Here is a 72,089-nt window from a genome sequence, read left to right on the forward strand (position 1 = left end):
TCATTATTACTCTTCGTAAATTTTACAATAGCACAAGTACTAAAATAAACATTTCAACTTTTATATTGTAACAACTGCAAAACATTCAATTCCACAATTCATATTAATTTTAAATTCCATCAACTCCCCTATTTATTTATAAACAAGGATCTGAATGACTCATACATATAAATATAAATTAGAACAGTACTATTATGTGTAACATACTAATTCTATGTCTTTTGTTACGTGTAAATATTAAAGTTGTAAATAATATAATATGCATAATGTTCTCAAATTTGTTCACAACTAACCATGTAGATTTTATAGGGTGAGACATATCAGTTGTAATGTTCCTTAGATAATAAGTAACATGTTAAATGGTATGGAGAGCTTTGTGTTTGTGTAAGCTGCAATGGCAGGTTTTATTGTATACAATACTCGTTGTTCTGTATTAGACTGAAAATCAGAATGTAAAAATTCAGTGCCTTGCATGATGAGCATGCATGTAGCAAAATATACCTTTGGAAATCGTAGTAAGCAGTGTAGGGAAATGTAATTTAGAACTGTAGCAAGTATAGCTATGCTGAGAAGTAATAGTCAAAATGTAATTGCTGTATCTGCTTATTGTTTTAGGAACTTTTGCATTTGACTAAGGGATATTTGTAATTAGGTTTGTGGTTTTGTCTACTGCGGGAAAGGTACTTATGTAAGTGCAAATTTAGAAGGATCTCTGTCTGGATTTTGTACATTCTTGGTGACACCGGTTCTTCCCTCGGCTTATATTCGGCTATCATCGTTTTTTTTCTTTTCGCTCCTTCAAATTTTGGGGTGCAGCCGCAGTTTATATTCGGGCCAATACAGTATATGTATCTTCTATTTTTGTGTGTGTTTGTTTCTGAGAATACATTCCTATAAATGTAGCATTTAAGGCAGCAAATGTCTACCAACATTATTGACTTCTTCATGACCTTTCTTTCTTTTTTCTTAACATTTATTTAATCGTCACCTACTTAGTTACAGTTGTAAATTAAGAAAATAGATATTTTTGTTCAATGAAAAACCCCTACCACAAGGCCAGTTAAGGTGAAAACTGAAGCTGTACTTTTAAGAAGAAATTTAGATTTGCTATAATTAGTAATGCATGTAAAAATTAATGCTTGAGACTTCATCCTGGATGGGGAATAGCCACATTATTTTATTTAATATTATTACAAAACTTCACGAATACAAGAATGTAATTCTTAAGTTCTACTCAGATTCTCTTGCATATATGCAACAACAAACATGAGGACGGTGACACGCAGCTTAAAACAACAGTGGAGACACTGACAAAACCTTCTTCAAAGGTCTATAGTCGTCATGTGGATGAAAACTTGCCCCTTGCAACACCCCAAGGTCATATTTTCAAAGCGTGCTTTGACAGGGAAACTATGAACATGTGCATTTTATGACCTTGTTTTCCTCTAAGAGCGACCCTAGCTTTTGTCTGAAGCTTCCAAGAAACTGTGTGGGATAGACTGGAAGGCGTCTTTTGGCCCGAAGAGACCAAACTAAAATGCAAGTGGTCGGTCACATGTGATGCCACAAAGCAGGAAAAGGGAAGTTGAAGCCCACACCCCGTCTTTCTCACTTGGGCATTCTGAATTGTACGTGGGTTGCATGCCCTGTTGTTTTAGCTTCCAAACAAAAGTTGCCCGAAGTAGATAGATTGAATAGTCTAGGAGTTGTGAGAAGAAAAAAAGTCACTGGGAAATGCCTCGGCCAAACAGGGGTTACTTTCTGAAAACCTGCCCAGCAGTTTAAAGGTTAAGGAACAAAGTGAACAAATCTTAACCACAACTCAATACAATTTTAGATTTCCAAATATTCAACTCTATCAAATCCCTGTTCAGGTATATAACAATGTAATTTCATTATACTGCAAAAAAATAGCAAAAAATCTTGACCACAAACATAACTTCTTGACTTTATTTTCTTAACCTACCTGTCGATTTCTTGACGTCCTTGACTGGTAGATGCCCTGTCATATGTTGCCAGTTTTATATATTTCAGGAAATGAAAATGCAGAAAAGTGTGTACTTTCCAGCGGATTCCAACATCATAGCATGTAGTTTCATCCAAGAATAAAATATTTGCAAAACATGTGTGAATTAAACAAAGTTGATGGGTTTGTCATGGGGTTGTACAAGAACCAGAGATTGCTTCCAAACGAAATGAGTGGAGTGCTTAATAACAGTAGTACACATTATATTAATTATAGCCATTAATAGATGTTAACTCATTGTTGTATGTTTTCTAATTTTGTATGTTCCCTAGGCAAATTGTTGTGGGCTGTTTCACAAATGATTTCTAGTGGCAGCGTTAAGTGGTAGTGTACAAAGTAAAATAAAACAGTTATGTTCAAAATGTGCCATGAAATGAGTTTGTTTTTCATTATATTATGTGCATGCAAGATTCTTGACAACTATACAGGGTGTATCGAAATTTCTATGACAAAAGTTTGTTTTATATTATGTAATTATGTTATGTGCATGCAAGATCCTTGATAATCATTCAGGGTGTATCGAAATTTCTATTACAAACTCCTGAAGCTTGTAGACGGGATTGAGTAGATGAGGTTTTGAATAGGAACCCATGTCCAAAATTGTGCTGTGTAGGAAAAAGAGCAATTTCTACATATGCTGGGTGAAAGTGTGATGTCATCTCTGTACAAACAGATGTTTCAAGGCTGCCTGCATGTAGACAACCCATTTTGATGAGGAGCAGGGTCCTTACATCGTTACACCTGGTGTCACTATCTTCTTCCTTGCCTACCAACGACATGCCAAGTTGAACTTTAATTCACTTGCCATTGAATCTCTGATGGGCATGGTTGAATATGCATTTTCTGAATATGTCTATGTTAATTTATAGCAAAGTGCAATGTCTGTTGATATCACATACCATATTTGCCACAGTTGTTCTACAGCTGTGGGTAACAGGTACCAAGACAGTCAGCAAGGCCTTGCTGACTGTGGTGCTCCCAAGAGACACTACACTCCCAGCTTTGAAAAAGCTCTACTTGAGCAGGTTGAAGAGATCCCACCAATAAGTACCTGAACCATAGCACGTGCCATGGGTGTAGGTAACAGCATCAACTGGCATGTTCTGCATGAGCAGCAACTACAGCCATACCACCTTCAAAAGGTACATGCAACGGATCCAGCTAAGTTTACATCACGTGTCTACTTTTGTATATGAAGGGCCAGGGGGAAAAACGATGAATGTTCATTCGAGAAAATTTGCCAGGAAATGAAAAACAAAGTATTTCTTTCCATAAGAACGTTAATATATGCCAAAATAATAATGCGTTTTTCAGGCACTTCTCATCGTTTCCCAACCAAGGCCGTTCTCATTCTTATAGTACAGCTTCTGAACTATCAGATGGCGTTGCGATCTCAAAATGGGCGAAAAATCGACATTCATCGTTTTTCCCCCTGGCCCTTCATATGGTTCCTACACCATTGTGGATGAGTGGGAGTTTTCACAGCAAATGCTCTTCACCGATGAAGCTAAATTCACCAGAAAAGGTACTCTCAACTACGAACAACTTTGAGCCATGAATTTAAGGGAGATTTCCAGCTGTTGGCATTGAATTCAAGCGAGATTTAGTTGCTACAAATTGTGTACATTTTTAATAGTGTGATGTCACTCTGGCATTCGTTCAAGGATTGGATTATATTGAACAAAATAATTAATTTACACTTTATATAATATACAGGTCACAATACAGAATAATTTTCAAATTTACATCTCTTAGTCTTTGTATGTACGAATAATAGAACATTTTCTCTTATGTAAATTGAAAAAAAAAATACCATTATACTCATAATTAATTGCTACAATTAGTTCTGACTTAATTACTTCTAAGCTGTTTTGATTTCTCTGATCAGTTTATTTATTGCTCATCGGTGAAAAAATTCTTTCTGCATGGGCATTGGAGCCTGGGATGCTTAAAACAAAGCCTAAGGTCGTATTAAGGTTTGACACATTAATTTTTGTTTCTTAAATCACTGAAAATATTGAGCAAGCTTCGTTCTACACTTCCTGTTTTTACCACATTCAAAATTGCAACTGCCGAATGCTATATGTGCAAGATCTTGCAGTCGACTTGAAATTTTTTTATCATTCGCCAAACTCGTATTATATCTGAGTGAATTAAAATGTCATGATCTTCATGAAATACACAGTGCGACAATTTGAAATCGGGATGATTTTTTTCTTGGTAGGTGGTGCCAGTGTACAAGCATTCTGTGGTGTGAACAAGTGAAGGGTATCTTACGAACAATCGATGCAGAGCTTGTTGACCTTGAGCGACATTGCTGCATGTGGCATTGTTGAGTATAGGCACATGTTGTGAAAGTGCGTCGTGATTTCAACGTGGAACAATAGCAAACATCAAGTGCATGCATGCGAGAGCAGCAATGACAGTGAGAACACCGGAATTGGTTGAGAAAGTGAGGACAATCATTACTGAACATCAAAATTACAGACACACTGTTACTAATGCATTTTATATTGAGGCACTGAAATGTGTGATGCAAAGAATAACATGTGTGAGGCTTGAGTCTGGATGGTGGCAGCTGGCGTCTGCTTCATGACAATTCCAAGTCACAAGGCTGTGATTGTGAAAGACTTTTTGACCCGAAAGGGAATCTGTGTTTTGTCACACCTGGCCTATTCACCGGATTTGGCTCTGTGTGGTTATTTTTTATTTCCCAAACTGAAAGTTGCACTGAAAGGTTCCTACTTTGATGATGTACCAACAATCAAGAAGGCTACAACAAGGATTTTAAACAGCATTACACAAAACAAATTCCAGCAATCCTTCTATGCGCTGGTAGGCAGGGTGCAACGATGTGTGGATGCAGGAGGATCCTACTTTGAATGATTCCAGGTAACAGGCCCGTAGCCAGGGGGGCTTGGCATTAGGTAAAACTATTTTGTATAATTGTTTGCAGTGAAGGGTGAAAATGTAGACAGCTCACAACTTTTAAGGATAAATCCACAGAACATGAAGAGCAGCTATTACTATTACATTCATTCATCTTGTTTATGAGCTGAAGTCTAAGTAGCTGCAAGTATTTAGAATATTATCTAGACTTTGTAAGTTCTTTCATAGGGGAGCTTCTTTATCTGTACCTTCAGTGTCCCTGTTGCGACCTCCCGTTTAGACAGAAATCTGTGACTTTGATGTCATCATGCAAGTTCCCTCTGCATCTGCATCAAAGGCCAAGGGAACGAAGGGCAGTTTCATTGATTCAGCCGGGGATCGAATTTACTGTACGCACTGTGATTGAATGTTGTACATTTTTTTGTGTGATATAAGTATCTGTATCATCTAGAGCAGTATGGAGTGTGTAAGGGATGATTTTCAGTAATAGTCAATTAACACTTCAAGAGATATTTTAAAAGGTGTAGAAAAATGTAGTATTTGTGTTATATTTACAAATTTTATGTAACATAATGACCCCTTCCCCCCATACACACATAATTTACCTTCATTTAATACTTAAATTTTTGAAAAATGGAATTTGTTTACAAAGGCCCCCCCCCCCCCCCGCTGATAACATGTGAGCCCCCCTGGAGATCAATTCTAGTTACAGGCCTGCCAGGTAAGTAACTTTTTATGAACACTTGTTAATTTTTTACAGCACCAGTCCCAATTTCAAATTGCCGCACTGTGTATATGGGAGAAATACAATGTTAATATGGGAGTTGGGAGGATCAAAAAAAAAAAAAAAAAAAATGGCTCTAATACAGGAGAGTTTGTCACCCTACTCTCGACTGTCAAAACTGGATGATTATGAATCTAATGACATGGATTCCAGGAAAGGTCCAGCATCGTGTTGTCAGGTACCGTTGGCTATTGCTAGAGTTCTTGGTAGGTGTGCCACTGAATACTCAGAAAGAAATGTGGTTTCAACATGATGATGCACAACCACACTTTGCATGTACCGTCAGAGATTATCTTGACCAAACATTCATGGAACGATGGATAGGCTGACGTGACCAATTCATTTAGCCTACACATTTTCCAAAGTTTTCGTGTAGGGTCCACATGAAGGGTCTTATTTGCAAGGCCCCGGTGGAGTGAGATGAAGACATGCTTGCATGAATTATAGCTACAGCACAAGAAATTCAACACATACCAGGAATTGTTGAGCGGGTGTACCAGAACATGTTTTGCAGGTACAATGTTTGCATAAAGCAGCTTGTGTGTTGAACAGTGTGTTGTGATGCAGTACCGAAAAATTAAATGAAAATGCAAAACATGCTGCCTATTTCATGAACTAAGGTGACATGGCATTGGATACAACATCCTTTCATACAGGAAAACTACAAACATTTGTTTATTAGGATTGGACGTAAGAATTATCAGGCCACAGCGAAAGCGAACACATAGGTGGCCTCGAAAGTGCGAAGTCAGTCTCTCTCTCACCCAGCAGAAGCAGGAGATTTGATTTGGTTGTTTTTTTCGCTTTGTGTTTCAAAATGTAGGCCCACTCTAGAAGCCTCAGGAGTTTGTAGTAGGAATTTCGAAACACACCATAGAGATTGGGGCAATTCCTTGTTTTTTTTCTGATGAAACAATAGAAGGAAAATTTATTCATGAATCTTAAGAAGGAAATCTATGTCCAAGTTTAGGACTAATGCAAATAGAAAAAAATATCAGACAACAATTGAAAGGACACAGATGTACATTTCCTGATGTCAGATGCTTCCTTTTTCGTTAGTAATAAATTGGTCATTCCATGTCAAATCAGATGACCCTCATAGTCACAGATTTTGAGGGTTTTTTTCAGCTTTGCTACAAAATGAGCACGCACGAATAGATTTTGCCGACACATGATTATTCCATTTTACGAGTGTGTTCTTCAAAAACTAAGAAAAAGAAAAGGAACACCTTTAAAAAAACAGTGTAAAAAAATATGAACAAAAGTGGCATATGCAGAAGATGTACTTCATAGAATGACAAGTTAATGCATATACAGCTCCATGCTGGGAGATTCTAGGCTGATAACATCATCGGTGTTTCAAAGAAGACAACAGATTCTGTTGAAGTACCATGATATCAATGGCATGGTATACCAGAGACCACAGGTTCAACACCCGGTTTAGGTTAGTTTTCATTTTACTTCCAGTATCTAATAACATGGACAAACTAAAGTTTTGCAGTACAAAATATTAAAGTGCACCATAAAGAAATGACTCGAGATAAGATTAAAATTCTCTTTATTTCTAATACTCTATTACAACTCTGCAAAAAACGTCAAATATACAAATCAAAATGGAATGTCATGGATTTGAACATGTCTAGTTGCAAATCTTTTTTCACAATTGGAGTTTCTGCTGATTCTCTTTGGCTACAGGCTAATTTGAGAAGACTAGAACATGAAGGAATATAAAAGGTATCACATATGCCATAAGGCAATCGCAACTTTCACAGAAGCATTCCGCACCAAGCAGCTTTGTTTACAATAAAGGCTATCAATTTTCTTATCTCAAAATGTACCAAATATTACTTCCATGGTAGCAAAAAAAAATGTCATGGTCCCTCACAGCTTGCATGTTAACATGAATTTCTATGGAATAACAATAAATATGGTAACATCTATGTAGTAAACATATATCTCTTTATAAAAAATAAACTGCACAAGCATCCACATAAAACAAAATAAAAACAGGTACACCATACACATACATACACCAATAACACTACAGCTCTAGTAAAAATTTTAATACTGTTCTGTAATTCATAACTGTGTATTATTATTGAATATCATTTTCTCCAGACAAAACTGGAATTCCGTTCTCATTTTCCAATGCTTTGGAAATGTAATTGGATACCCATCCACTTAGTAACATATGTAGCAGGAAAAAATGGATGCTACATCTATTTTTTCCAAGATGAAATTTAATGAATGCACTTTTTTGGTAAAGCCAACAGTTCTTTTACGAAAAATAAGTACAAGAATGTAAGCATGCATAAATTGTTCACTAATTCAAAACTTGGACACATGACTTTCTTGAGTGTTAGTTCACTGTTAAGATTATTCGTAAAAAACAAAATTAAAAATTGTGATTTATTCACATCTTCCTTGGTAGAGTTGTATCAAAATTACTTATCATCAATTTAGTCTGTAAGAAAATGTCCATGTGGAAATTGCGTCAAACATGCTCTCCTCTTGCATTTTGGTTCAAATCTCAATAAAATTGAATTCTTTATATTCATAGTTCAAGCGTTATTCTCATATTGAACAATCTTGAATGTTTGTGTTTCAGTATTGGAATTTCATGTCGCAACAGAATTTGAGAATTTTTATTGGTATTAAAGTTGGGCATTCTCAATTGTAACATATGAGCATCAATTACAAAAATTAGGAACTGGTACTTTGATCTTTACTTCTGGATTTCTAAATTTTATTCTTGTCTGACTGACTGACTTGAGGAAAAAATCATGGAACAGCAGATAAAAATATTTTCAAGGTTTGAAAAACTAGCTTGAATTCTTACAAAATGTTATCATATTTAAATCTGCTGTTGTTATATTCAGATCAAAAAAATGTATCTTCTGTTGTTGCTTCATTGTCCTCAACTTAAATTTGCAGTGAAGGCAAATTCGTATTCGAGACAATATTTAAGTAAAGTAAAATTAACAACTTGAATAAAAGAAATATTGGCCAAAAACCACACCCTATTGAGCATTTTGTCCAGAAGACCTTCTACTGGAATGAAAACCTCAATATTTAAAAAAATCTGCACACTACTAGATAATTAAATTCCTTACACTTAACCACAAATCCATCTAAATCTAATTACATAAAATTTTTCACAAAGTTACGACAATATGAGCTGTTTATAATTGTGTTGGCAGCTGAATTGTAGGATTTAGTTGAGTCTCTTGACAAATGGTCAAAACTGCATGCACCACATAAAAATACAACATTTTAACACAATTAAATGCAATGCTAATACTGTCTGATGTTTTGAGTAATAAATTTCAGATGGCTTACGTAACTGGCAATTAAAATTCCATTTGAGAAAACAAAATGGTGGTATCATAAAGAGCCAATGTAAAAGCCTACCACAGAAGAAATATACAGTGGAAATCACTATGTACAGAGGAACCCCAATTTTATGTTCCCGGATTTTCCCACAATATGCATTCAATCTTCATGATCTTTATAAAGCAACATAACTAACTGTCTATTACAGCCCGAACGGATTTCTTCAAATTTACAGGAGAAACTACTTACTGAAATCACTTTCTGTATCATTGTCGAGGTTCTTCGAGGTATTTTCTTTCGCGTAAACTAAAAACTTCACCATAGAATGATGCAGAACAATAAATAATCAGTTGTTACGTAAGGAACTTGCATCTTCTGTATTAGACCGTTGTTTCCATTATGTACGTGCCATAGAAAGTCATGCGGTCTCGGCAGTGTTTCCAAACGTGCCTTTTTTTTTTACGAGAATTTTTTTATTTTTTTTAACTATGCTTACCTAACCTAACCTTGCCTAAAATGGTCCGTGGGGCTATCGTGAATGGTTTTTGGGGTTATCCATCAATGGTTTGTGGGGCTATCGTGAATGGTTTTTGGGGCTATTGTGAATGGTTTATGATGACATAATAAACACGAAAGTAGGTATTTTTCGGTTAAGAAGGTTGAAACACTGTATACCCACTCCAAATCGACAAAACACAAGCACGACTGCATGCCATATTGTCTGTTACCCAAGCATAACAAGGAAGACAAATAATGACTTGTAATATGAAAAGTTGACACTATTTTATGGAAAAAGGCATAACTTCACCTTAAAGAATCTTCCGCACTGCAGAATATGTAAGTATCAATGCTAAAAGTAAGGAAATAAACGAGTGACAGATGTTCGGGCCTTATTGAACAAGTACCGCAACATATTGTAAACAATTCCTGGGTTTGACATTTTCTTACATTAAAAGTTTTTTTTTTTTTAATATTATTTTTGTCCCCTGAAAATAATAAAATCGAGGTTCCACTGCATTCATCTGTTGCAATTTTGAAGTCAACTTATATCTGCAAATAATTTCTTCAGGGTAAAAGCACATATGATGGAGAACATGATTCACTTCGGACAACATGGAAAATGCAACAGTGCCCAAAACAACCGGTTCTTAGCACTTTAACTGGAAAGAGGTTATTTTACATTTTCTTACATTTAAGGTTGTTGGTCACAATACAATTAAATGTTAAAATTATTTCTTCAATTTTGCATTTTCCCATATTTAAAGTTATTTAGTAATACGGATGCATAATCAAGTTGTCACCATGAATATGTGTGTACATACACAACATATGAAAGCCACTCTATATTTTGCCACAGGCAGTAATTACATAGTTGAGCAACATTTAAAATTTGAGCACATCAGAAAAATACTTAATTGCAAAATATGGTTTCATTCAGTTACGTAAACCATCAGAAATAATATAAAGATACTGCAATGGACAATAAAATACAGAAGACAAAAAGCATGAGAAAATTACCGTAACTTCATCAGCACAATTATTCATACTTAAAGAGATAGATAACATAATCACAATTTGACAATCAGATTGTTTCATAGTAATACTGAAATCACTGCATGTGGGAAAGAAGGTTTCATATATTCTACATACAACTTAAGATTATACCCTATGGTAGTTTTTCTATTACTTTACTGTAACAACTTAAGTAAAATATGAAAAAAGAACAATACAAAAAAAAAGATGAGAGAGGCGGTTGATAATTTTGTAGCAGTGATACAAACATATGTAACATGCTCTAAGTAAAACTGCTGAGAATGATTTTTTTCTCAGGATATCGACAGGCGAGTTCTAGAAGTATTTCTACAGCATGTGGACACAACCCAATTATGAAAAAAATCTAATTTATCATGGGTGATCTCTTCAATATATATATGGAACATGTATTCTTACACAAGATTTATGGCAGTTTGTGCTTCGATTTTGTTTCTTTTGTACTCACGCAGAAACAATTAGTAAATTTCGTATCAAGCAACAATCATAATGTGCTTCTGGCCTAAAGAACAAAAAAAACAAAAACATTAGAAAGCCTATTAGTGAGAGATGTACTGATGTGAAATATAAGATTGAATGAGAACAGTATTAGAGAAAAACAGTACAAAGGAAATTAGAAATGAAGTACACAAAAAGTAATGAAAATTGTAGAAAAGAATGGACCACAGGTATCTTATCTCTATCTATGCCTTATAGCCTAAAATTTCACAATTTCTTCCAACAATAATTTTTTTATTGTATTGCTCTCTGACATGTTTCCCCAATTTTTGCAGCAATACAGTAATTTTCTTATCTGTTTCACACTAACCAGTGTGAAAATGTGTTTCATCAGCAAATTTCAAAAATGCTGAAACCAACATATGCATAAATATTATCATATTTACTAGAATTTGGACAACATGATTTGGCTTCATGGACACAAACTTCATAAAGCACGGTATTATTACGTGTTTGTAAGAGAGACAACAAACTACTTTGTTTTTGAGATCAAGGTGAATACTGAACATTGCATAGAAGTGTTCGTAATTGGAATCAGATTTTTCTCCTGTATAAATGCATTTGGTGTTATCATCAAATCTTTTGGCAGTTTACGATACAAGTTTCATGCTTTAATGCAGAGAGAAGTTGAGATGAGACACACCTTTATCTTAATTGTACATTTGAGAAATTTGTGTAAATAGTACTTTTACTACAAAAATATCAACTTACAAGCAGTAACTCTGAACTGGCTACACATTCAATTACCTGATAGAAAGTTTATTAATGAAGCATGCACTTACTTATTATTTTTCTGTTTTCCCTCAAAATATTTTTGAATAGATCTAGCAAGTTGGCAAATATTGACTCATCACTATTTACTTAAGGTACAATAGTGACTGCATTGCTATTAAACAAAACTTACGAGATGGTATTTTGACAGGAAACTCAGCCTGCCCTTTTTCTATTTCAACAATATTATTTCTTAAAATGTTAACAATGCGATAAGTTAAAAAAAGATTTTGTATTGGTCTAATCCCCTACCCACATTCATAAAGCTACTCTAAGTCTGGAGAAACAGTTTTCTATTCATAACTTCAAGCTCATGCTAGCACCACATTTTAGCCTACCTACAAGCTTCATCGTATAAAATACACCATGGCATAAAATATTTGGCATCATAATACTTTTCAATGTTACATCATTGGTAATAATTATATGAACACAAGAGGTCCTATTGGTTCCATGACCTGGATGGAGTAAATTCACTTGGATGGAATTTGGTTTCCCGTTTTCAACACTTCCACACGCAAATAGCCATGTTGCCTCCAAAGAACATGTACAACAGATTTTTGCACTCGTAAGTTATCTCAAACCCATAACCCTCACCTACAACTGCATGCCACGCTGGCCCAAATTTCTTGTCCATTGTTTCTTTTATCATTTTGGCAGCATTCTGTGGAAGGAACAGGCAGATTATTTCATGCATACATACAAGGAACAACAACAAAAATTGCTGTGTTTATCACAAAAGGTAGTATTCTTAGGAACTGGTATAGATAAGATTAACAAGCCTTCTCCTCTGATGTATTAATTATTATTGCCTGGAACAGGAAGAATGTCATCCAGTGCACTGAAAATAATACAGTGCATTACTAATTGATCTATGAAATTGTAAACGATCGTTGGGGGTAAACTAGAAAACTTAGTTTGGTGAAAGCAGTGCTGAACAAGCAAAGCGTTCAAAACAGTTTTTTCTCATTCAATTCAATTAATTTTGCTTTATTGAAGGCCAAGGTTCATTTTGCGGCTGTTCTGCCACCTAACCCCAATGGATACATATACATACGCTACATACTAACTACAAATAACAAAAATAAATAAAAGAACAAAAGTGAGAACAAAGGCTTGCTTACGCACACATTTTTTTTAATTACATAAAGGATACATAAATTAATAAACACAATTGTGCTTGTTGTCATATAGTTAAGACTAATACAAATTAAGATTATATAAAAATATTCTTAATACACAAGAAAGAACAAAATATAGTCAAAGGTTGGCAACATGTAAGGGGAAAGTAAAGAAGCAAAATGAGGAAAGTTAGTTCAGAAATGAGAGCTACTATTCACGAGTGCTGGAATGCATATATTGTTAATTTGAGGGACGGTATGGAAGGAGGAAGTTCATCTGTTTTGGAAGCTCAAGTCTTGATTCTTCCCTTGTTTTATAATCGTGTATTTCCCTTCTGAATTTTAAATTCTGGAATAGGTGTTGTTTTTTTTAAAAAATAAAGCAACACAGATGTAATTTTCGGCATATTTTCTTATATGGTACACAAAATGGAAATGTGAATTTTGGACTTTGAGAATTTTGATTGTGTTTCGTATGGATAGATTTGGTCTGTAAATTACGTCACAGTAGTCTAGTATAGGAAAGATAAGTGATTGTATTAGTCGCATTTTAATCTCTGTTTTTGGGCATTCTTTGAAACTGTACGAGGTGCAAGTTCTAAGGTCTCCTATTTTGTCTTTCATAAACAACTTACACAACAGAGATGAAACTTCATTCACTTCTCAACATAGTCTCCCTCTAGACGAACACACTTTTCGCAATGACGACGCTTCTTTAGAGGTCTGCTTGCCCCACTGGAAAATTGCCGATGCAATAGCAGCACGAGAGGAAAATGTGCAGCCCCGGAGAAAGTCCTTCAGCGTTGGGAAAAGCCAAAAATCACCAGGTGCAAGGTCAGGGGAGTATTGACGGAGCATGTGATTCACTTCCAATTTGTTTTCCATGAAGAGCGGCTGAACAATGGCTGCCCAATGAGGAGGTGCGTTGTCCTGATGAAAGAACACAGCTTCAGCCATTTCCTTCGCAATGCTGGAAACAGCTTTGTCCTCAAATCAGTTCCACAGCTTGTACCCATCATTGTGGTACCCTTAGGATAGCAATGCGTGAGTATAACACATTCGCTGTCCCAAAACACCCGTTTTCTCAGCAATGGAGTAACTGGCGTCTGGTTCGTGGGCGAGGCTCCTTTGGTTTGTTTTCATACGACGTTCGACATTCCTCGAACTATCGGACCCGCAAATGCACATTGCTCACGTCCATGACATCACCACAGCATGTCTCGGTCAATTTAAGATGAATACCGATGGGTGTTACTCCACCCAGGTGAAGAAAATGGATAATAACATGCTGTTCTTTTGATTTAAGTGATGTCATTTAGAGTATCAAAAACATGTCCGTCGTTAGATAGCGCCACTAGCTTCCTATGGACCGTTTCGTGCTGTCAACTGGCCTCATCAACCTTCAAGAATGGATGCTTCTTCCCAAAAAACTCTCACGTCTACAACTGCTTCTAGTAATGAAGGAAGAAATAGGAGACTTTAGAACTTGAATGCACCTCATATAGCGATCTTAGCACAGTGTAAGCTTTTTTAGTTTGTTTTTGGACATAAATGTCCCAGTTAAGGTGTTCATACAAAATGACGCCTGTTGAATAAGCGATTATCGATGTGTTTCGTTTGATGCATATCTCATTAGGATTTATCAGAGAGAGACTATTTTGGGAACCAATAACAGATAATTGATTTTTGTTGGTTTGTTTTTAGACCCTTATTTTTACACCAAGTATTTATGCTGGATAAATCATCATTGAACAAAGCTAAGGTTGCATCCGGTGATTTCGGTGGAAGAGGAATTTGTAGTTGAGTGTCATCTGTGTCGAAATGAACTTTACTATGTTTGATTAGTGTAGGCATGTCGGCTGTAAAAATGGTGTAGAGGAGAAGGGGTAGAATGGATCCCTGTGGGACACCAGTTTCTAGTGGCAGGGCGTGAGAGAGGGGGCAGCATTTATATATACACTCTGTTGTCTGTTGTTTAGATACGTTCTGAACACGTGCATTGGTGAACTGTAGTTCACATTCCTGAAACTATGTAAGGTTAGTAAGGGCTATGGCTACTAACATTCAACTGAAACTTGCCAGAATATCTGCATATGAACTGACCAGAAACACAACAATGAAATTTATGATAGCAAATCATGTGTGTGGTAAGTGTTCTCAATATTTAATTTACTTATTGATTTCTGCATGTTCTATGAAAGGATAAAGTGTTTTCAAAATTTGAAGCCACAATTCCACCTCACTTAGAATGTTTTTGTGCATCCTTTTCAACTGTGTTGGTTCTCTGAGTGAGTGAGAGAGAGAGTGAGAGAGAGTGAGAGTGAGAGAGAGTGAGAGAGAGAGAGAGAGAGAGAGAGAGAGAGAGAAGCAATCTTTTTTTGCATTTGCTGCAGTATAGCCCTCATGGACTTACATTATTTAGTAACAGTTTCATACTTCGGAGACACATTTCTTCAATTTTACACAAGAAACTACTTACGAAAATGAGTTTCTCCAAGGTTTACAACGTTCGTCGAGGTATTTTCTTTCATCGTGGAATATATTTGACCGGGAAATCATGTATTTTTCAAGAGAAATATCTCACCAATGCACAATTGCCATTGCTTGCCCTACGACAACTGGATGCTGTGTACGTTTGATAACGTAACCAAACCTAACCTAACCTAACCTTATCGGAAATGGTTTGTGGGGCTATCCGTTAGCTACCCGGGCTATCGTGATGAACACGATAGTAGGTATTTTCAGGTGAAAAAGGTTTAAACACTGTATACCCACAATGTGAGTTAAGATGTGCCCGCCATATTGTGTGTTCCGGAAGCGAAGAAAGGAATAAAAAAAGCACTCAGAATGTGATAAATTGCATTTGTTTTCATGTAAAGAGCATAATGACACCTTGAACTATGTTCCGCAATACACAATTGGTAAGTACGAACCATGCGAAACACAAAATATCCGATTTTAATGTGTCTCCAATCTATGAAACTGGTACCCATTATTTTTCCATGTTCTGCCAGGTTATATAATATAAAAGCTACTTTAACTTTAAACTGTAGACAAACTCCTTAAAAGTTGGATTAAGACACTTATTTTAGATTTCATTTAGGAAGTTGAATAATAATTAATTTCTATCGTTCTGGTAACAACCATAAAAACTTACCTCATTATTTGTGGAGTGTTTCTCACATGCAGTCACACACAATTCCATACATTCTGCTTTCATCTCTTCATTCATATCTGTGTGCTGTGAGCATAAGAAAGATAAAGCTTATATCTTGTTCCAGAGTAGGCCTAATATCACCAGTGGCAGCTGATGAAGGGGTCAAAAATTAAATATTTATACTTCCGCTGTTTAATTTTTGCACTAATGGCAACAAAACATAACTTGTTTGGGGGGGCATCAGCTGCCACTACATATATGACTACCACATGTAGGTCAGAGGTGTATAAAACATATACTTTGAACATTCCTCCTATGGTTTCAAAATTACAAATAAACAATCTTTGTTCAACAGTCATTTCCAGTATTCTAAACACATTCCCATACTCTTGCAAAAGTTGTAAAAATTGATACACAATCAGAACCAGGATCAACAACACACAATAGAATACTTTACATAAAGGAATACATGAAATGGGAGATGAAAACACACTAATCTTAACACTACACAAATTTACAACCATTGGTTGATATTGAAATATACCATAGATTCAGTGTGAAACTTCTTGTAAACAAGGTGATAACATTAATATTATGGCATTAGAAGTATAAATGAAGTAAATTTAAATTGAGGAAGGCTAAGCAGAAATATTCAAGAATATATTTTTTCGACGTATTTCACCTGAGGAAGTGAATTCTCAAGTTTATTTCATTCTGCTAATGCTGTTGCCTTATAATTAAGGGATCCCTGATTCACCTCTCAATGGAGATACATTGCACAGTGATTCAGATTCCATGTTAAACTGAAAGTTCAGTCTAGATTAGCTTATTGAACCACAAATTGGAACTAAAACAAACCAATGTAATTGACTTGATGTGAATGTATGGAATTTTCTGCATATACGTATGTGCATGTGTTGTACGAGCCCCTCCCCAGTTAATTTGATTGATTGATTTAGTGTTTTAAGTCCACTTTATGCACAGTAAGGCTAATCGGGACTGGACCTACAGTTTAAAGTGGGATCCAAACCACTATGTGCCTCCACCGGGTATCGAACCCAGGACCCCTTAATTACCAGGCAACGATGCTATTACTGCACCATCCGGGAGGCCACTCCCCAGTTAATGGGTGTCAGAAAAAAAAAGTGGGGTGGTACTCACATTTTGCATATGCCTAAACACACAAAATTGCATATTTAGGCTGAGAGCATTTATCTAGGGTAACAGTCTGATTTAGTGAAAACACATTTCTTCAAATTTACAGGAGAAAAGACGGGAAAGTACTTAGGCTACTTACTAATTGAGTTCCTGTGGTTTTTGGAAGCTCGGAATAGTGTTTTTCCATTCGTGCAACTTATTCGGCTGGTAAATAATGTAATTTTCGACATTAATGTATTTCCATTACACGATAGCTCGTGCCACAATTACCGTCGACTTGTACAAGATGAAGTGTGAATGTTGCATTGTAAAAAATTCCCGGATATTGAAGACCCACGAGATTTTTTAATTGAACATGGAATCGTGAAGGAAGAAATGAAATGTCCTAAATGTTGTAGTATATGTAAGCTACTTATCGGAGTATGGTACCTCTTCAAGAGAAATGTTCCACTAGAGAGAAGGGTAACACTTTACTATACCTGAGACAGATTTCTTCAAATTTACAGGAGAAAGTACTTACGCAAATCATTTTCTGTAGCGTTGTTGATGTTCGGGAATGTAATTTTGATTCATTTTAATGCGAATGCATGTGGTTTTGTACGAAAATCTATTTCCGACGCGCTATTGCTGCTGCCGCCATTTGCTTTCTTCATGAGAACACAATACGCTCTCGTATTGTCCGTATATGCTAAATTGAACGAAAGGAGTGCTAATGGAACCAAACACAACAGGCCTAACCTAACCTAGTAGGCATACCTCGTCCCCGTGATGGTTTGTGGTGCTATCGTGAATTTTTGGGCTAACGTCAATGGTTTTTCTGGCTCAAGGAACGATCAACGGTAAGCTATCGCCATGTTGTGTGTGGAAAGAAACAAGAACAGTAAGTACTCGTAAATGTAAGAAATATACATTACTTTCCTAACAAATTAAATTATTTCACCTAAATAAGTGTTCCGGAATGCAGAATAGTACGTTAGCAATGTAAAAAAGTGTGAAAGAAATGATTCCCAGGTGTCTCAGGTATAGTAAAGTAGTACCGAGAGAAGAGTGCATGAATATTTTTAAGCAAGCCGGTAGCATGCAGTACATTTAAGTGGAGTGAAAGTGAAACACAGTGTTTTCTTTTTCCAAGTTTGTATAACCTAACTGAACCTAACCTAACCTTCCGTGAATGGTTTGTGGATCAATTTTTGCTTAAAAACCTTTTGTTAATAGTTTGTGCGGCATTGTTCGCTTCATAAGTTTGGAAACACTGCATATCAGCTGACGATAGACAACGTGAGTCAAGATTTGCCCGCCATATTGTGTGTAACAAAAGCGAATTAGCAACGACCAATAAATACTTGTAATGTGATAAATTACGCTTTTTTCAGTGAAAAAAACATAATCCCAAGTTCAAAAATGTTCCGCTATACATATAAGGTAAGTACAAATGTAAATAATTCGGAAATAAACGAGTGAAATGTGTTTTCACTATATCAGACTGGTTCCTTTATCTAGTTATTCTTGTCTGCAGGGGGAGAATGTGGGGGCGACATGTCGGGTACAGTCACTAATCCTCGAGGAAAAAAAAATATTGATCAGCCTAGGAAAAAGACATCTGCAGTGCAACATAACCATTCAAATCAAGGAATTCCATGAAATATGAAATAACAAAAGATGTTAAATGACCGAGAATAGGCTTTTAGGCCGCAAGTATAAAAATTTCGAATATAGGCCTAACTTTCCTTAGTATAAAATTTTCAAATATAATTTTCATTAGTATCGTGTAGTCTTCTTACGTCGATCTTATCTTGTATTATGCCAGTAACAAACAAGAACTTATGCGATATAAATCTACATCGTAAATTCCAGCGAAAACATTATTCTAAAGTGTAAAGTGAAAGTACACGAACATACAAAAACTACTTTAAAGTTTTACATACCCTGACAAGAGGATAAGTAAATACGACCTTATCTGGTGCTTTCGCTCCACCACCTTCTGCCATATTGTTTTTGTGCCTAAAACGTCAAAATCAACACTTTTGATCTCCTAGTCATTCACATTAAATTTTTCTCTCGCATTTTCTGTTTGTTTATTTGCTTCTTTCAACTGTTTACAATGAATTTTTCATAGATGGCAGCAGCGCTCTTTGGGCAGCAGCCCCTGGGTCCGTATCCATAGTAACGCTTCAGTTTTTTGTGTGCCATGACGTCTAGCGGCAAAATGAATGTATCACCTCCATGTGAAGACACGTTAAGCGACGGAATGAAAGTGTTGCAATATGCAGATATTAAACACCAGAACAAGAATAATGTCTAGATTAGGATGTAAGCCAGTGTCACACGGCAGTTGGGCACGTCTTCCCTTTGCCATCGACTTCTTTCTCTTATTCAGTTCCCGACAGAATTAGAAACCGTTTCTAAATCCATCGTTATTATTTAATACCATAGAACTACTAATCAGCACACTGGCCAGGAAACAGGAAAATTTCCCATCCCGATCCCGACTTTTCGGGACCCCGAGCAGTCGAGAAATGTCTAGAACTTATTGGAAACTGTTAGTTTTATTCCAGAAATGCAGAAACAATCATTTGAAGTGAAAATTACGTGTATAATTCGAGATTTCCAGAGAAATTTCGAACATTTCCCGTCCCGACATATCTCATGGGACAGGCAGTAACCCCCTTCCTAGCCTCTTTTGCGGGTTGTTGTCCTATACTTCAGGAGGCCTTAGAAAGAGCGCTTTGCGGGCTAACAGCAGACGTCGTTCGCACACTATTGCCGATACTCTCGTCTCGTCTGCTTCTCAGCCGAACAAACAGGCCGAGGTAGCAAGAAGCACAAATTTTGCCAACCCGGATTTCGAAAGCCCTGGCCTTATAAAGAAGAAAGCAGTGGAAGAAAGCACCGAAATGCGCATTCGTACACTCGATTTCATCTGTTCTGGCGTGGTAGTGCAACACTAGCGCATAGATTTGAAATTCGTTTCATGGATAAATTCACCTCTTGCCGTCGTGTCGTCATCATAACCCAACAACAACCCAACCATCTTGGATGGTACAACAAGCACTTGTTGTGGTTGGATAAAAACAGTAGAAGAACGAAATTGCAATGGCCAAAAAGGAAACAAGTTGGCCGACGTAAAGATGAAACTTGAATTTTCGGAAAATTATTGATTCTTGGAGAATAGCACGAATTTTTTAGTGTATAGGTGTTCTTTAAAAATTCTCCGGTTGAATAGTAACAGGTTAGAGCTTAGATCATAGGAAACGGAACCTTAAAATCTAGGCCTACTTAATCAAAGTTTGATAACATTACAATCATGGACTTGATAGGCGAAATATTTGCTCTTGGAATTGATGCTATTGTTTTTGGAGTTTGTTGTAATATGTATATAAAAAATAGACGAGCAGTGGACGCTGTCCAGGTAAGGCGAATTATGGCGTAGTCATTTTTTAGACACTTTGTGCAGTGGTATTATTTTGAATCCAGGACAATTTATTATTAAATCAAGTTCCTAATGGATAAGCCTATAATTGACATAAAATTCATTGAATCTGTCATATGCAAAATCTGTAGTCTGAACACACACACACACAGTTAGTACAAGGTGAAACGTTTGTGTAATAGCACATGCTTCGCCAGAGCTTGTCCTTCAAGTTAGGTACCAGTTTCATAGATCGGAGACACATTAAAATCGCATATTTTGTGTTTCGCATGATTCGTACTTACCAATTGTGTATTGCGGAACATAGTTCAAGGTGCCATTATGCTTTTTACACGAAAACACACAATTTTTCACATTCAGAGTGCTTTTTTTATTTCTTTCTTCGCTTCCGGAACATACAATATGGCGGGCACATCTTGACTCACGTTGTGGTTTCAACCTCCTTCACCGAAAAATACCTACTATCGTGTTAGTCACATGTAGAAATTATACATTATGCACGGATAGCCCGGGTAGCTGATGGATAGCCCCAGGAACCATTATGCACGGTAGCTGACCGATAGCCCAATGAACCATTTCCGATAAGGTTAGGTTTGGTTACGTTAGGCAAGCATAGTTAAAAAAAAAAAGGGTGGTGGTGAAACACTGACAGGGACTTACGTCATAAAACATACGCAGCATCCGGTTGTCGTAGGGCAAGCAAATGAAAGCAATGGCAATTGTGCATCGGTGAGATATTTCTCTTGAAAAATACATGATTTCCTGGTCAAATATATTCCACGATGAAAGAAAATACCTCGACGAACATTGTAAACCTTGGAGAAACTCATTTCCGTAAGTAGTTTCTTGTGTAAAATTGAAGAAATGTGTCTCTAGTGGATGAAACTGTTACCTCAAGTTGATATAAGGCCGAGGTTCAGGCGTTTTCTGGCTAATTATTTTTCCTTCTGTATTCTCCCATTTGCTTATTTGTTTGTAAACACCCATTTTTTTACTGTCATGATGCGGACTGTTGCTGCCATTTTTGTCACCGTAGGCAAAGGGGGTTCTGCTTCATTGTTAGATTAGATAGGTCAATTTAGGGCTCTTAGAATCTTAAATTATTTGAAAAGCTGGTCATATTTTATCTAGTCACCAGGCACTGCTGGATGCATTATCAGAATGTTCCAAATATTTTCCATCTCGAAAATGGGCAAATTTTTCTCAGCTTGAATGCTAGGATTTTAAATAATTCTCGTCACGATAAAAAAATGCCATCCATCCTGAATTCCAGTAATCTTCAAGACTTCCAAATACTCCAATAAAACTTGCAATAAATGTTAAAACATTTGGCTCATATAAAAGTTTGAGTGGCCCTAATTTATGTTATACTTGCAACTTTTATAAATTAATGGACAGTACTTGTTTAATGATTTAGTTTCTTCAATGCTAGTGGTATACCAGAATACCTAGTATGAAGGTTGTTTGATTAATATCACTCAGATTAAGGAAATAATTTATGGATTCATGTACAGTCTATACAATGATAATTTGCAGATCTGAGAACTTTTGCTGAAAGTATATTAATTTTTTAATCATTCAGTGATGTTTATTAGGCCCCTAGATACTCGAAATTTTCAAAGAAACAGCACAGGAACAAAATATGGTAGAATCTTGATAATTCAATTGTCTAATCTGAGAAAAAGCCTTCACTGTGTTGGAGGTGGCAATTCACTATGTGAAAAGCAATCAGAGGCAACACCTATTGACAATCTGTTATTCAGATAATGGCATGACATTGCTGCTTAGAAATGATGCAGCATACTAATGTGGAAGACACTTGGCCATTTTTTCCCTAACGTTCCCTACATTACTACTGTACTGAGCAATGTAAGTGCAATATTCATAACAATACTGTGTATTCCATTTTTCACATACTGTAATTTTTGTTATATTGTTTTATTTTGTGTCTTCCAATTTTACCTAGGTTTTTCCATAGTCTGATTTTTTGGAATTCCACCTTGAATTATCAGGACTCTACTGTCTGTGTACTGGAAAGTGAAGGTTATGGCTCACAGAAACAAAAAATCTAATGTAAACGGAATTGTAAACACAATTAATTTCTGTTGTTTCAAACCACAATTATGTTTTCATGGATAAACTTGGCAAATATTTAATGTTGAAATACATACAAAATATAGATTGTCAAACTGTCATTATCACTCTAACTAAACACAAAACCTAATAAAATTTATCAACCTATTATTTCATAAAAAATCAATAAAATTCAGCTATAAAGACTGAAAAAAATATGTCTCCTTAGCATTATAAAACTAATTATTTTTTAAATTTTAAATTACACTTTGCAGAAGTAGTATTCCACAAAAGGAAATGTATTGCCTTAGTTTCACAAGAAGCAAGACAGCATAATACATGCTATGTTCCAAATTAAACTCAAACAACAGATCAATAAATAAATACACTTTCATTGTGTTTTGATGCGAGAATTTTATGAAGAAAGTTAAGGTACTATAAGAAAATACATTAAACAATAAAAGACAAATGTGTAAATTTATATGCACTGTGCTTAAAAATATATTAGCAACTTTTATGCAGGTTTTGTTGTTAAAAAAGTCACAAAATGGGTTTTAAATAACATTATTTTTAAAATAAAAGTTATGATTTTTATTCACCCTGCTCAGCATATTATTAAATACATATGGACATTATGTTTCATGTTGTTATGATTTGAACAATTCTGACGAGCTTTTATCTGTTCATCATTTATTTTTTCAGAATGTGCAACAGATCGAAATAAACTCTAAACTTGAAAGTATGCTCAAGTCCCAACCAGACCACAAGCTGCCCTACGTGGCTGTCAGAGGATCAGTGCATGCTCTTGGTCCACCAATCAAAAGCCAGAATTCTCCAGATGTGACTGGTGTAATCCAAAGGTTGAGCTTGAAGGAACACACTATTGCCAGAAGTTCTGCAGGTTTCTGGTAAGGAAATTACATTCTGTAGGATTTGTGTCTACTACTTTTCTTTTCATACTATGGGAATGAGAGATGCGGTAATAGATAATACAGGTACTCACGTCAGTACCTGTATTACTTTTCTTTGTTGTAATGCCTGTAGCTTTATGCACTTATAGGCTGGAGAGGCTACCTTCCACTAAAGGTTAATGCATCTATCCAGTTTAGTCATTTTCATGAGGATCCTCGAAACCTTATCAAATGAAGCTAGTTCTGGCCAGTAACTTTACAAAAATTATCTCAATTCAGTAGAATATATAAGTTACAGATGGACATATGCACCTAATAATTAATTAAATCATCTCTTTTGTGACAAATCCTGATTACTTAAAATTTCCATTGAACTTTCACAAATCAGAACATTGAATTGACACCAATTTCTACATTATCAATGAATTTAATTCCAAACTGCTGACATTTTTCATGTAACATGTAGATTCATTGCATATTTTTCCAGCAGCTTGATCAATGTATTTCCCACAGATGGAGCTGACATTGCATTTGTTGTATATTGTGTCTCCAATAATGAAAATTAATCCCTTGCCTTCATTATGATACCATTCTCTGTCCACAAATACGTGTATTTGATTCACATGTGGGATTCTCTATCTCATTCAGGAAGCACCAGCTCTCGCCATGACATCCCACCAGACTCGTAGGCCACCTTTGTGGAAATTGAAATCCAAAGCCACCAAGCTTTTTTGTGGTTCATCACACTGGCATATTCTAAACTGCACCAAGAATTGTGTCTCTTTCAATATGCACGATCACTTTTAAAACTTCTGTTTTTTAAGCAACAATTGCTTTTTTCCCCTTGCAGAATGAGGAAAACACGTTCATCCCAAACTGGTTGGCAAAATACATTATTTCTTTAAAAAAAAAAAAAAAGTAAAGTGCTCCCCTGTGCTTAGCACCATGCCATGAAGGCGTATAGGGGGTTTGGGGGTAACGCCCCACACTTTCTTGATCCGGTCGTGAGTGGGGGTGATGTGATCATCACGCCCCTGACCGCCTTTACCCCCCAGGGTTTCCCCCAGGTACCCAATGTTATTCGACGCTGGGTGGGCGCCGGGGCCGCTTCCATCGTTAGAAAAGTTTCTTTACACCAAGTAAAGATGTTGTTTACAACACTCCCCTTTCTTCCTCTCTACTAGCTATGCCATCCCTTCTGCGTTAAACAAATGTATTTTTTCTAAGAAATAACTCCTTCAATTTACAATGATGTGTGGGTTGCTCTCAACTTATTAAATGGAATGGGGTTGCAACACTGCATGATGGAAGATTGATAGCCGCTCACAATTTTTTGTGTGAAGCGAACCTGAGGAAAGCTCACTGACCAAAGCCAGAAGAGCTGCTTTTTCTACTCACCTTCTAGAACCAGGTGAGAGGTAGCTCAGTTTGAAAAGTGTAAACTTCAGTCGATGGAAAATGCTGACTGTAGGCAGAAATGCAGGCAAATAGAAGGTGAAGTAGCATTTGATGGTTTGAAGGAGTTGGTGTTGAATGAATAATAAAACTTAATTGTGTTACAGCTTTATTTGGGTGTGACTCTGTGAATAGGCAGAAACTGGCACTGTGTCCTCCCATGGTTAATTCCCAGCGAGATCACATTCCAGTGCTGAAGATTGCATCTAGAAATCCAGCCCAAAATATCATGTAAGGCAAACTTCAGATTTACTCTATATAACAATTATAATAACAATAATAACCCATGTCCTTGTAGCCAGCCCCCGTTGCAGAGTTTATTAGCACATCACACTATAAGACAGTGGCGTAGCAACTTTTTGTGAGGCTGTGGGCGAGATTAGAATGTTATTTAAATTTGAAATCTCAATGTGAATCGATACAAAATCTTCAGGCATATATCAGCAGAAGTAGTATAAAATTTAAATAATAATAACATTGAAAAATTACTAATCAAAATGACATTTGATAATTTCACTTAAAATGTTTTTTTCCTTTGCCTGGATCTGAATTCGGTTACGAACTTATGAATAGCCCAGAGTTGAGACTATGTCATTCTATATGTATAATATTACCAGTCTTGACAATCGTTCGTGCGACATGGCTGTTCGGAGGTAGATTTTTATGAACTTCAGCCTGGAAAAGCTTCTGTTAGCAGCTGCAGATGTTACAGGAAAAGTCAGAATGATTCTCAGCGCAGTATGTGTAAACATTTCTTTCATACTGCACGTGTTTGAATCAGTGGCGTATTCTGATAAATTGACCTGGTTTACTTCAACAATTCTTATTTATTGTGTTTATTTATTATACAGCCTATCCAAATTAATTAGAATAATATAAATAAAACAGCAGGCATGCAAGGCAAACAAAAACAGAAGTCTGACAACTTAATTTTCCGGCAATTTCGATATTTTTCATATAATCTCTATTTTTACCTAAAATTTGACATTGATTTCCTTGTACCAAGGGAAATTTCTCTTAGTGTAGCAACACTACCTCTGTCAAGCGCAGTACAGAAAGCAGGAATCCTTGGTACAGCCACGGACACTTCTCGGTTGTAATGATCTGATTGGGACACAGTAGGCTACATGTCCATGACTGTACAATCAACAATCACTCATCCCCATCTTCGCAAATTAACCAAAAGTGGTACAAGAAGCGAAGTAAACTAAAACAAATCAATCAATCAATTATTCAGATTGTAACATTTAACCATGATTTAAAGCATGATATGAACAAAATTAAGTGTCTTCTATTCGGCGACAATTTTGTATCCTTAAAATACTTTGCTGCAGAACCGCGACACATCAACACTAATCTTCTTAACACAATATTCAGCGATATTGTCAATATTTATAGAATCTAACAATAATGAAATGCTTAATTTGATCATTCCTTTCTTCATCAATTTTTTGTATGAAGAATGTTTTGTGAATTTCTATGATGCACCACCACCATTAACTCGTAAGGATACTTGAATGGGTAAAAATGACCCAAGCAATTTTGAATATTTTTTCAGTTTTACCAATGAGTTCCTGAGGCGACCTTCTCAGAACATTTCCAGTGAACCCCTCTGAATGTCATGGCCTTGAATCAGCTATGGGACTTTGTTAGTTCCCCTCTCAGGGCCCTAGAAACACTGCTTGTGTAAATTTTACCCAAACGTGTGCTCCTGTGTTTCAATTTGGTATATAAACGTTATTTTTTTCTCATTTTTATTAATTGAGAATTACAATAAAGATGTTCAGAATTAATACAATTAGTTTAAGCAATAAAGGTGTTGTTATTCAAATGCTTTAATGTAATTATAATTTGGACTAACAAAGTAATTTTGCTTCTGGGTAATATTTATACAGCGAGTCTCTTTGGTAAAAAATTTAGTGTGCGTGTTGAAAGTTTTTTTTGGGGACGTTTGAATAAATCACTTGTTACACTACACTACTGCTATATGTAATAAGCATCAGCTGATAGCGAAATCTGGGACCTCCAATTTCACAGTGCGTGCACATGTGACTACGTTTGATTCAGGGTTGCCAGCTCTCATTAACAGGAGCACACATTCATACATATAGAAGCTAGAATTTTTAAAAAAGTAGCAAAACTTCTCCCGTACTGTTTTCACAATACTTTAAAGTGTCTTTTGCTTTAGAAATCATTGTGGGAAATAGCGGCGAGAGCTATATTAACTCAAGATAAATTTTGTATTTTCAAGTAAAAAATAAAAATGCTGCATTTTACTTTAATTCAAATATGAGTTTTTTTGTTTTTTTTGCATTACAGAGAAGTTGTGAGTTTACCTAGCACAATGTTATTGTCCCACAAAAAAATATTGTTACGTCGTCTTAAAAATATGTAGAAAATATAGTCCCAAAGATCCATTTTTTCGAACCTCCATTTTGAGGCTCAAATAAAAGAACGAATCATTGATTTAGAGAAAAAATTCTCTGACAGTTTAATGCCCCATTTAGTTTTTTAGAGAACTTTTCATGTTTTGTCTCCTTACCGAAAGGTCAAAATTTATATTTTTACAGACTTTTTTGGCATTCTGGATGGTGGTGTCCACCGGTCCAATACACAGGCTGAAATCTCAAGAGTTAAGTTTCCCCAAGGAGACTCGAACCTGCCTGCATCCCGTAGCCAGAGCACAAAACATGACACCTTACACTGCATGGGCATGGAGAGGGGGGGGGGGAACCTGCATAACAATTGGTGACCCGGTGTTTTTTATCATGTGAAGTGTGGAAATATATGCCACTATATAACACATGTTATTTCATGCACACACCCATACACATTAATCTTTGTGATAAGCGGCACAATGTAGGCCCCGTGATGCATCACATACTCGGAGGGTAATTAGAAATAAGGGTTATCACAAAATACAGGGTGTCCGACTTAAAAGTATAATAAAAGAAAATTTAATAACTTGAGAAGTAATTGAGATATTTATTGGCGGTTTGCTTCTACAAGTATGTTAACTCAAAATGTTTTTTTACATACCTAATACACCTCGATATGTGCACCATTAGTCGCGTGACAGACATCTAATCTGTATTCCACTTTTCTCCAAGTGTTTTGCAGCATTGCAGGCGTAACATTAGCGATAGCTGCACGAATGCGATGGTGTAGATCTGGTAGATCACGAACTGGTGTCTGGTACACTTGATTCTTGATAAACCCCACAGAAAAAAATCAAGTGACGTAATGTCTGGGCTTCTAGGGGGCCAAGCAATCCATGGACTACCTCTCCCAATCCAGCGATCTGGGAACTCATGATCCAAGAAATCCCTCACAATGTTCGCAAAATGGCATGGTGCGCCATGTTGTTGAAAGATCACTTCATGAGGAAGTTGTGGCACAACATACAGCTCCAACATGTCGATGTATGTTCTTGCATTAACTGTAGGCTCCGCGAAGAAGAATGGGCCTATAACCCTGTCCTTCAACAATCCACACCACACAGTCACTTTAGGAGAGTCACGTTCCCACTCCATCACTACGTGGGGGGTTCACTTCCCCATATGCGGCAGTTGTGCGTATTTACCTTGCCGGAAGTGTGAAATGTAGCCTCGTCCGAGAAACAGATGAAATCGAGGAATGCCTTGTTTTCATCAATTTTTGCCAGAATTGTCTCCGCGAAGTTCTTCCGTCGTGGCCTGTCCTCGGGCTTGATTTTGTGACGAAGCTGCATTTTGTACGCCCGTAGGCGGAACCTTTTATGGACGACATCGTGTACTGTCGAACGAGGTAACTGTAACTGCCTACTTGCTTGTCGGATTGACTTACGAGGGCTCTGCTGGAAGGACGCTCGGATTAATTCAACAGTAGCCTCTGGAACTGCGTGCTTGGCATGGCGGCTCGACATCGAAAGCAAACTTCCAGCTTCCCAAAGCTGCTTGTCCCAATTCTTGATTAAAATGTAACTGGGAACATCGTCGGTTGGTCGCAGTCCATATTCAAGCCGAAAACGACGTTGTACCAGTGTAACAGACTTTAGTTCCACGAGAGAAAGCACACAGAACACCTTCTGCTGTGGAGTCTACATGGCTACTCACATGCGCGTTTACGTGAACAAAGCAGTTATGTGCAGTTACGCACATGCACACGCGATACCAACTGCCGCAAGCACACGTAAGAAAACATTTTGAGTTAACATACTTGTAGAAGCAAACCGCCAATAAATATCTCAATTGCTTCTCAAGTTATTAATTTTTCTTTTATTATACTTTTAAGCCGGACACACTGTATGTGAAATTTTACTAGAGGAGTAATAAGGGTTCAATACCCAATGCAGGCACATAGTGGTTCGGATCTTACTTTAAACTGTAGGTCCTGTCCCGATTAGCCTTACTGTGCATTAAGTGGACTCAAAAAACACCAAATCAATCAATTTTACTAGAGGAAACAAAACCAACTCTACCAGACCTTCATACACTGTTGTGTGGACAAAAGTGGAGCCAGCATGTTATTAAATGAACATGGCAGAATAGATGAATTGGAACTTTTTAAAATTAGTTCATCCATTGCAGTTTGATACTGAAACTCTACTTACCTTTTAGGTCTGAGCGAGAGCGTACTCTCTCTGAATCTCACAATGTGGTGCCATTTGCTATAAAACAACACAATGTATCGATCAAAGTTGAGGATCCTTTGTCTGCCGATATCCTTGACCTTACATCCACCGGAACTCACCTGGACAGTCTCACCCCAAGCAGCCTCTCCCATATCCTGAGTTTCTTTTTTATCGCCGTGAAACAGTATGCCGTTATTCAAATGGAGAAGATGCTCGTACAGGGCTCGTTCGTGACCGGCATCGGGGAGCTTCGACTGTTGGAAGATGGTATTATCCTTTGCCTGCCGTCGGATGGTTCTCCGTTCTGCATCACGGAGCTTCGAGTGGCGGCCCTTGCCAACCAGCTGCTGAAGAAGAGTGAGTTCAGTAAGATCCTCTTGGGCATGAGTGGTGCAATGGCGATATTTTTGATTGGTGCAGCTTTCGATGGCTGGTGGCGTTACAAGAGGCAAGATGATAGAGATTACTGATTCACGACAGCCCAAAATGGAAGCCACTTGAAAATTGTCGTTGCTTTTTATACATCAAAGAAAATATGATGACATTTAATATTTTGGCTTATACTTTTTATGTAATATTATTCAAGACAGTTTTTATATATTTTATTTATTTAATATTAAGTGTCTCAAACTTTGTAAACAGTGTGTTCATACAAAGCAAAGGAGTGTTTGTATGTAGATGTGATTAATGAAATACAGGGTATGTGTGCATTGGGATACTTTGGATATTCTTGAAAAGTTATTCTAGAAATGGGAATTTCTGCAATAGGCTATTTTAATGTCTAGCTTATGAGAATTTGTGAGTATCATTTGAATTACTTTACAGAGATTGTTCTTGTAGCATAGAGAAAACAATCATCAGCCATACAAAAAAAAAAAAAAGAAGGTGCACACAGAAATAAGGCTTGGAGGACTCCAAGGTTGCCATATCAGGGATGAAAAAAGTTGACGCTAAACAATGTGTACTTTTGTGTGCACCTTCTTTTTTCTACTACTGACGATGTAGCCTGCTGCCGTGAAAGGTTCAATTTTTTCCAAAGCCTGGTTCCTGTTTCCTTATTGCTTCGTATATAGCATCCCACAAGACTTTCAACTAGAAGGGGGGATTTTCCACCTAACAAATACCACCTTGAATCAAACACATGGAGGGGCCTTACCGATGACGCAGTGATAGCGTCGTCGCCTCTTAATCTAGAGGTCCCGGGTTCGATACCCAGTGGAGGCACATATAGATCGACCACAAGGAAAAAAAACCTTGGGACGAAAAGTCCCCATGCAGCTTTCCCTTCTTCCCTCCAACTCGGGCCATAAGGAAGGATGGTCCACTCTCCCCCTCCCCTACTCGCGGGGGTACGGTGGACAGGACTCTCAGGTTGTTTTGCTCGTGGTTCCACTATAGTGGTTTGGATCCCACTTTAAACTGTAGGTCCAGTCCCAATTAGCCTAACTGTGCACAAATTGGACTTAAAACACCAACTCAATCAATCAAACACATGGAGATTTAGGAAGATGTCCTATCACCAGCTATCCAACAAGTTATCCACCCCTGTTTGGTTATTGCTGACACCTGGAAAGTGACTCATTCCTTTTGTGGGCCTCTCCAATGACGTATTGGTAACACTATCACCTTGTAATCAAGAGGTCCCAGATTGAATACCTGGTGGAAGCACATAGTGGTTCAGATCCCACTTTAAGCTGTTGGTCCAGCCTTGATCTTCACAAGTTCACCAGCAATGTTTCAAGTTTTGGAATGTCCTTGACCCCACTAGTGCTCAGGGGATATAGGTTATTTTCAAATGTTGAAACAGAGAGCAGGAACAGTGCAGGAGATGACCTTGAAATGAACAATTGAATAAACATGAGTTCCAATATATACAATTATAATCATGCTAAGATAAACTATGCACTCTGCTCTCTAAAATGCATTTAAATGCATTATGAAACTTCATCAGAGGATCTCAAATTAAGTGAAATTATTTAATATGTGGGGAACAGTATAATATTTCCCCAAAGAAAGAAACTGATATGCATGAAGTCAACTGACGATTTAGTGTTTAGTAAAATGTGCATTATTTATTGTTAAAATGAGGTTAAATGTAAACTTATTTTAATCATCCAAGATAAATAATGCATTACATAAAAATTGCAATCATGCAGTGTGCTCATCTTAACCTGTGTCAAGATCATGACATAGCTCAGTGGCAATTGTGGATAATGAATAAATCATTTACGTGGCTGGATCTGAAAACACTTTCTTCACATGTATTAAGGACAGAGGGTATTTCAATCCTGTCAAAATGTGCTTCAATATTGAAGATAGAGACTGTTGCTACATTATGCATATCTCCTTACTTGGCAGTTGGAAGCAGCTCTTCAATTTATTAATAACTATTAAAAGCAAAATTCACACGTGTTTAGACACTCATGTATTTCTTTCTACAATGAGAATCCTTCCTCCTAACATTTTTCATTATTTACAGCCGTATTTTGTGATTTCTCATCTGATGTTATCTTCTTTGGCATTTCTCCTTTTCCACTCATGTGCTTTGTAGTGTTCTATTGTGCCTCATGTTCCTAGAGTAAAAAAGAAAGTAATACTTCCTCATGTTCCCATGTAAGGACCTAACTTCTGTGTGTGTTTGGCACAAGCCACGTAGATCACCCATTTGTTTGGCTCTTTGCACTCCATGAATGAACTTACCTGCACGATAGTTGTGTGCCACTTTATGTTTTTGGCATGCACAGGACATGTACTAATGCAGGCTCAACCAGGACTTGAACCTGAACATTTGACATACAGTGACATTGCTCTATCAACTAACTTACTGGATCAGCACTGACTTCACCTGATTTTTCACTTCTGCTGGTTGATCTGTGTGAATTACTCTCGAGCAACGGAAGCAAAATACCAGATAAAAATGGCTGCTTCACCTGATTGCTCAGTTTCTACACTAATAGTAGTTGTCATAGGTTGAATCCCACCATTGTAATATAAAATACCAGGTTGAGTCAAAAGTTCTTTCATTTTTTCACATGGGAAACAGTGAAGCTGGAGAAAAAGCCTGGAAAGCCAAGCAAGCACCTCGTGGTGGGCACATGGTGTACACGCCATCTTGTACATACATTCACACAGGCACAACACCTCGTGGTGGGCACATGACGTACATGCCATCTCGTACATACATTCACACAGGCACAACACCTCGTGGTGGGCACATGACGTGCATGCCATCTCGTACATACATTGACACAGGCACAACACCTCGTGGTGGGCACATGACGTGCATGCCATCTCGTACATACATTGACACAGGCACAACACCTCATGGTGGGCACATGACATGCATGCCATCTCGTACATACATTGACACAGGCACAACACCTCGTGGTGGGCACATGACTTACATGCCATCTCGTACATACATTGACACAGGCACAACACCTCGTGGTGGGCACATGACGTACATGCCATCTCGTACATACATTCATACAGGCACAACACCTCGTGGTGGGCACATGACGTGCATGCCATCTTGTACATACATTGACACAGGCACAACACCTTGTGGTGGGCACATGACGTGCATGCCATCTCGTACATACATTGACACAGGCACAACACCTCGTGGTGGGCACATGACGTACATGTCATCTCGTACATACATTGACACAGGCACAACACCTCGTGGTGGGCACATGACGTACATGCCATCTCGTACATACATTGACACAGGCACAACACCTCGTGGTGGGCACATGACGTACATGCCATCTCGTACATACATTGACACAGGCACAACACCTCGTGGTGGGCACATGACGTGCATGCCATCTTGTACATACATTGACACAGGCACAACACCTCGTGGTGGGCACATGACGTACATGCCATCTCGTACATACATTGACACAGGCACAACACCTCGTGGTGGGCACATGACATGCATGCCATCTTGTACATACATTCACATGGGCACAACACATTTTAACAAGGCACAGTGCAATTACAGAGGTTGACAAATAGGCCATGTGTATCTTGTTACAACGTTATTGGAAATAGTGGTGAAAGCTGCGAGGGAAATTTGTGTGGTGGAAGGTGAAGGCACATTGAACATTAGTACTAAACATAAATGGTTCAAGTGTCAAGTGGTTCTCATCTGGGGACATGAGTGTGTAAGGCAAGTCCCGATGTGGGAGACCGGGTGCCATTGATGCAGATGCCCTGCTACAGCACATGACAGCCGATGCAAGCATCAGTACATGGCAACTGGCACGACAGGTTGGATCGTATGAAAGTACCGTGGTTCACTCTCTTCACCAAATAGGTTTTGTCATCTCCATCTGTCAACAATTGCTTCAAAATCCATGGGACAACAGGTTTTGGCGTTGAATTGTCACAGGTTACGAAAAGTGAATCTTTCTACAATATTCCGCCGGTGGTAAGCAGTGGTTGCTGTCACGGGAAGAAGCAATGCCACTTGTTCAAAGGGGACAGTTTGAAAAGAAGATCATGTTGCGATATAGTGGAATATCAATGGTCCTGTGTTCTGGAAACTCATACCAGATGGTCTGCTATCGATGGGAACCTTTACACTGTACAACTGCAGTGGGTCCATGATGCTATGCTCCGCTCCAGAAGTAACCAACATTGATGCATCGGAAAAGCACTTTGTTACAGGCTGATAATGCCCCATGTCACCTATCATGAATTGTTACCCAGAAACACAGGACTTGGAGGGAATTGAAGTGTTGCCTCATCTCCCGCCATTCAATTACATTTCTTTCGCTCCCTCACACAGTTCCTTCAAAGATGACAGTTCGATACATTGGATGCTATGGAAACTGGGGTGTGAGAGTTTTTAGCCGAATGGAATTGTGGCTCTCACAGAACGTTGGCAGAAGACCATACAACAGAATGTCCTATACTTTACCGAATAATTCCGATGTCACACCTTGTGGCTCCGGTCTCAATATCTATGTGCAAAACACAACAAACATTTGACTCACCCTGGTATATCATCTTAATATAGGAGAAGAAGTGTTCTCTTGAAATACTTATTAACCACAGTTTTTCTGAGTAACATTTAATTATGAAACCATAGACAATACCCACCACAATGAATGTATGTAGCTCTATTGTAAATATGCCTTTCTATACAATATTTTCCTACTAGTCTCATAAACAAATGGTAAGAAGTTGAGATAAGAAACCTGAATGATGATGTTTATGAACAATCCATCCTTTATGTTTGTGCAGTAAAATTAACAGTGAATTTTTATTTTTATTCCTGGACTTATAGGAAGGAATATCAATTTAATAGACACTTTGAGGAATTTTTCACTTCTGGGTGACATTCTTAATGGCTTTAACAGGGTTGCCACAATATTTAACCCCCTTTCTTCAAGTATAACAGAAATTATGAGCAAATTAAATGTTATAATAAGTCTATGTAAATACAAAGACCAAGGGAGAGTGCTAACACAGTTTCTCATGGTCCTGCAGGTCATGGGTCTAATCCCTGATAGGTGCAGTTATTTACTTCTTGAGCTTTTTTGTTTCATTACACTGATGAAGGTATTTTAATCTTATTGACAAGCCAACAAAAGTTCCTACTTGTGGACTATCAGTTGCAATATGATTAAAAAAATCACCTTGTCATGGTGCAGTAAAGCCTAGTTTTTTTTTCAGGATGAAAACATGGGAACATGAAGATTGAATGTACAATAAGGAAAAATGTAAAATGGAGGTTCAAATGTATATAACATTATAATGAAGAACTTTAAAAAGATCTAAGATCAATTACTTACGTGAGTACGATTTGTCGATCAAGACAACGTTTCAGAGGTCAAGACTGCCTCCTTCTTCAGGTTAATGCGTATTCTTAGCCACCAAACATGATGTCACATTAAGAAAGTGTTAGTTGAGGATACAGGTTAAAGGTTATGGTAAAAAAAAACACTTACTGAAGAACCCGCATTGTAGCTGTAAAAACAGTCATTCTGTCCACACACAAATCTAAAACTGGTTCTGCCAAATAGTTGGAAGTTTGTGTTTTCTCTCTCGTGGGTTTTGCTACATTATCTCTGAAACTATTGGGGCTACAATGATTATATTATACCATTTTATAGCTCTCGTTCTGCTCTACAAAATGAGACTATAAGATTTTATGTAGCTGCTCAAGAAGAGTGAAATAAAAAAAAGGAAAAAGGTGCTGAAGAATCAAAGTGGGCGGGGAAGGGATACATGTGCTAATCTCACAAAAAGCGCAACAAACTGTGTTCATTTTCATTGATTTCATGTCCTAAAATACATATCTCAAATGATCTGTATTAAAAACAGCTATATTTTTGGAAAGATGCTTCACCTTAAAATCCGTTGCCTACTAATCACAATGGCTACTTTTGAACTAATACCAGTGATTAAGGCATTGAATGTGAAAGCTACTCCCTCTGTCCCATAATTATTGTCCGGTATGCCAAAATGGTAACTTTTTATTTATGTTCTTTTGGATACTTGATCGGCCAATTTGTACTGATCCTTGAGTAATAACGTTGTATGACTCATTCCCGTGTTTCATTTTCTTCTTCTGTATACACAAGTGTCACAGTTTGAATATCGGACAAGTATTTTGTGACCACAAAAAAAAGTGTACCGGACAATAATTATGGGACAGAGGGAGTAATAAATTTCAAGAAAGACTGGATTGTAGTAGTATGGTTTTAGGTAACATTCAAGTTACACCCTTCTGACAAAAATCCATGGTGAAAATATTCTCTCGGGCTATCCACCAGGTGAGATCTGGCAAGCTTACCAAGCTTTTGAGAGCTAACGTCACATTCATCTTCAAGGTAGAAGTGCACTGCTGAGCGTCAACCCAAGTTATGTGTGTTTGGGAGGTTCTCGGTGAATATGGTGGACCAAATCAGGAGCATCCTGCATCCACACTGCTGGTTGGCTATTGCTAGCCAGGCCTGGTCCAGCTCTAGCCCCATGTCATGATTAAGATGCTTTTCCCCATGGATGGCTATTGCTTCTACGTATAATAATACAGTCCCAGTAGTTTGATGATTTGGCAATAATTTCGGTGTTGCTGAAATCTATTCTGTGACCCTTGTTAATGGAATGTTCAGCTAGTCCCAAGTTCTCTGGATGAAAATTCTTGATGTAACTTCTGTTTCTCTTTGCAGAGAATACCAATAGAATAGATTTCAACAACACAAAAATTATTGCCAAATCATCAAACTACTGGGACTGTATTATTATACGTAGAAGCAATAGCCATTCATGGGGGGGGGGGGGGGGGGCAGAATAATCATGGCATGGAGCTTGAACCGGACCCAGCTTGGCTAGCAATACCCAACCAGCAGCATGGATGCAGCAGACACGGCTCCTGATTGGTCCTCTATCTAGACTAAATTGGGTTGACGCTCAGCAGTGCACTTCTACCGTGAAGATGAGAGTGACATTAGCTCTGAAAAGCTTGATAAGCTTGCCAGATCTCACCTGGTTGATAGCCTGAGATAATCTATTCATCACTTGTCACCAGGAAAGTTTCAAAACTTACTCCAGAAATCCTGGAGTTTTTCAGCTCTTGACAATGATGAATATATATGTAAATGTTGAAGGCATCCAGTGTGTGACTCTGCTAGTACATGCAATTTTTATGTTCATTTTTTTACTTATAACTTATTTTGATTATTGGCCTGGAAGTTTTTCAGCTTTAACAATGGGACTTTTTTTTCTAGGTCTGAGCAAGAGCGTTTGATCAGGCAAATCAATAACACTATTCCCTTTTACATAAAAGGATATCGTGCCAAAGTTGAAGTATTGGATCCATTGTCTTCCCAGTATCTAGACCTCACTACCATAGCTGACAAGTATGAGCCCAGCAACCCGAGTTTTTTTTCCCACATCTGGGGGTTCTTTATGGGCGTGAGGCAACGTGGCCTTCAGAACACGGAAGAAATGCTGAAGGAAGGGATGATTGTCACGGGTATCGGAGAGGTTTTGCTTGAGGGTGACGGCATTAAGCTTCAACCACCATCCAACTCCATGCCTTTTTACATTACGACGCTTCCGATCCCTACGCTAGTAAGGAGACTCCAAGAACAAAAGCGATTTTATAGGTATTTTACTTTTGTGTTTGGCACAGTCGGGATTGTTATATTGGGTTTCATCGTAAACAAGTTGTGGCAAAAAAGGGTGAGGAGAGAACAGGAAGAGGCGAGGAAACGAACCCTAGAAGAGTCTCGAAAAGAGAGGAGAAGACGAGCAAGAAATGTAGGTTCTGAAGAAGTGGAACTGCCGTTGTGCGTGATATGCCAAACGAACCCTCGGGAAGTAATCATTCTTAATTGCGGCCACGTGTGCGTGTGTGAAGACTGTGCTGAGAACATTGGCAGTCTGTGTCCCGTTTGTAGGAGTACTATAGAATCTGTCGCCCCAGCATATATTTCGTAGCAGAACCTGTGGATTGGAGACAAGTTACAAAAGCCAGTGTCTGTGATAAGCATAGTGCTTTGCTTCAAGTTTACACATGTTGACATAGATGAAATGGTACTTAGTTTTGTTGTTAGAGGATGATTTGTTGATTGTGGTTATTAGCATATTTTTGAATAAACCAAATATATGAAAAAAGAAAATTATGTTTACTGCCTAATATGATCATTATACAATAAAGAGTTTGTACTAAAATTTTCCCCTTTTCACAATTTTAGTTATTTGATTTTGTTTCTTGGATATTTTTATGATAATCTGCATTTTTCATTTGTACAAAGTGCTTTTTTTAAGTGTCTTTTGAAAAGTATTGTGGTTCAAACTGGCAACATTGGGTAATAAAATGGGATGTGATGGCCAGAAATTTTGTAACTTAAGAGATATATTGCTAATCTGAACTGGTAAAAGTAAAGGTACCCGTGTGCGTGTCCACACATGCATGATGTGGTGATGTGGAGGTATAGAGCTATTTTCTTGATCTCTGTCATAGTTGGGATCATGTGATCAGCATAATTTACCCCTCAGGGTTGCCACCAGGTAACATTTACAAGGCTGGGTAGGCCTCAGAGCTGCACAGGAACATGACCTGCCCTGGGATTCGAACCCTGGTCTTCCGCATGGTAGTCAAATGCTCTGCCAACTGAGCTATCACAGCTCTTAATTTGAACTGCTTTGTGGTATTTTGTTCCCGTATTTCATATTGATAAACAGATCGTGGCAAGTTGTCAACAACCAAAATGGACCTGACTAGCTGTCATGTTCTTCATAGCTGGGACATGTACTTTGCATTCTAGTTCCTTGCAATAAAAAAAAAGAAAGAAAAAAATCTTCTTTTTTAAAGTCCAGCATCCACCATGTTGTAGTCCAGATAATTTCCATTTAGACTTGGACAAGATTGATTCAGCTTCTTTCTAAATGGTTGCCACCACAGATTCCATTGCTGAATAAAATATCCAAAATCTGAATAAGTCTGAACATGGGAACATCCCCCAAAAATGGATTTCAAAGAGGTAGCCAGGCAGGCAGTTTGCTCTTTAAAGTAAAAATCCATTTAAAAACATGCATATGCCCCCCCCTCCCCCAATTTGCACTCAATGGAGAGAAATATGATGCTATTCTGGTCAGATATGTTTTAAAATATGCCATTATTTAATGACTGTGGTTAGTGCTCTTGCCTTTGGTGCAAGCAGCCCCTGGTTCGATTCCTTGTGAGAGTCCCCAAAATTTTGGCATTGACCCAGTGTTGTGAGGACAATTGGGAAGCTACTTGAAAAGAAGTTGTAGCAGGCTCCAGTCACGAAAGCCAGAAAAACAGCGGCAATGGGATCTGATGCGCTGACGACACGTCACCCAACGAAAATCTGCTCTGGCTCTTCAAGGGCTGTTCCGCCACAGAGTTTATTTATTTTTGTTTCTGCATACCAGGTGTGTGATGGGAGACATGGGTGCACAAAGGACGGGAGGATAAGGGGTTCAGAATCTCCCCTTCTTTGGATTTAATTTAAGAAAATAGGTCAATACAAATATGAGGGTTGTGCAGGAAGTAATTAGTCTGACTTATATTCAGTGATCTGATAGTAAAAAAAAAATATGGGAAATCTATATCAGGGTGTCTACCAGTCAAGAATATCAAAAACAGTCAAGAAATTATGTTTGTGGTCAAGAATTTTCGATATTTTTTAAAGTATAGTGAATTTACCTTGTTATATAAACCCAATACAAACAGGCTTTTTGTGATTGATCACAGCCATCTTTAATCCGAGGGAGGCCGGAGCCTTCAATTTGGCAACCCTGTAAACCGTGACATCAGCCAGCTGATGTTGCTTGGAAAAAACATTAAAGAATGAACGTCCAAAAGTGGAAAAAAATAAATTATGTAGCCTATTCATCCCATAATAACTTCATTCGCTCAAATTGTATTCGCTAGTGTATTGAACGTTATTTTCCCTAAGTAAAGCAGTATGTTATCAAGTTGTTAAAAATATACATTACATGTTTTGAGCAGCATACCAGCATTTAACGGAGCATTCCGTACGTTTCACATGTGGTGAATCATCAAATATAATAAATATCCAATATTGATGTCATTAATATTCTTAATTATCCTGTGCAAAATAAATTAGCGAAGTCGAAGAGCTATAACTATGACACAGAGGCTTAAAACGTTTACGCAAAAAGCAAATTCCACGCTAAGAAAAGGCACCACACGCTAAGTTTTTACTTTATTAAGTACAAGGGTTAAACTACAACACTCAAACAAGAATTCGTGAAACAATACAAACTCAAACCAACCTCTAAGAGCATAAAACTGCCTAACCTAACAAAAACAGTAAACACAAAATCACTAATTCCTTCACTATAACATATCTCCGCAAGAGAAAAACAACTGAAATGTAACACCTTTTAATTTCTAAGCCATGCAAAATTATCCACTTTCTCGCAGAGTACATAGTCTCCAGCACTCGGAATTTTTTTTAGCCTTGTACATACATGGGCTACATGTTTATCACATCCACAAATACTTTGTAAGTCTTACTTTTAGAACTTTAAGGTCAGTGTGTTAGATCTTCCATCATTTAAATATTTAGTTGTTAGATTCGAATCTAATTACGAAATGCTAGCAAATAAAATAGTGGCCACTGTGGCTCAGTCGGTAACGCATCTGACTACCGGCCGGTTCAAATCCAGGAACTTTTCTAACGATGGAAGTGGCCCCGGCGCCCACCCAGCGTCGAATAACATGGGTACCTGGGGGAAACCCTGGGGGGTAAAGGCGGTCAGGGGCATGATGCTGATCACATCACCCCCACTCACGACCGGATCAAGAAAGTGTGGGGCGTTACCCCCACACCCCCTATATGCCGTCATGGCGTTGTGCTAAGCACAGGGGAGCACTTTACCTTTACTTTTAGCAAATAAAATAAGGGTAAGCTACACATTATTGGAAAGTTCCATACTGCGTATGAAATGCAAAGTTGGCTTTTATTTTCTGCTTATTTCAAGTTATTTAACGGCAAATTTATATTTTATTGTTAATGTATGTTTTCCACTTACATCGTAATGTTAATCTTCTGTCCAGATTTGGAAAAAAATAAAAATATTTTACTCAGATTCCAGTGTTTCTTTAAGAGTAAACATCAATTTTGTTATTTGCGCCCATGCTATGTAGCTGGATGTTTAGGCCAGCGAGACAGCATTGCCACATTTAATTTATTCCGGCCTTAATAAAGCAGGCCGTGGATTGATCCATAACCTTATTTATAAAAGCTAATCTTGCTATTTTAGCACATATAAAAATTGAAACAATATCTATGAATCATAAGTAAATCTATTATATGGCAAAATAGTTTGTATAAGGATACCATAATTTTTATGGTAAATACAAGACTAAAAAGTTTACATGTACTGGGATTTGACAAAATTGAATATTTGGAAATCTAAAGTTGTATTGAGTTATAGTTCAGATTTCCTCACTTTGTTTCTTAAGAATTACATTTTTTTATGCGTGAAGCCTTTGTCATCATCATCCTTTGCAGTTTCCTGCCTCTGGCTGGGTCGGCATAGAAGTCAAGCCTCTCCATTTTTTCCTGGTCTTTCTGTCCTCATCTCCTAACTCTCTCCACTATCTGCTCTTTCCACAGACATCTTGGTCTCCCCCTTGACCTTATTCCCACTCCTTGTGCATTGTAAGCTCTTACTAGTAGTTTTTCTGCATCCATCTTCTTCATGTGTCCAGACCATCTCATCTGTGCCTGATCTATTCTGTCCTGAAACTTCACCACACCCACTGTCTGTCTGATCTTCTCATACCTTATTCCATCCCTTCTAGTCTTCCCCAATATACTCCTTAAAAATTTCATCTCCACTGCCTGCATCTTTCTTTTGTCTCTCTCTGTCAGTGTCCAAGTCTCTGCTCCATACATAATTATTGGCACATAGTGTGTGTTGTATGTATATTACCTTCTTGCATTTCATAGGTACATCCCTGTTCCATATTAACCTTTGAACACGTGGATATAGTCCACCACCCATTTGTCCTCTTCTGTTTAACTTCTCATCTATTCTTCCACATCTCTCAATTATGTTTCCTAGATATTTGAAGCTCTCCACTACCCTCAACTCTTACGTGTCCATCTTTATTCTTGGTACATTTCTGGCTCTGTTTCTCGTTATTAACACCTCACTCTTTTCTGCACTGAATTTCATTCCTGCTCTTCTAATTTCCTCATTCCAACTATCAAGCTGTCTCTGTACTACTTCTTCCCTGTTCCCCCATATTACTAAGTCATCAGCAAAAACAGGGCCTTCATCTCTTCCTCTCCTATCTTCTTCCCCACCTCTTTGTTAATTACATTCACTGTAATTATGAAGTGGGGGAAAGAGCACTTCCCCGTTTTAGTCCAATACTTATACTGAACCACTCCATTTTTTCCACTGGCATGAAGTTTTGTAAAAATATTAAATAAAGTCACGTGACCATTCCCCATCCAGGACGAAGCCCTTGTTAAAGTACAGCTTAGGTTTTTCATTGAATAAATATATCTATATTCTTAATTTCCAATTGTACGTAAGCAGGGCGTGATTAAATAAATGTCAAGGAAAAATCAATAATTTGGATTTGTTATTTTGGTAGACACCCTGTACAGTGCATTTCTTTATGTATGCAAGTTCCAATTTTCACCAATAAATGTTGGTTTGTTTTTGTAATGCAGAGCAGTGCCAAGTGCATGCTGTACAGGAAAGTGGAGATGAAAGGGCTGGAAGCAGAGATCCAGTATCTGCACAAAAATGGGTTGAAACCAGAGGACATGGTGACAACATGAGGGAAGGATGTTCCTTCCTCTGCCACAATGGGTAGTGGAATTTAAACACACAAGAACAAGGTTGGAAAATAACTCCTCAGGCATGCCAGTGGAAATAGTGACACAGGATAAAAGTGGACAAAGTGCACAAAATGATTATGGCAGACTGACGTGTGACTATCACACATCTGCAAAGAACTGCAGATGTCAAAATCAAAAGTGGAGTGTATTATCAATGATCATATACAGATGATTTCTGCATTCAGATTTCAAAATTCACGACCAATGAAGAACAGTTGTTGAAGTGCCTGATGGAACGAAAACTGGTGTTGCTTGAGGTCGATCCAGACAGACTAATGGAGAGATTTCTTATCATTGGCAAAACCTGGGACCATAATTACCTGGGAACGGATTTATATGTAGTAAACATGTGCTAAATATATAAATACATATTTAGTTATTTTCACCAAAATATGGAGTTAAATTTGGACTTAAAATTGTAAAAATTTACCTTTTTAATAATATAAGACACTACACGAGCTACATAAAATACCATCTAGGCATAGTAACTCTTGCCGTGACTGTCTTGAAGAGAAAACAGAAGAAAATCCCTTACGTGTGTCACAAAATCGTTGCTGTCAGCCCCACAACTAGTAGCGAGTGGAGTTAGCAATGAGCTGCTCGACTTGTAACTCTCTTCTAACGTGGAAATGTAAAATTGAGGATGGGGGGACAGAAAACTTGTAATTAACGCCATTGGAGGGTATAAAGAAAGTTCATAAACTTTCGTTTGTTTAACGTCGCTTCTGACTTTTGTCAGTTATTCGCAAGAAATTCACCCAACTCTTTTGTCACACAGGGATATGCAGTTATTACGTGAATATGACGTATATGTAGAGAAATGTTCTGAAATATGGAAATAATATGTAAAAATAACTAAAAATATGGGCCAAACCCTAATATATGTACAAATATGGAAAATAAAAACTGAATTTTTCGGGTCTACATGCCATGATGCACAAAGATAATACAAAATAGAACTGATTTCAGCTTCATACATAAATATGTATTTACATAGAGCTCTGTTCCCTGATCATTACACTCCTGAGATGGAACATCAGAGTAAGGATGCCTGCTCTTTCACTCCCAAGAAACTGGGAGAGAAATATGTTCTGGGATGCAGAAGATGGTGGACCATCTCCGAAAGATCCAAAACATCATTGGACAGCATTATGCTGTACTGTTGAGGAAGTTTAAAAGTTTTGAAAGTCAAATGTCCTGGAAAGATATGTAGAGGGGTGATTTTCCATGAGGAAAATGCTTCCATCTATTCTTCCGTCCAGGAATCCAGGATTCAAATTGCTGGAGCACCTGCTGTATTTGCTCCATCTTGCACCATTGGACTACCATCTCTTCTTGAACCTGAATAAACGTTGGCTGGGGAAAGTTAACAGGAATATTTAAAACTAATAACTTTGATTCCACTACATTTTTTTGGGAGGGGGGATGTTTAATATAATATCATACAAATTTAAGTTTATTTTACATTTTAAGTCACCATAAATATGTATTAGGGATGGGCCGATATGAAATTTTGGCCGATACCGATAAAGTACCGATATAAAATTAGATATGGTACTTGAAGAACATGAAATGTTCCTTGACCCCCTTAACAAATGTGTATTTCGAGGTGACAACAGTGCAAAAAAGTTGAATATTTAGACAATTACTTTTTAGAATGTAGGGCATCGAGATTGTCCATAAAAATTACAACAAAATGGCAGAATTTTGCTCTAAATTATAAGATATTTATCGATATATCGGATTGGTAAAATAATTGGTAATTTTACCGATACACCAATATGCCTATATCGGCCAATACCGATAGAGTACCGATTAATCGGTCCCATCCCTAATATGTATTGTACCACAGTAATATGTATATTGCCTTTACGTAGATAAGTGGCAAGTACAGAAATGTTTTTCTTTCTAGGCCTGTTGACGAGGTTTTGATTTCAGAGTTCGATAATGTTATCCCTTTCTACATAAAAGGAGACAATGTGAAAATTGAAGTTCTGGATCCACGGTATTCTGACTACCTTGAACTTGTAACATTAGGCCAAAAGTTAGAGTTTAGCTCTGCCCTGGATGCCATGCATTTACTGATGGGCACGGTTCATGTTGGCTACGTGCGTACGGAGGCAATGCTTAGAGAAGGCTCAATCCTGACGGTGGTTGGAGAGTTGTTTGTTGATCACGAAGGCATCAAGATTCAGCCACCATCTTCCGAAGATTTGCCATACGTTGTTACGACTCGTCAACTTACGACAGTTCTGAGAGCGATCCGAGAAGAGAAGAAAGTGTGGGGGTCCTTGACTCTTGTTTTTTCTACCCTTGTACTAGCCCTCTTTTCCACCATCGCATACAACATGTGGAGGAATAGGGCCAGAGGTGATAACTCTTGAGTTGATTGACCATGTTAACATCAGTGCCAAGGATGTAACACGGAAAGAAAGCAAAAAGAAACACTACAGTCTTATAGCTGTAAATACCTTGAGCTGCTTTGAAAATACAGGAACTTTTTATGTGACTGTCGACTGAGAGCAGTGTTCCAAGGATGTGATTTGGCTTCAATTTTGTACAGGTATGAAATCAAATCCATTAAACATTTTAATACTTCAATATGTACAAAATGTTTGTTCTTAAAAAGAAAGCAAGCATTGTTGAATACTTGCTGTGGTTTCAGTTTGCAAATCGCAGTGAGATAAAATAGATATACAGTGGAACCTCGATTTTATAACACCATTAAGCCTTTTTTTCCATGATTATGAAAAACTAAGTATGCTGACCAAGGCAGTAATTTATTTTATTAAAAACACAAACTAAACGTAACATTTCAACCTTCTAGCAAGGTCTTCATCAGACTCTGTATCAAGTACAAGACTTTTGTAAAAAATACTTAAAATCAGGAGAAAATGTAATATCGAGGAAAATTTTACAACATTTTTGCTCAGTTGGGACCATCAACATTCAATGTATACTGCAGGAAAATGTGAAATCGGGGTTCCACTGTACTGGTATTCTGCACCCATAGTCACTTCACTCATAAGACTTCATCTTTCTTTGGCATTACTGAACTTGTAGTATAGCATTAGCCTTCTCAACAATGCAGGTCTATTCCTTTCTGTCTTCACCTTTTGTCTCCATCTTTGTGACCTCCATCTTAATTACCCTGCAGTCATTCATTCTAATCACATGCCCAGCTCAATCTCCTTGCCTTCATGTTTGCTATTTAGAAGTTTTTTATTCATGGGCCTGTGGCTGCTCTACCACTATAATATCAGGTGATTTATATACCATATTTGCTGGCATTTTTTGTACAAATTTTTGAGGAAAAAGCTTCATCACTGAATATTATAATTAATTTACAGTATTTCAAATATAAAGTAACATTTAGGTTTACTTTCAACAAGTCACTTACCTAATGTAACTAGGAAAGAATATATTTTAATCTTCTTTGTCAAAACCCAGACATTTGTCTCCAGAGCTGAAGGGAGAGTCACTAGAAACATCAGAATCTGAGTCATCATCCAACAAATTGTTCTCTGTACCATCCAGTGCATTATTAATGCCACTCTTCTTAAATGATTTGAGAAGATTTTAGTTTTCACAGAATCCCATGAGAAAATTTCCAGAAATGAAGGTAATGATAAAAAATTCAGTATCGGCACATAAGATGCACCCTGTTTTTCAGGCCTATTTTTAAAGAAAAAGAAAGTGCAACGATGATATGCAGAGTTTTTAATTAAATGCAGGGGGTAAATATTAAATAAGGGAAAATGTTAGATTAAAAACTTACTGTAATTGAAAGACAAAGTTTTCACCAACCAATAATTGGTTACTTCTTTGTATAAATTTTAAAGGAAACACACACCTTCTTCTCCCATAAAATATAACAAACATTAAATCAAGTCGCTATCAAAAATTAATTACACAACATTGTAATTCTTTGTAATTAGTTAATTACATACACATGTGCATTGTTCATCCGTAGACCTTCAACTTCGCTTAAAGTTTATATCTTATAAAAAAATTTGGACAAATACATTAATTTCATGTTAGCTCTAATATGGAACTCTGGTAAATCGATTAGTTTCAGAAATATAATGGGTCCGAGTGAGTTGACTTCTGGAGGAAAATCATCTTTAAATTTAGAGCTGCCATTTACAGTTGTGTGGACACAAGACATACAGGTGGAAGTAACTAGGTGCAAGTAATAGTTTTTAGCTAGTTTAACTAGCTACTTCTAAAAGTAAGTAGCTAAGTAAGTTACTTTCTTTTTTTGCAATAGGAGTAATGTTATCAATTGTTACTTTGCGATACTTAAATTGTTAACTTGAAAATCTGTAATATATAATTTAGTAATATTATTTCCAACTGTTCCTCAAGTGAAAAGATTTTTGTGAAATTGCCTAAGGCAAGGAAGCCAGTCTTTGTTGTATGCCAACTTTAAAATATCCATGCTTTATTGCAGTTTGTCATTTGTAATTGTGTGTGAAAACTTGAATGTTTTGGTGGATTTCTGCATTCATTTGGCAGTCAAGCTAGAAAGGAGTCATTGTTCAGGTAGTGAGCTTGTTGAGCTTGAAATGACAGAGAACAAAGCAGGTGCAAGTGGAATTGATGCCACCACATGAAGTAGGATTTGGGGGTGAAAAGTGCATCGAAATGCTAGCTGCCAAGCCAGGGTGAAATCGTATTGTGGCCGGCATACAAATGACTTTTCGAATTAAAATCACTCAAGCAAAGCCTGACTCCTTGTTCCAGTTGTGATAATATAAAAAATGAAGACTTGTATTATGTACCAGAAACACTTACATGTGTAATTCTTCATGTATTTCTTTTATTACAATTAATGACCATTGATTGTGTGTGTAGTAATTTTTTACAAGAACATTTTCTGCAGAAAATAACCGTAGAAGTAACTTAGTTACTTCTCACGTACCAGTAACTGAGTTAATCTTTGAAGCAAGTAACTACAACTCCCTTACTTTTAAAAAGTAACTTTCCAAACACTGAACTGGACTCAATCATATTTGGAAGGGACCTGTGTCGTCAGTTACTATTCTTGTTCTTCATGAAGATCTCTGCACTAGAAGCAGAAACAATTAAATTGCGGAACTCAATAATAATAATAATAATAAAATAAGCAGCAGCAGTTAAGTTGCAGAAGACTCAATAATAATAATAATAATAATAATAATAATAATAATAAAAATATAAGATCCATGAATCTGTAAGCTTCCCCGGATTTTGATTTCATTACCTATTCATTGTGTGCATTATACTGTATTCTAAAATTGCTCGACTAAAGATTCGGAGTGTGTGTAATTTGATTGATTGATTGATTGATTTGGTGTTTTAAGTCCACTTTATGCACAGTAAGACTAATCGGGACTGGACCTAAAGTTTAACCACTTGCCTGATTAACCAGAGTTAACGCTCAAATTGTTTTTGCTTTACATATTATTTACCAGAGTTATCTCGTTAAAATCGTACAACTACAGTGCACTTTTCTGTCTACCCGGACAGTCTCGTTTTAGCTTTAATAGGTGTTAATTCCCATTTTGGCCACTAGTTGGAAGGTGTAGATAGCTTGTCGAGGTACTGCTGCCATCTACAGGATTCCTGTGACACTGCGTAGTTGTCGCCTTTCCAGTGATGCGAGAGGAAAGAAGATTCGTCGCGAGTCAAGATACTATTGCCCACATTGCGATGTTGCACTCTGTGTTAGCCCATGCTTTCGGGTTTATCACACTGTGGGTAACATTTGATGTGAGACAGTATGTGTGATAGTGTGTAAACTTGGACAGCATTAAAATGTGAAGACATTTTATTTTCGACAGTTTATATGCGATTTTCAAACATTTGTAGTACTTTCCTTGTATGTACGAGTTAACTCGGGTTAATAATTATGGAGGATTTTTGAATAGTTTTGTGACCTTATTTGACCCCAAAAATAGAATTTCGTTACTGTTCCTTAATTGCCGATATTGGTACATTACAAACACAGAATAAAAAAAAATGTAAAATATGGACCATTTTTGGGAAAATAATGTGTCAGGCAAGTGGTATCCGAACCACTATGTGCCTCCACCCGGGGGAGTGTGTGTGTAATTTTACATGAACAAGTTCCAATGGATTTTACGAGGGACAGAAGAAATTATCTACTCAGCATGATCATCCATCAACAATATTGTTACCCTTTTATCTGTAAATTAGTCAATTTTAGCAATGCGCTATTTCCATTAGCAACATGGATGAGATTTTTTATTACTGCCAATAGAGAATTAATCAGATATAAAATGATGATAAAAGGATAAATATCTCACGAATAGAGGACAGATTAGGAGGCTCTATAATATCAGATCTATGCAAATTCACATGTAAACATGTAAAAAACTTTACAAAATAGAGAACACAGTATGAGATGACTCCATTTTTTGGTACAAATCTATACATTTCTGTAAATTTTAATTAATTGCTGTTCTAGTGCCACATATAAGGCTTTCTACTTCACTGGAAGATACTTGAAGGTAGTAAGTTCATTATGGCAGAGCGTTACTCCCTGTAGCATTGGATTGCTCCTATCCAAGACATTGGTGACGTCCATGTTGTACAGTGGGTTCCATGAGTATTACTGTGCAAATTGTCCATGACTATTTTCATTAATTTTTCTCTTACATCCTGTGTGCTTTTAAGCGATGGATTTTTACGTATGCTGGTGCAGAAGTTGTCAACAGCTTGTTTTGAGTTTTCCTTTAATTCTTGAAGCTCTTATTGGGTCAAATAAAGTGCACGAACATGGTGATGGACAATTTGTGTGGTAGTACTTATGGATACCACTGTACATGTTGCTGGAATTCTGCAATCTACAGAAAGCCAAAGTGGTGGGGAAAAAATGGAAGAAAAAATAGGCAATATAAAAATTCATTTTCAGGCTGAAAACTAATTGAAAACATAAAGGCCTATGCTAAGCAATAAAAGAGGCCACACCCTACTCATGAAGAAAATCAATGACTTGCTAATGTACGATTCTAATTGGTTTTGATTAGAAAAAGTAATTATCTATTTAGATTTTTATTACATAGTCTTCATATTCATGAAAACCACAACAAAATGTCACAATTGTACACTCAATTTATAGAAATATTAAACTTATTATTTATTTACTGAGCCAATATGCTGTTACAAAATAACAGTTTCTGTTTCTATTAAATAGGCTATGGCATCCACAATTTCCATATTAATTTGTAAAGATGATATGCACTGTATTAAAGCTATACATTAAATGCACTGAAAATGCACACTCCTACAAAAAATAACATGAAAGAATTAGAACACTTTTTACAAACGTACAAAATGAAAGACAATTTTCCTTGCTACAAAGGACACAAAATATATCTGTATAAATATTTATACAAAACAATTCTTGCATATATTACCTATGCAAATTCACATGTAAAAAACTCTGTACAAAATAGAGAGCACGGTATAAGAAGACTACATTTTTTTGGTACAAATTCCTGTTAAGAAATCCATAATGGACGGATCTGTGCAATACGGAAAGAAGAAAGGAGAACCTACTTTAACAGGAAGTCTCTGCGCTGCTGTTCCAGAAGGGCTTCCAGATGGCAGCACCTCTGTAGAGCAGATTCATGTTGAGCTTTCAGATGGTTGACTGTTTCGTCTTTCTTTAGCAACGTCAGTTTGATCCTGAAATTATACAAATCAGAAAGCTTTTTTGATCCAATACCTGCTGACAAATATTTACTGAAGAAACGAAACAATCAGTTTCTTAATGTTTGTGATCTATGACCACAAATAAATAAATTAGGATATTCTCTCATTTAAATGGTGCACCTTTGTTTATACAACAGTCAGTGCACCATGTGAACGAACGATGAAAGTCAGGATTTTCCTTTTATTCTTTTAACCTGCTCTTCCTTTTCACCAATTTCACTTACGTTTTAAGAATGAATGAATTAATTAATTAAATTTGTTGGGTGGGTCGGCACATTAGGCCATTTTGCCTTCAATGTACGAGGCGTATTCGGAAAGTAAGTACCGAAAGTGTGTAAAAATTAAGTAAAATAGTTTTGTACCTTTTTTATTTGCATTGCATTCTACAGATCTTAAACTACTTTTCTACATTGTTTCAACCATTTTTCAAGCATTTGTCATAGCTTGGAACTAGTTTTTGTATCCCAGTCATATAGTCATAGAATGTTCCCGCCTGTGATGAAAGCCAGCCATGCACTCCTGCTACGACATCATCCTCCTCTTCGAAACGCTGACCTCAATTTTCGATTCCAGGCGATCTGTCACGATTTCGTAGAGGACTGTTTTCTTGAAATTTGTGGAAAATCCATGGAAAGCGACGATATTGTGAAGCGTCTGTTTTCACAAATTTCCACGTCGACCGCACGCACCAAATCCTCGGTCACAACAGATGGCCGACCGCTCCTTGGCTCATCGTGAACTGTCTCATGACCTTCTTTAAACATAAAAAATAAAGACCTCTCACAGTTGACGGTTGCTGTCTACCGGTTTCACGTTTCTTGCATTGAGAAAACGAATCACAGACCGGACTTCACAGTCGGCGGGCCGATTGATTTACTTGAACATTTCAAACCTTCATAAACCTACGAATAAAAAACATGACCTGCTCCCACGACTGCCTGTGGCTTACTAACGGATGAAGGACGTCAGCGAGAACTCACACGGTCGCAACTGCAGCACTACATCGGCAATATTTGCAAACGGTACTTACTTTACGAATACATCTTGTATATGCCAAGCAAGACATGGATGTAGTTTATTTAGGCTTTTCCAAAGCCTTTGACTATCTCTCATACACAACTCATCCACAAATTATCAAATAGATTCAATATTCACAGACCTCTTCTCAAACTACTTTCATCTTACTTGCACAATAGAAAGCAAAAGGTAATTATACCTGGTTGCGCTTCATTGTGGCTTCCGGTGTGCCCCAAGGAAGTTCTCTGGGGCTCCTGTATTTCTCTCTCTTCATGGATGATATTCACGAATATATTTCTTCCGAATGTTCAATATTATTGTATGCTGACGACTGCAAATTATTTAGAAACTTTACCTCAGTTCAAGACACATGTTATATCCAAGACAATCTCAAACACATTGAACGCGGGTGTCAAGACTGGAATCGCAAATTAAATCCAGAAAAATCTGTTGTCGCAAGGTTTACCCTAAAATCAAATAGTACAGCGCCATCCTACAAATTATGGAACCACATTATTCCATTTGTACCACAGCACAAGGATCTTGGTGTCATTTTTGATAGCAAACCGACTTTCAATCACCACATAGACTACATAATTTCGAAAGCGATGAAAACACTTTAAAAATTTACAGATTTACAGACATAACACACGTTTCTGCCCTCAAAACCTACTTTACAATGTGTGTTGTTCCTATTTCTGAATATGGTTCCTGTATTTGGTCAATGGCATGTGAAGGCAATATAAATAAAACAAAGTAATACATTTCTTGGTCAGAACAGTCAAACACAAATGCCCAACCAACCCTTGCAAACTTTTCCAAACACAAAATTCTATCTCCACTACAAATTAATGACCTTTCCCTTTGCCGTCAACTCTCAGATTTAACATTTCTTTTCAGAATCATGAATGGACAACTTCTCACCAGCCAAGCCTTGCCACTTCTTAATATCAGAATCCCACATACAAACCGCAAATTCAACTTATTTTACATTAAATCTTCAAGACTATCTTTAGTACAAAGATCACTTCTCTACAGGCTACAAACCATTTACAACTCATTAAAAGATGCTCCGGGCTTCCATGTATCAAAACAGACTTACAGAACAGCATGCATCAAGCAGCTGAAGAGTAAATAATGTTGGTTTTGCCCTAGTTGTTATTCTTGTTGTATATTTATATGCATGTGCTTGTGTCCATCTTATTATTTTGTTTATTTATTTTCTGGTTGATATCCTGATGTAAAATGGATTTTTCTGTATTCTGAATTTTCCAAATAAAAAAATATGGAGAAATACATCCTTACCTAAAATTCTTACTGAAAATGAAAAAACAAGATGTGGTGTGAAAATGGGAAAGCTAAAAGGGCAAGGGGGGTAAAGGGACCTGCACAAGACAAACACAATATATTAAAAAATAAGAATTTTCTAAAAGTGTCCTCACAGACAGTGGAAGAAACCAGCTCTTCGCAAAAAGCTAAAAACTTTGGATAGAAAACTGTTGTGTTTGGAAGATTAAAACAGGAATGTGTAGGAAATCAAAATCTGCACATTCAAGAATATGCCGAATACGAGGGTGGTTTGAAAAGTTCTCGGAATCACCACCAGATGTCAGTGCTAGGACAACGAGGTTCCCGCATAGTAATAGGCCATCCTTTATTAATAAACACGTGTCACATCAGTGTTCTGGGTAGAGATCTGTGGTGCGGACGTCACTTTGTAGTTGTTCCCGTGCAGTGCTTTGTGAAGATGGAAAAAATCGAGATTCGAGCGGTGATTAAGTACTTCGTAAAGAAAGGTATGAAAGCAAAGGAAATTCATGCCGATTTTCTGAACACACTGGGGGACTCTGCTCCTTCATATTCAACTGTTACAAAGTGGACAAACGAGTTTAAATTTGGTCGGGACAGCTTAGAAGATGATCCACGTAGTGGTCGCCCAAAATGTGCTACTACCCCAGAAATTATTGAAAAAGTGCATAAATTGGACATGGAGGATCGCCGACTGAAAGTGCGTGAAATTGCTGAAGCTATAGGAATGTCATCCGAACGGGCGTATCACATTTTAACAGTTGAATTGGATATGAGAAAATTATCTGCAAGATGGGTGCCGCGACTTTTAACACAGGACCAAAAACGCATCAGAGTGGACATTTCCGAACAATGTTTGACTTGTTTTAAGAGAAACCAAACAGATTTTTTGCGCCGCTTTGTGACGACAGATGAAACAAGGGTCCACTACTATACCCCAGAGACAAAACAACAGTCAAAGCAGTGGAAACATGTTGATTCACCACCACCAAAGAAAGCAAAGGCAATACGGTCGGCCGGAAAGGTAATGGCATCAGTGTTTTGGGATGCGAAAGGGATTCTGTTGATCGATTATCTTCCCACTGGTGAAACAATTACGGGACAATACTACGCTAATCTCCTCGACCAACTAAAGCATAAGATACGGGAAAAGAGGCCAGGTTTGGCAAGAAAGAAAATCATCTTGCATCAGGACAATGCGCGCCCTCACACAAGTGTCGTTGCCATGGCAAAAATTCATGAACTTGGTTACGAATTGTTGCCACATCCACCTTATTCGCCTGATTCGGCTCCCTCAGAGTTCCATCTTTTCCCCAAACTCAAAAGTTTCCTCGGTGGACGGAGATTCTCTTCAAAGGAAGCACTAATAGCCGAAGTTGACATGTATTTCACAGGCCTGGAGGAATCTAATTTTCGAGATGGGATCAAGGCATTGGAACATCGCTGGACCAAGTGCATTAGTGTACAGGGAGACTACATTGAAAAATAAAAAAAAATCACTGTTGTAAGTCGTTTCTTTCTACTCCATTCCGAGAACTTTTCAAACCACCCTCGTACTTAAAACTGTTTTAAGACTGTGCTTGGGAAGTTCATGAAACAGGACAGTGCATGAACAACCAAAATGTTAATTGAAAAACAGAACAAGTACTCTGATTTTTACAACATACTGTATAAGATACAATGGTAATGCTGACCTTTACAAATAATGTATTTTATGATAACTTTGGACAATATACAACAATCTATTTGTCACCGGTCGCATCTACCTTTTTCTCCATATACTGTACACTTTACGTTGCCAAAATTATTTCCCCCTCAATTGGAAACTACGGCAAATATGATGCAGAAATGTTCCTTATACTAAACTATCTTTCACTATGTTCATGGCATGGTACGATGCTTTTTTTTACCATTAGGAAATGTAGTTCACATTCTGCTAAGACTCCTTACAAGGAATTGTGAGCAGATCTATTATTTCAATTTCAGAATATTGCCATGATTCACCGAAACATTTTTGAAAGAGTAAAATCTTATAAAGGTCCACTTATCTGAATTACTATAAATAATTACCTTCTGTGAACCTCATCCAGTTCTTTGTCCTTCTCCTTCCTTATGTTGGTTATTTCTTCTTCCTTTTGCTGTAATTCCACTTTGTGCCTTGCCTTCAGTTCACACATTTCTTGCCTTGATTTCTGACTCTCATCTTCTAACTTGGATATTTGCCCAACAAACTCATTCCGCACCACATTTTTTACATTTGCACGCTCTTCTGATAATCGGTCTGAAATCTGAATATTTAAAAAAAAAAATGTTTTTCTTACAATATACACACACGTTTGTACATCCAAACTTATCAAATAACAATTAGTGTACTACAAATTATTAATCTCATTATATAACAAGCTTTTTCTTTCTATTTAAAATGTTTCCAAATATTTTTAAATGATGACAATCCACCCAGTGTCGAATGACATGGGTACCTGGGGGGTAAAGGCAGTCACGACCAGATCAAGAAAGTTGGGGCTTTACCCCCATGCCCCCTATATGCCTTCATGGTGTGGTGCTAAGCACAGGGAAGTACTTTACCCCTTTTTTTAAAAATATAGATATGATGATGACAATCCATAACTTAAACTTTTAGGGTTTGACCAGTTCCCGATATTAATGCTTGCTTTAAAATATTCACAATTTCATGTAAGATAATTACTTTATCACAAAATCCATTTCTCCCCACAGTGCTGCTGCCAAATAATGAAAAGTATGCTTGTTCCATAATTTCCAGGATATTTTGACTCCACTAAAGCATTGTACAGCAGGGTCTCCACGATGGCGTAGTGGGATTCGTGAATAAATGTCAACACCACTCACACAAAATGTATGCATACTTAGAAAGGAAAAGGCTGGAATGACTAATATAATAATGTGAATGTAATTACAATATTTAGGGTGAAATTACAATTTTCCCATATTTAAGTTTCTCACTTTGATCCTGTAAAAATTATCAAAACAAGCTTTCACTGTACATAATTAACATTAGAATTATCTTCTATAAATAAATAAATAATAATAGGAGAACTATATGAGATTAGACATCTTTAATGGTTATAAAATCTGGTTATTTATACAAAAATTTAATGATTGAAAATAACTTGCTTAGAAAATTGTTTAGTTGTTTATGTTTATTCTGCCCAATGAATTCCTTCTCTTTACCTTTCGAAATATATCTTGCAAAAATATTTTAAAGTTTGATCAGTCACATTCCGCTTATCGCACATTTTTCAATTCACTTAAGAATGAGATCCACTGATTAGCATTGCTTGTTGACCCAAGAAAGTTCAATTCTGTTTGCTGTAGTTCTGATATCCTCGACAATAACAGAAAACAATCCAATGCTATGAGGTGGAGAGATTAGTTCTGCTTGCGAGGGTGGAAGTGTTCAAACGTAAGTATACCCTTGTGTACACCATTACGTACTGATTCTGTGGATAAATATGAAACAAGCCCAGGTGCATTGGGTGGTCATATTTCGATCTTCTCACTGAAGTTCCGAGTTCCGGCCTGTTCATGGGTATTCTTTGTGACTGCTCCTTCATCAGTTTCATCCAATCATCAATCGTTCTCATTGTTTCAGTTAGCAAAAAGTGGCACAAAAGCAATTCTTGATTGATTAATGTATTTGGTTTATTTTACTTCGCTTTTCTGCCACTTTTGGTTATTCACGAAGATGAGGATGAGTGATGATATGATTAAATTGATGAATAAGCAGGCAGTCACAAAGAATGCCGATGCCCAGGTTGGGATTCAAACGCAGAACCCTTAAGACGGTAGGAAGCAGTGAAACGATATGAGCAACAATAAGATTTGGCGCACACAGGAGATTTACTATGTGGAAATTTCAGCGAAAAATGCAGGCTCAACCAGGACTCAAACATGGGTCCCGGGCATACCATGCCATTGCTCTACCAACTGACAGATTAAACAGAAAAAGCAAAAAATCAGGCAAAGTCAGGCCTGTCTTGGTAGCTCAATTGGTAGAGCAAAGGCATAGTATGCAGTCACCCAGATTGAGCCTGCATTTTTCGCCAAAATGTATACATCACATACATGCACTTGTTTATGCGTAATCTTAGTGTAGATAATTTTTAACAATCCTGAGTAAAATTCTGTGCATCAGTAATTCCAGAAAGCGATGATTTTCTGATTAGCAAACAACCTGAATTAATGATGCAGTAAACATGGTTTTAATATTGTGTACGTGAATGCAGTGAGCGTTCAAAATTAATCGGGGAAAAACTATCCAATTTGCAATGCAGAAACACGAAATTTTACGTACACAACCTGAATGAAGTTCAAAATGACAATGGTTATTTCTCTGATCATGTATATTACCTTTCTCACTTCTTGCAACTCCTTTTCAAGTTGCCTGACTGTTGCTTTCAAGTTGATCACTTCATCTTCTTTTTCCAGAAGCTTCCTCTTCACTTCATTGTACTTTGCCTTCACTGCTTCCTCCGATGCCTCCACGTCCTTCAGCTCTGACTCATACTTCTCCTTCAGTCTCCTGGAAGTACAAACAATATAATCTCGTAGGCAAATTTACAGCAAAATTGATGTAACAGGAATTTAAATTGAAACAACTAACACATTACCTTATTGACAGAGATGACTTAAGCAATACTGAAAAGTGACAAAACCTATTCATCAATCAGTACGGCCACATATTTTTGGTGAATAAAATATCAATATTTCGGTACAAAAACTGGGCACATTTTGGAATCAAAAGCAGTACATAAAATGGCATTTTGGTGTTAAAATGAAGAATAAAACCCTAAAGTCGAGCTGTTGTTTTAAGTCCTTTTTATGTACAGATAGGCTAATCAGGACTGGATCTACAGTTTAAAGTGGGATCCAAACCACTGTGTGTCTCCACCTGGTGTTGAACCTGGGACCCCTTGATAACAAGGTTACAATGTTACCACTATGCAATCAGGCAGGCCCTAAAACCCTAAATTTGATTTAAAAACACTTATTACACAAAATAAACATTTTCTTTCTAATACCATATTTATATAGTTATCAGAGTATTTAAATTTATTCCTGTGTAAAGGAGTCCACTTTTTGTTTCTCAAATATTTACAGCAGAATTAATAAATTTTCCAAAATGTGCATACCTCGCAGGATAATTCAGACTTCAGAAAGTGTTGCATCGGTAAATAAACTCCAAATTTAGTTTATTTCGCATTTTGCAGTTCATTTCACATCATCTTCTGACAAAACACCTTTCAGAAACATGAAAAATTTTACATATTTGATGTGTTTTTGTCAAAAACGAAATATGCAAGCCTCTACTTTTCTACCACATCTCACAAATTTGACTTGTACGAGCGCCATTTTTCTTGTAGTGGCAACACTGTTGGTATACGCTTGTCAGTTGTCACTCGGACGAAAGACGACCGGGTCTTGTTTAGTCTTGTTCTATGGATCATGTGTAGGTGTTTGGTGCTGAATAGTACTGTTGTGTGGTAGTTAGACGATGTTAAAGTGAAGTGTGGGTATAATACCGCCCTGAACAATGTTCACACGTGAAGAACAGCGAATTTTCATCAAATTTCAGGTTGCACATGGAAGAAACGCACGGCAAATTCACAAGGGCTTACACGAGGCATGTGGGGACCACACTTTACCGTACCGTACCGTTGCCACATGAGCCAAGGCAATTGAAAGTGGTCGTGAATCAGCCATGATGGTGGCAGGCATCCTCACACGGCAACAGATCCATACACAGATGTCATACAGCACAAGTGGTGCAGAACGTACTCCAACAATGGGTTTGGGAGGTGTTGGAGCACCCACCTTATTCTCCTGACATGAGTCCCTGCAAGTTTGATTTGTTTCCTAAGATGAAGGAACTGCCGAGGGGGAAATCCTTTCCAGACATCCCGAGCATCATTTTGGCCACAGGACGGTCTCTGCGCACACTGGCACAAACGGGAGCTATCAATGGCATCCAAAGACTGCTAGATGTTTGGCAACGTGTTCACGCAGAAGCAGGACATTACCTTGCAGGATTGTAAATGATCTTCTTTCATGTCTTTCTCATACAAGTTGCCACTACAAGAAAAATGGCCCTCGTATATGATGTTAAATGCACTGGCAATACATTTTTTCTCTGTTTATTTATTAACACTGCGATTTATAATTAGTTTTATATTGAGGTACATTCTTTAACATAATGACTTGCGACCAATTACTCAAGTAATTCCAGATTCTACTGAAAAAATGTTTGGCATCCCTGGTTTAAGCCATTCTTCACGCTGGTTAGAAAATTTCCATTTACTCTAATAAAACCTTGACACACTTATGCTTAACATAACATAGCAATTATTTACCGAAGTCTGTTCTCCGAGGCTTTCTCATGCTCCTGCCTGGCCTGTGTCGCTTCAGCCTCCAACCGGTCAATCACCATTTCTATCTCCCTGTCCCTCTCTCTCTTTTGCTGCTCCCGCAGATCCTGCTCCTTCTCCTGCAGCTCCTGCCGCAGCTTCTTCCTGCAGCCGTTCATCCACGCTTCTTTCTCTGCTTCCAGTCTCTCTGTCAGCTCCTTCGTTTCATTCTGAAATGAAAGGTGCACTCAAACTCTCATCTGGAGAAAAGCCCACCTAAGGCAGGAAACCCAGTATTTAATATGGCTCAGCTTGGCACAGCAAATGAGCAAAACTGCGTAAATGCTTCTCCAAGAATTAAAACCAGTCCTGGATGTTCATTCCGAATAACTAGTACCACTTACACCACAGGATTACAGATTATTTTGTTTACTGTACACATTCTTGTTGTGTTGTGCGAGACAACAAGTAGGAGAAATAACGGCATCTTTTTATACAAGCCCTCAGGGATCTTTCAGACTGAAGCAACAAGCGACAGTCAACAAAGGACATGTGACAAGCAACATGAGGTTTTACACAGAAGGCACAAGCAACATGGGCCCCTTCAGTCTAAAACAAAACATTCACTGAACATGTACAAACAACAGACTGAGGCAACGTGATACATTCTGTTGAGAATATGGCATCATGCAAGCGACACATGCAGCTTGTTGTGTTGATTTGGTTTGAAATGTTGCATTGATTACTGACAGTTCGCTTCGAAGTGGCATGTGCCACTTGTCACATGATGCTTCGGTCTGAAAGCTTCCTAAGAGAGTACCCATTCCTATATGATGCTTTATGGTCATGTTATAAATTTTTCTGGATTTACAGTTTTGCCATGTTTTCAGTTTTTACACCTTGGTGCCCTGAAGTTGGATCAGTGGGCAAGTACGTTCAATTCCAAATTTCGAGCTCACTTCTGATATTCCCACATTCAAGTCCTGGTCTGGGCACGAATGTACTTTGTGGGTGCACTTTTATCAATTTCATCTATCACTCAATCTTATCATCATGATTAGCCAAAAGTGGCAGAAAAGCAATGTAAATAAATAACAAATACAAATAAATAAAATTAGAAATGCAAGAGTAAATCACAAAGGAAAGTCAATTTTGAAATTACAAGTAACCTAAATGTAGGGAAGATGATAAAACCTTTGATCAATAAATACGGTGAAAGATTGAATGATTGATTTCATGATTTATTTGCAAGAAAGGCGGTACATGTGTGCAGGAATACAGCTTATTGTCTTTAAAATAATCGCCTCCAACTTCTGAGAATGTGTGTAGAGGTCTCGCATACTTTGGGTGAAGGCAGCCTGTGGGATGCGGTTGAGTTGTGTTCACATGTTGGATGTCAGCAATGTCCGAAAACCGTTGTTGTTTTAAGTGTTTCTTCAAGCGAGGGAAAAGGAAATAATAGGCAGGGGCCAGATCTGGTGATTAAGGGGGTGATTGAGTACAACAACCCCCTTACGTGCCAGGAACTGCTGCACGGTTATGGTGGCATGGGGACATGCATTATCGTGCAGCAGATACCAGGATCATTTGCGTTTGAAGCAGAATTTCACGTTCCTACGTTGCTCCATTTCACCCATAACAGCGTCGCTGCACTCCACCTTACTTCCACAATGCGTACACACAAACTGCACGTCTGGACAACCACACGATGACTGACAGACCTAAGGGTTCACTGAACTGACCGTCAATCAGTAGTACCAAGTACACCGCATGCCAGCAATTCATTCACCGTATTTCTTGATCAAAGGTTGTACAATGCTACATGTTTATAAATGGCTCTGAAGTAGTTTGACTGTGCACCACGTAGAGCCAGCAGTTGGCAATGTGGCAGTCATGAGGACAGAAACATGGATGCCCCATTGCAGGACTCCACCATTGAAAAACCATGTACCGTAATGCACGTTCTTTGTGCAAAGAGAAACCTGTGGAAATTCACCATCACATCACATCAGTTCAGAACCAAGGTCCATCTGGTAGCCCATGACCATCATGCACACAAGCCCAGAACAACCAGGGTGGATGAAAAAATTGACAGACAACAGTGTCCAAAATGGTTGCACAAGTGAATATCATGTATGGATCCGTATTTTTCACAGTGCTGACTGTAGGCACTGTAATGTTTGCACACAGTGGGTTCCACAGCTGCACAAGCAACAGCATGTAGAGGTTGCGACTCGTGTTTCCTCATACTGTACCTCCTGTTAAGAAGACGTCATTGTAACTCGGCTGCGGATTAGACACAGCCATCTCACCCATGGTCACTTGCTGCCAGGGCTGGATGGACACTCCAATGTACTGCCTCTGTAGTGTTATTTTAAGTGTTCAGCATATTCTTATTGAATGTGTTCATTTTACTTTCCTCGGACAGACTTTTAATGTTCCCAACTGTTCGTCATCCTTGGGAGATGACGACAGTGGTTTAACTAATGTTTTTAGTATTTTGAGAAGAGAAGGTCGGTTCCAAAGTTTCTGAAGACGTTTTCAGTGTATCCTTACCTTTTTAATGTGTTGTGCTTGTTCTGTGCAGGTCACTTTAGAACCTTACCATTTTACCCATCCTCAAGAACTTTTTACACCCATTTTTTAATTCCTAGGTAAGGATTTTAGATAAGGGGATATTTCTCCACATACACTGAAGAATGCCAAATGGGCCATATGTGTCAATGTACCAAAAAATTTGAATTCATTCATTCATTCAGTTCCTGAGACATTATGAAGAGAATCATAGTGTCTTCACGAGAATTGCCACTGAGACATGAGACATGGGTCCATCACTACGAACTTGGGAGCACAATACAAATCATGGAGTGGAAAAATGAATACATGAAGAACTGTAGTCCTGGTTTCAGGAGCAGATGAAAAACTTCTTGTCTAAAGAAATGCTGAAGCTGGAGGATGGATATAAGTGCATTGTCTTGAATGGGGACCAGAATAGTGATATGTTTATTTGCTCGTAGTTACTTGTATTAAAAATATTTTTTAAAAAATTGCCTTTACTATTTGATTCACTAGTACAAATGCGAATACTTGGTGTCCTGAAAAGCATAAAATCGAGATTGCACTGTATATACTGTCCTCCTCCGTGGCCGTGCAGTCTAAGGCACCTTGCTTTGGATGGCGGCTGCGGGACGGCATAGGTTCGATCCCGGGTTCAGTCTCCAGAAATTTTCAGCCTGTGTATAGAGCCGCTGGCAACCCACCATCGTGAGGAAATTGGGGAGCTCCGAGTGTGAGCATAATCCGATCGCGACGTCCTACAACGGCTGGGGATTGGTTGGGCCGACCACCTGTCCCTTAATTTGGCTGCAGATCTCCACACCTCCCTGGTTGCCCATGTGGGAGGGAGGCTAGCAGTCGGTAGGTAAGCCAGGGCCCAATATTGGGCTGTAGCACTATAGGATTGCTTACTGTATATACTGGTTCAGTAAAATTAGCTGTAAATTTACAGATAAAAATTATGGCATTATCAGTTGTTGATCACTATGAACCCTTAACAATTCATATATGAAATAAAGTATAAATCCACCATGAATACATCACATATGACTCTCCTATTTCCCAAATAAATGGATATTCATAATTGGGAAGAGAAAATTGCAGTAGTATTCAAATACGGAGAAACACACTGCCCACACACTCGTAGACACCAAAATCAAGGAAACACCTGCCATAATGCACTTCCCGCACAAGCTAAACATCGATAGCGGACAGGCACACCACACTTGGATTCCCCTACTACAACAGTTAACACCAGGAAATAGCAGGCGACACGGATGCAGACGTACAGTTAACAACAGCGCACCTAGTGGCATCCGGAAGAAGTACAAACAAAAGACGCATGCCAAGCAACAGTACAGCAAGTTCCAGTGAGGATGGTGGCAGTGGCCACTGAAACTAACAGAACGAAGAAGCAAAAACAGTTTCGCGGATAAAGTGAGTACTAGTTTCTCCGTATTTCAATGGATATTTGCACCCTAACAAAGAAATGTGTCAAAATGTACACAAAAAAAAAATCTCATGCATTAAAAATACACTATTTGTGGTATTGGTCTGTTACATAGGCCTGCTTCATATTAACTACGTAGTATCACACTACCTAAGACTTGATGAATGTAAAAGAGCGTGACAAGCCAAGATTTTCTGAACAAACCTTATTCTTTCGTACAGCAGCTTCTAGATTCTCCTGGAAGTCCATTTTCACCCTTTCCACTTCCTTCTCATACTCTTTGGCCATGGACTTCTTCAGTTCCTCCAGCTCCTCTTTCATTCTTCTCTCTTCTTCAGCTAGCTTATCCCTTTCCTTTCTTATGTCGCTCAGAAGACGTCTTCTCTGTTCTTGATATGCTCTTTCCTCCTCCTCTGTTTGTTTCTCCAGCCTTGAAAAGAAAGACAAGATATGATTGTATGAATGATATGTTTAAGAAACCACCAGAGATTCAATACTTGATGTACTTCTTTATCAATAGGGATTACAGATCAGGTGATTGTAAGTAAAGAAGAGGGGCAGTTTTGAAAGTGTAGAACAGATTATCAGTAGGTTCATGCATATTTTGTTTTTGATGAAAACACAAAATGTGAAACAACACATTGTAATATTATGTTTTAATGTTTTTGAAAGGTGCATTATGCTACCATGTTTTGTCATGAAATAATGCGAAACGAACTGCAAAATGTGAAGTATACTCAAACATGAAATTTAGAGTTTATTTACTGTCGCGACACCATCAGAGGCATGAATTATCCTGTAAGTTAGCAAGTCATGGAAAATTGATTAATCCTGCTGTAAATATTTAAGCAAAAATGTACTCCTTTACACAGGAATAAAGTTAATATTCTGATAACTACATAAATGTGCTATTAGAAGTGAAATGTTAATTTCGTGTAACAAGTATAGTTTTTAAATCAATTTTAGGTTTTTATTCAGCATTTTAACCCTGAAATGCCATTTTATATACCACTTTTGATCCCAAAATATGTCTATTTTTCATATCGAAATCTTGATCTTTTATTCACCATAAATAAGTGGCTGTAATTCAGATCACATTTCTATTCAAAAAGTTACAAAATTTTGAACAAATTCTCAATAAGACTAGAAAAGAACACTCAACAAAACACATTTTACTTTATTTCCTTAAATACTCAATACACTACATTAATTTATACACACAAAACCAGCCCGAGTTACTTGCATTGAGAAGTAAAAAATACTGTGAGGGAAGGCACTCTTTGTAACATAACCACCTCCTGTTCTACCATGATTACAATGCCACACTGCACTGTTACTCAGAAATCGGATGGGGAATGATATCTCACTGCAGAAACGTGATTGACAAAGCCTCCTACCTTGCTCACACCCTACATTCCACCCCTGTTACAATAATACAGCACTGTGAAGTCCACAGATGAATACGAGAGCACTGTTTCACAAATATCGCAGGTTGCCCATTATTATTTAATAATAATAATAATAAAAATTTATGGTCAACAGTAGGGATGTGACGAAGCTGAAAATTTACCGATGCCGATGTACTCACCGATAATTTTTGGAACTGATACCGATGCCGATATTTAACAGATTCCAATACATAATATTATTAAACAGAAATGGGATGTTATTTTCAGCATGACAAAAATAAATTTGCTATGTACATTTCTATTGCATATCATATGTATATACATATATATTCTCAAGAGATGCGAATGTACATTTGCATCTACAAAATGTTATGTGAACCTTTAAGAAGAACATGGATTCTCAAGAGATTAAACATTAGTACACAAGCAGTTCTTTGAAATGCAAAATTAATTCCTGTTCTGCCAGATTCAACTTCAGAAACACGAGATTTGGAAGCACTTCAGGAAGTAACCTACTTCTTCTCTTATCTCAAATCTGTTCAGCAACACTGAAAACTCAATCACTGAATACTGATGCAGCAGGTATGCCCAAGTATTTTCTCAGGACTTGCTTCAGGTTTGAATATTCATTTTTGAATTTCCAATACAACAGCAGATCCTGGTTCAGCAATGTACTGTTTTATTTCCGATTTATAGTTAGGTTGATCCTCTGAATGAGTTTGCAATAATTTTATTACAAAAACTCTACAATAATGACAAATCATAAATCATAACCAAATTTTCAATAAATCTTACAAAACTAGAATATAAAACTTATTAGAAGGTGAAACTCTAGTATAATCTGTACCGGTTTAAATATCGGATTTTTGCTGATTCCGATACCGATGCCGATATGTCAGTTTCGGCCGATTTTCATACATCTGTAATCAGCTTCGGCACATCCCTAGTCAACAGTTAAGGCAACATTTTCTCTGAATCATCTACTTGAAAAAAAAAAGAAGATGGAAAGAAAAAGTCACCTTAGTTGTATAACATTTCAAAGATATTTGAAACTATCAGTGATAACTGCAGCAATATGAGAGCTATAGGCTTCCCCATTTATACAGGGTAAATTAAAAAAGAATGCAACAACTTTACACAGTTGTCATGATGTAACTATTTATAATAAAAAACCAAACAAAACCAAGAAAAACTCTGAAGTTTTATTCCCACTTGGCAGGCTTATGCTGCTTTGCCGCTGCCGCAGAATCACTACTGTAGCAAAATGGCGAGCGACCAGCAGAAGGCATATTGTGTGTTGGAGTTAGCTAAGACTGATTGGAAGCAAAGATGCAAAGACATTTCCCGCATATTTGGGTAGTAATTCAGAAGAGATGGTGGATTACTTTTGATACAAACAATTCGAAGAGACTGGGTCTGTGTGTTGTGGGCTAATTGCGAACACTTCCCTAATTCTGTTCACAGACTCATTGGGTACATGCAGCCACCCATCACTCTTCCTTTTACGCACAGTAGATGTTCTTCAGAGATGGTGAATTACTACCAAAACATGCGAGGAAATGTCTTTGAACCATTGTGATAGATAATATCAGTCTTTGCTAACTCCAACATGCAATACGAGGTGGTATCAAAAAGTTTCGAGACTAGTTCTGTAACACGCCAACAGATGGCAGCGCAAGGCTGCATGCACAGGCACAGGGAGCACCAACCTTCATAAGTCAGTGTGCCAAGAGACATCATCCTGTGTACATCGTGAGCTGTGCAGCTGGTGCTCTTCTGACCACGTGCGTTACCACGTCTGCCATTTCATCATGGACAGCAAGTTAGAACAACGAGTGAAACTGGGCAAATCTGCCACAGAGACGATTGACATGATTCGGCAAGTGTATGGCGATGTTACAATGAGTCGTGCGAGGTGTTTTGAGTGGCACACGTGCTTCAAGAGTGGAAGAACATCACTGGAAGACAACGAACGATCAGGACGACCTTCAACGAGCACAACACCCGAAAATGTCGAAACCATTCGGCAACTTGTGCATGAGGATCATCGGAGAACGATTCCACAACATTGCTGCCATTGTCGGTGTGTCATACGGAACAGTGCAGGCAATCCTCACGTGTGATTTGAACATGCGCCGTGTTGCTGCCAAGTTCATCCCCAGGCTGCAGACCCAGGAGCAGAAGGAGCACCGCGTCCAAGTCTGCCAAGAACTCCGTCAGCGTGCCGTGGATGACCCATCCTTCATGTCGAGGATCATTACTGGTGACGAAACTTGGGTGTACGGGTATGACCCTGAGACAAAGCAACAGTCTTCACAGCGGAAGAGCCCATCATCTACACGACCAAAAAAGGTGAGGTAGGTCCGCAGCTCGACCAAGTGCATGCTCATCGTCTTTTTCAACATTCGCGGCATTGTGCATCACAAATTGATCCCCAGGGGCCAGACCGTCAATAGCGAGTTCTAGTGCCAGGTTTTAAGGCGTCTGAGGGAGGACAGTCGGCAAAAGTGACCTGATCTGTGGCACGCGAAAAACTGGCTGATCGACGACGACAATACACCCTGTCACCGTGCTCTCCTCACATGTGAGTTTCTCACCAGAAACAAGATAATTGCACTTCTGCACCCACCCTACTTGCCAGATTTGGCTCCTGCGGACTTCGCCATCTTCCCGAAGCTGAAGGTCCAGCTCAAAGGCGGAGATCCAGCACGAATCGCAGAAGATGCTTGACACGCTTCGAAAAGAAGACTTCCAGGATGCATTCCAGCAGTGGCAGAAACGTTGGGAGCACTGTATTGCTGTACAAGGTGACTATTTTGAAGGTGATCGTGTGTAAACGTAGATAAATACAGGAAAACCTTGTTAATACGAAGTTCAAGGGACCAAAAAATGTCAACTTCGTATTAAACGACTTCAAGTTATCCAAACTTTTCAAGATGGCGCCTGTTTTCAGGTAAATAAAGTAGAGTTCAAATTACCCCCACAAAGGATGTTTTATACTTGGTGGTAGCTCAGAAAATAAGCTTTATATGTACTATATAATAATATTGTACGTTTTAAAGAAAGTGTAAAAAAGTTATACAAAATGAGAACACTGAGCTTAACGCGGACACAAAGATTCCAAGGAGATGGTTGACACCATTTATCCTGCCTAGTTATACAACCGGTTATGCATGGGATGAATGTTGTGGCAAAAAGTCTTTTAAAAAATGGTATTTTCTTTTAATTGTGCAAAGTCGTTGCTCTTCCACGAAATTCTTACAATTTTAGTTCATAAGAAACCTGTTTGCACGGAGACCTACGGAAAGGAAAACAATCTTGTTTATTGCAAGAAGTGAAACTCGGAAGAATCTTGACAGTAGTCACACAGGCGCAAGCAAGAGACGGGAGATAATCGGACAGAATGAATATTGGATTTTGTGTGTGTTCACTAGAACATTGTCCATTACAGGATTAACTGGTAAGAGAAGATTCTCTTGGGAGAGAACACAACCTTTCCCTAGCACAAAACAAAACAAAACAAAAAAATCTGGGCTGTAAATTTCGTTCTGGTTCGGCTGTCTAAAACACATCGTAAAAAAAATCACGTATTCTTTGCTTCAGTTAACTTCATATTCGCCCCCCTTTTTGCAGGGATCAGTTCAAACTCTTCCTCAACTTGCATTGTAATCCACTCTGAAAAAGTAAACACACAACTTGCGATCTGTTTGCACGTGTATCCTAGGACACATTAAACAGTGCTGCACTCGATAATCACTCTGGTTTGGATCCCACTTTAAACTGTACATTTAGTCCCACTTAGCTCATCAGCATAAAATTATCTAAAAACAAGCTTTACGAAACTTGTGTATTTTCAGATTAATCAACAATTTATTGTAGGTTTCAGGAGTAGCGTAAACACAATGAGGCGGGCTGGAAGTTAGAGCAGCAGGTGGCAGAAGGGAAATCATTGGCATTTTGCAGTTGTCGAAGACGAACTTTTATCAGCAGTGTGAAAAAAAAAATGATCCTTGAATTACCTTTTACCATGCAACAGACAATAATACGGGCAATATTTCCTATCCAGACACCTGCATTCAAACAAGAAAGAGGGACCTGAATTCTGCAATTATCGCATTACCATGCACACCAGTGGCGGATAATGAGCTGTTGTAGGAGAAGGAAGGGGGTCACTTTTCTTTTACTTATGCGGCTTTTGTTAGTTTTGAAGAAGGTATTCAGAACTCTTTGCTTTTTTTTAGATGCCAAAGGAAAGGAGTCCGTGCACGCACACGAGCAAGAAAATTGTGGCCGAAACAATTAGTATTTCGATTTATCTGTACTGAAATACATATAAATCCTATCTTATCGGCTGGGGAATGGGAAGAACTTCGGATTAAAGGGTACTTCGTATTAACCAATATCGTATTAACGAGGTTTTCCTGTAAAGTACTTTCTTGTAAACAGTGGTAGTCTCGAAACTTTTTGATACCACCTCGTATGCCTTCTGCTGGCCACTTGGCAATTTGCTACAGTAGCGATCCTGGTGGAGCAGTGGCAACGCACCATAAGCGTTCCAAGTGGAATTAAAACTTCCAGAGTTTTTCTTTATATATTGATGTTTTGTTTGGCTTTCTATCATAAATAGTTACATCATAATAACTGTGTAAATTTGTTTAATTATTTTTGAATTACCCTATATAATAGCCTCCATCCAAATATTGACAGTTTCTTGTCAGAACACAGTTTCAGACAACTGTTAATGATATATGTGTAACTTTTAATATTTTTTCTGTGCCATCTTGTGTTGTTGTTTTTTTTGTTTTTTTTTCCTTGTTGCTACAGTTTTGGTTTAAATGGTCTTTTAGTATTGTATCTGAAACTTTAAGTAAATAAATAAATAAATACAAAAAATCTGCTATTACTATGCTACAACTGGTCTTTCTGGCCAGATCATCACCTTTGCCTGGACAACTCCCTTTCCCTGGCAAGAGCTTCCTCCCTCTCTGCGAGCAGCTGCTCCCTGAGCTGTTCCATCTGCTGAGCCACCCGCCTGGCTGCCATCAGTTCCATGTCCTCCAGTTCCTGCTTATGCAGAGCCCTGATGTCATTGAGCTCTTGTTGGTGCCTCGTCATCATGCGCTGAAGCTCTGGCTCCAACCCCTTCACAGTCATTTCCTACAAATACAAAGAACATTGTAATGTATCAAATCTTGAAAGTACTGAAACAACCAAATTACGAGGTTTCATAATCCTCCCTTTTGCATCTTTAAGGACAGAAGGGTTACCAGCAGTGAGCGATCCAATTCATTCCCTAGTGAAAAACCTGGTGTGCAATAAAATCTAATGCATTAAAATGCATTTAAAAAAGAATTAAAAAAGTTGCAGCTAGATCTAAACCTAGCATTTTAAGAAGAGTTGTTCAGTCATTTGAAATTAGGTACTACTTAAATAAATAATAGCATTGCGCATAATTTTAAATAAAAATAAATAATAAATGTGATCAAAAATTTTTATCTGAAATAAAAATAAAACAGACTGCTTCTTTTCACAGTTAGGTTGCTATATTACAACAATGTAACATTGACAACATCCACTATATAATTTTATATATATGTTTAAAAAATTGCTAACCATTGTTATAACTGTATCTTTAGTCAAAATAAATGTCTGATAAAGGGAGCGTGTGTTCTTCTGAAACGTCACAACAAAAAACTGTTTTCTTATGCTTGTATACAAGAAAAAAAATACTTAAATAAAATTTAGCATATCGTAGAGTTACAATTGACATCTTGTTTTGTTCAGCATAGATCAAACTACAAGATCGTGTATGCTTTAGTAAAGAAGAAGAAAGTGAATTAGAAAGCTATTTTCTTTAATTGAGAAATGAACTTGGTCCCTGCCTCCTCTCCCCCTCCCCAATTATTACAAATATCAACACTGATTGCAAAGACAAAACTGAAACTGACCACATAAACATGGTTTCACTTAGGTTGTTTCACTTAGGTTTGGCACGAAATGTCGGTCATTTACATTGAATTAGTTCACTAGATAATGGCAACCAATATACCAATATACAATGGTAAATCTTTCACATCTCTATCAACTATTACAAAAACAGGTAGAGATTACAGATTAATTGGTACTCTATTTGTTTGGCTCATTGCCAATCAGCCATTTCTATAAATACCCTTTAAAGATGCATAAAAGTGCAAAAGTGCATTTTGATTTCAATATGGTTATGTTTCCCCATCTGTCAAGAATATTCACACAGAATTGATGCATAATTACTAGAATTCAAGGAATCCCCAGTTGGTAGTCACCTTGTTAGTGAAAAATTCCACAATTTTGTTCTATTTTAATGAATGGAAGGGTATAATTCATTAAATTCCTAAAAGGTAAGATTTTTTTCCAAGGTAAAACTATTGCAGTCACCTGGTTACTACATTAAATTAAGTACATTAATGAACCATTATGTTTCTTCAAGGAACATTTGAAATATTATATATCATATCAGTAGAATATTGGTTATCAGTACCACCAAAAACTTCATATCAGTTTGTACCTGAGAAAATAATATATGTCTATTAGTTCATGGTATTCCTAATTTAAAGAGACCATTTGGGTTGTTGTAGCTGGCCAAGTTCTCAAGCAGTTCCACTTAACAATGCAAGTAACCTTGATAGTCTTAACTAGATTATACTTTGGTGAGAGGTTCTTGTTTATCCAGTCACCAGTGGAAAACTGACAACACAGAGAAGAGTGATGTATGGAGGCACATATTTTTGGTAAATTAAAAAGCAAAATTTCGGTACAATAACAGTCAATTTTGGGTTCAAAACCAGTAAAGAAAATTAAATTTCTGTGTTATAGCGGTGAAAAATCTGATCAAAAGGTGCATATAAATTAACATTTTGGTGTTCAAATTGTGACTATATCCTAAATTTGATTTAAAAACTGCACATATTACGCAAAATAAACATACCCCTTCTAATAGCACATTTATGTAGTTACCAGAGCATTATGTTTATTCCTATATAAAGGGGCCCATTTTTCTCTCGCATATTTACAGCAGAATTCATCAATTTTCTGTGAATTGCATAACTCGCAGGATAAT

At 37.6% G+C, this 72,089-nt stretch overlaps 4 protein-coding genes across 8 annotated transcripts in view; 2 read left to right on the plus strand and 2 right to left on the minus strand.

Annotated features, from left to right (window-relative positions):
* Window positions 1–2,393, plus strand: part of LOC145999063 (cold shock domain-containing protein CG9705) — a 23,614-nt gene extending 21,221 nt beyond the window's left edge. Inside the window, exon 4 of the mRNA XM_083136014.1 lies at window positions 1–2,393. This exon is cut by the window's left edge and continues 9,116 nt beyond it. The gene's annotated coding sequence lies outside the window, so the exon portion shown is untranslated.
* Window positions 2,394–9,447: 7,054 nt separating this feature from the next.
* On the minus strand, window positions 9,448–19,436 carry LOC145999064 (dynein axonemal light chain 4). Its single transcript, XM_083136015.1, has 3 exons — window positions 19,214–19,436; window positions 16,131–16,214; window positions 9,448–12,516 (listed from the first exon to the last, which is right to left on the minus strand). Exons 1-3 carry the CDS (start codon window positions 19,274–19,276, stop codon window positions 12,355–12,357), a joined length of 309 nt encoding a protein of 102 aa, XP_082992141.1. The 5' UTR covers window positions 19,277–19,436; the 3' UTR covers window positions 9,448–12,354.
* An 884-nt stretch (window positions 19,437–20,320) lies between these two features.
* On the plus strand, window positions 20,321–45,760 carry LOC145999065 (mitochondrial E3 ubiquitin protein ligase 1-like). Of its 4 annotated transcripts, none has more exons than XM_083136019.1 (3): window positions 20,321–20,697; window positions 23,494–23,699; window positions 45,061–45,760. In XM_083136019.1, exons 1-3 carry the CDS (start codon window positions 20,593–20,595, stop codon window positions 45,530–45,532), a joined length of 783 nt encoding a protein of 260 aa, XP_082992145.1. In that variant the 5' UTR covers window positions 20,321–20,592; the 3' UTR covers window positions 45,533–45,760. The 4 variants fall into 4 exon arrangements, with proteins under 4 accessions (XP_082992145.1, XP_082992142.1, XP_082992143.1 ...); XM_083136016.1 differs by lacking the exon at window positions 45,061–45,760 and adding an exon at window positions 37,515–40,111; XM_083136017.1 differs by lacking the exon at window positions 45,061–45,760 and adding an exon at window positions 37,515–40,111 and having other exon boundaries at window positions 20,321–20,517.
* A 4,485-nt stretch (window positions 45,761–50,245) lies between these two features.
* Window positions 50,246–72,089, minus strand: part of dila (centrosomal protein dilatory) — a 229,124-nt gene continuing 207,280 nt past the window's right edge. For both annotated transcript variants that reach the window (XM_083136028.1, XM_083136026.1), the window contains exons 10-15: window positions 69,933–70,150; window positions 63,789–64,014; window positions 59,585–59,808; window positions 57,585–57,756; window positions 55,266–55,483; window positions 50,246–50,843 (exon numbers count right to left, since the gene is read on the minus strand). In XM_083136028.1, the coding sequence (XP_082992154.1) occupies window positions 50,711–50,843; window positions 55,266–55,483; window positions 57,585–57,756; window positions 59,585–59,808; window positions 63,789–64,014; window positions 69,933–70,150 (1,191 nt within the window). In that variant the 3' untranslated portion in view covers window positions 50,246–50,710. The remainder of the gene's footprint in view (window positions 50,844–55,265; window positions 55,484–57,584; window positions 57,757–59,584; window positions 59,809–63,788; window positions 64,015–69,932; window positions 70,151–72,089) is intronic.

This window comes from Lepisma saccharinum, chromosome 14, assembly GCF_977018435.1.
Source record: "Lepisma saccharinum chromosome 14, izLepSacc3.1, whole genome shotgun sequence".
NCBI lineage: Eukaryota > Metazoa > Arthropoda > Insecta > Zygentoma > Lepismatidae > Lepisma > Lepisma saccharinum.

Bases quoted from the DNA above. Each gene is read 5' to 3' on its own strand.
- LOC145999064 (XM_083136015.1), bottom strand. From the start codon at position 19,276: ATGGCAGAAGGTGGTGGAGCGAAAGCACCAGATAAGGTCGTATTTACT. The intron at 16,215-19,213 runs GTATGTAAAACT...TTATGCTCACAG, and splicing joins TTACTTATCCTCTTGTCAGG to CACACAGATATGAATGAAGA. The intron at 12,517-16,130 runs GTAAGTTTTTAT...TTCCTTCCACAG, and splicing joins AACACTCCACAAATAATGAG to AATGCTGCCAAAATGATAAA.
- LOC145999065 (XM_083136016.1), top strand. From the start codon at position 20,593: ATGGACTTGATAGGCGAAATATTTGCTCTTGGAATTGATGCTATTGTT. The intron at 20,698-23,493 runs GTAAGGCGAATT...TTATTTTTTCAG, and splicing joins GAGCAGTGGACGCTGTCCAG to AATGTGCAACAGATCGAAAT. The intron at 23,700-37,514 runs GTAAGGAAATTA...TTTTTTTTCTAG, and splicing joins AGAAGTTCTGCAGGTTTCTG to GTCTGAGCAAGAGCGTTTGA.